Source organism: Alosa sapidissima, chromosome 7 (assembly GCF_018492685.1).
Source record: "Alosa sapidissima isolate fAloSap1 chromosome 7, fAloSap1.pri, whole genome shotgun sequence".
NCBI lineage: Eukaryota > Metazoa > Chordata > Actinopteri > Clupeiformes > Clupeidae > Alosa > Alosa sapidissima.
Genome location: NC_055963.1, coordinates 32994858 through 33066946, shown reverse-complemented (window position 1 = coordinate 33066946; position 72089 = coordinate 32994858). Strand labels below are relative to the sequence as shown.

Genomic DNA, 72089 nt, shown 5'->3' with positions numbered 1-72089 from the left:
GGCATGCTAGCATAGTTAGCATGCTAATTAGCATTTTTAGCAAAACTGCTTAAAATGATTAGCTAAGTTAGCTAAGTCACATGGTTAGCATAGTTAGCATGCTAGCATGTTAGCATGCTAGTTAGCATTTTTAGCAAAACTGCTAAAAATGATTAGCTAAGTTAGCTAAGTCACATGGTTAGCATAGTTAGCATGCTAGCATGCTAGTTAGCATTTTTAGCAAAACTGCTAAAAATGATTAGCTAAGTTAGCTAAGTCACATGGTTAGCATAGTTAGCATGCTAGCATGTTAGCATGCTAGTTAGCATTTTAAGCAAAACTGCTTAAAATGATTAGCTAAGTTAGCTAAGTCACATGGTTAGCATGCTAGTTAGCATTTTTAGCAAAACTGCTTAAAATGATGAGCTAAGTCAGCTAAGTAACATGGTTACCATACTTAGCATTTTAACATTGTTAGCATGCTAGTTAGCATAGTAACTTGGTTAACATTATTATCTTTGTTAACATAGTTAGCATAACTGCTAGCAAACATTAGAGCCATTCCAAGTGTCAGTTATCGTCAACTATCTACCTAAATAATTTAACCATTTAAAGTATCCACTTATTTAACCGTTCAATCATTCCACCTATATTAAACCTTATCTACCAAGTAAATCATTTACCTATATAAACTATCCACCTATTTAACTGTTCAGTCATTCCAACTATATTAAACCTCATCTACCTAGCAACCAATATAGTTTGTTTTTACTCTGTATGATATTTGACATCATATTGTTTGCATTTTCATGCACTGTATTTCCTTCAGGAAATGCTTTTCTAGTTCTTATTCTTATTATTCTTCTTCTTCTAACGCACTTAATGCAGCTTCAACCGTTTAACGTAGAAACTTCATTCAAACTATGTTACGTAGGTCTTACTTAGGACATGGGTGCTATGTATTTTTCAGCTTTGTAACTTTTATACTTTTTAAACTATTAATTAAAAACTATCAAAATTTCCCCATTGACTTAACATTATGATTATGACATCACAATACGGCCGTTAAGCAATTAGAATCCTATGGCAGGTGTTCGGGCCACCTGGACCAACTGCCAGTCTCAGGCTTTAAGCATACAAACTGGCCCTATTAAGACTACACATCCTGTTCAACTGCTTCCTCTGCCAAAAACTGTTTCAAAATAAAAGTCCTCACTATAATATTTTACTGTTAAACAATTTAACCCTTTAAACTACTGAACTTTTTAACTGTTTAGCCATTGTAACTGTTACTTGTCATCAACTATGACTCCTACCCACTGTAGCTAGTTAGCTAAGTTAGCTAAGTCACATGGTTAGCATAGTTAGCATGCTAGCATGTTAGCATGCTAGTTAGCATTTTTAGCAAAACTGCTTAAAATGATTAGCTAAGTTAGCTAAGTCACATGGTTAGCATAGTTAGCATGCTAGCATGTTAGCATGCTAGTTAGCATTTTTAGCAAAACTGCTAAAAATGATTAGCTAAGTTAGCTAAGTCATATGGTTAGCATGCTAGCATGTTAGCATGCTAGTTAGCATTTTTAGCAAAACTGCTTAAAATGATTAGCTAAGTTAGCTAAGTAACATAGTTAGCATGTTACCATAGTTAACATGTTAGTTAGCATAGTTAGCATAACTGCTAAAAATGATTAGCTAAGTTAGCTAAGTAACATGGTTAGCATACTTAGCATTTTGACATTGTTAGCATGCTAGTTAGGATAGTAACTTGGTTAACATTATTATCTTTGTTAACATAGTTAGCATAACTGCTAGCAAACATTAGAGCCATTCCAAGTTTCAGTTATCGTCAACTATCTACCTAAATAATTTAACCATTTAAACTATCCACTTATTTAACTGTTCAGTCATTCCAACTATATTAAACCTCATCTACCTAGCAACCAATATAGTTTGTTTTTACTCTGTATGATATTTGACATCATATTTTTTGCATTTTCATGCACTGTATTTCCTTCAGGAAATGCTTTTCTAGTTCTTATTCTTCTTCTTCTTCTAACGCACTTAATGCAGCTTCAACCGTTTAACGTAGAAACTTCATTCAAACTATGTTACGTAGGTCTTACTTAGGACATGGGTGCTATGTATTTTTCAGCTTTGTAACTTTTATACTTTTTAAACTATTAATTAAAAACTACTCAAAATTTCCCCATTGACTTAACATTGGGCCTTTATGACATCACAGCAATTAGAATCCTATGGCAGGTGTTCGGGCCACCTGGACCAACTGCCAGTCTCAGGCTTTAAGCATACAAACTGGCCCTATTAAGACTACACATCCTGTTCAACTGCTTCCTCTGCCAAAAACTGTTTCAAAATAAAAGTCCTCACTACAATATTTCACTGTTAAACAATTTAACCCTTTAAACTACTGAACTTTTTAACTGTTCAGCCATTGTAACTGTTACTTGTCATCAACTATGACTCCTACCCACTGTAGCTAGTTAGCTAAGTTAGCTAAGTCACATGGTTAGCATAGTTAGCATGCTAGCATGTTAGCATGCTAGTTAGCATTTTTAGCAAAACTGCTTAAAATGATTAGCTAAGTTAGCTAAGTCACATGGTTAGCAAAGTTAGCATGCTAATTAACATTTTTAGCAAAGCTGCTAAAAATGATTAGCTAAGTCACATGGTTAGCATAGTTAGCATGTTAACATGCTAGTTAGCATAGTTAGCATAACTGCTAAAAATGATTAGCTAAGTTAGCTAAGTCACATGGTTAGCATACTTAACATTTTAACATTGTTAGCATGCTAGTTAGAATACTTGGTTAACATTATTATCTTTGTTAACATAGTTAGCATAACTGCTAGCAAACATTAGAGCCATTCCAAGTGTCAGTTATCGTCAACTATCTACCTAAATAATTTAACCATTTAAACTATCCACTTATTTAACTGTTCAGTCATTCCAACTATATTAAACCTCATCTACCTAGCAACCAATATAGTTTGTTTTTACTCTGTATGATATTTTACATCATATTTTTGCATTTTCATGCACTGTATTTCCTTCAGGAAATACTTTTCTAGTTATTACATGAAAATGCGCTGTTCTGTTATCCGAAGTCTTCTTCTTCTTCTTCTTCTTCTTCTTATTCTTCCCACCAAATTTCTGCGTCTAATTCAGCTTTAACCATTTACTGTAGAAACTTCGTTCAAACTTTGTAACGTAGGTCTTGAAAAGGACACGTGGGGAATGTATTTTTCACTTTTGTAAACTTTATACTTTTTGAGATATTCATAAAAAAACAAGCTTATTTTTCCCCATAGACTTAATATGGGCTGATGACATCACAATGGGCTAATTAATTTGATTTGCACCTGTATCATCTTCCAGCTGCTCACTACTAGGACCCATCAAAGGGCCAGTTAAACTGATTGCACCTGTATCAACTGCTTTCTGCTTAACTAGGCCAACTCTCTCTGTGTCTCTCCATTCTACAAGGATATAAGGCACATTCCATCCAACTTTCTATACATTCATCCTCTTCAAACCATTCACTCATCCACCCATTAAACTATACATCAACATCCATTCAACTTTCTGTCTATCAACATCCATTACACTATCTACATTCAACTTTTAGACTATATACTCTGTCTCAGGCTTTAAGCATACAATCTGGCTCTCTTAAGACTATTTCCTCTGCCCACAACTGTTTCAAAATACATGTCCTCACTACAATAATTCACTATTAAATAATTTAACTATTTGAACTACTCAACTATTTAACTGTTCAGCCATTTCAACTGTCAGTTGTTATCAACTATGACTCCTGCCAACTGTTTCCAAATAAAAGTTTGTTTGGCATTTTATGTTAATATACAGTATGTTTATATTTTCATGCACTGGTAATTTCCTCGAAATTACATTTTCTAGTTACAGTGCATGAAAATGCATTGTACTGTTCTTCCAAGGCAACAACAACAACAACAACAACTTATTATTATTCCGCTTACCACTTTTTCCGTACGCAATTTCTCTTGAACAGTTTAACTTAGAAACTTCGTTCAAACTTTGTAACGTAGGTATTCAAACGGACCAAGCTGCTATGTCTTTTCAACTTTGAAACTTTTATACTTTTTAAACTATTAAAGAAAAACTTTTTAAAAATCCCCATAGACTTAACATTGCTGATTGTGACATCATAAAACGGCCGTTAAGTATGGCAAGCCGTTCAAGACAAAACGTCTGTCAAAATAACGCCTCCACGTGTAGATTTTTTACTTCTTCAGGAGTAAAAAATAGACGTCTGAGCGTCAGACGTCAGATTTTTACGTGTACCACGCGCAAAAACTTTGCGCCTGACGTCAGAAGTAAAAAAATGACGTCTGGGTGATTTGCTGCAATGCCAGAGCCTTTGTGCCAGAGTAGACACAGCATTGGCTGCTGGAAACAGGAAATGCAGCCGCTATAGTTGCAGCAGAAGAAACAAGATGCCAGAGCAATGTGCAGCATATTCCTGCTCAAATCGGCGGACCATCGCAAACAGGGCTCGGGAGATTACTTTCAACAAACAAAGTCAAACAAAGTCATTTCTATAAGGGAGGCTATTGGTAACACAAGTAATATGGTTGATAGTACACCCAAAAACAGCCCCCCAAAATGAAGGTCCTTTAGCACTATTACTCAATCTGAGCTTGGTAAAATTATAACTCAAACCGGCTCCTCAACATGTGTTTTAGATCCAATCCCTACTAGATTCCTCAAAAAAGTATATGATAGCTTAGCTCCCTTTATTCTCAAGGTAATAAATACCTCATTAGAAACAGGTATCAGGTTTCCAACTGCTTTTAAAACCGCTGTTGTGAAACCTTTACTTAAAAAGTCAAATCTTGACCATACCAATCTGAGCAACTACAGGCCTATATCAAATCTACCGTTCTTGAGCAAAGTACTTGAAAAGTTGTTTGTAATCAGTTAAATACCTTCCTCAACGAAAACAGTATCCTTGAAAAATTCCAATCAGGTTTTAGATCAAATCACAGCACAGAAACGGCTCTAGTAAAAATAGTCAATGATCTCAGACTGGCTACTGACTCAAACAAAGTCTCAATCCTTATTCTTCTGGATTTGAGTGCGGCATTTGACACCATTGATCATAGCATCCTAATTCACCGCCTTGCGAAGTGGGTGGGTCTCTCTGATAATGCTCTAAACTGGTTTCAAACCTACATTACTGGCAGATATTTTTATATCAGTCTAGGAGATCATGTATCTGAAAAACATGACTTGCCTTTTGGTGTGGCCCAGGGGAGCTGCCTTGGTCCCCTGCTATTTTCTCTATATATGCTTCCATTGGGAAACGTCATAAGTCAGCATAATGTAAACTTCCACAGCTACGCAGATGATACCCAATTGTATATTTCTGTGGAGCCAACTAACCCAGATGGCCTTTGCTCCCTCACTGCATGCCTAACCTCCATTAATCAGTGGATGAGCAACAATTTTTTGAAACTAAATGATGACAAAACAGAGGTACTTTTGGTTGGACCAAAACTAAAGCGAGATATTATTCTTAGTAATCTGGGGAACTTGGCGCACCAGGTCAAACCAAAAGTAACAAGCCTCAGTGTCATCTTAGATGCAGAGTTAAGTTTTAAGCCCCATATCAGTAAAGTTACTCAGACAGCCTATTTCCACTTGAGAAACATTGCCAAAGTGCGGCCCTTTTTAACTCAACAAGATGCAGAAAAACTAATTCACGCCTTTATCACTAGCAGGTTAGCCTACTGCAATGCACTTTTCACTGGTCTTCCCAAAAAACATCTAAAGAAATTGGCACTCATACAGAACTCTGCGGCTAGACTTTTAACTAAGACTAAGAAGAGAGAACACATCACCCCTTTTGGCTGAACTGCACTGGCTCCCTATTTCCTATAGAATTGATTTTAAGGTTATGTTAATTACTTACAAAGCTCTGAATGGCATAGCACCTTCATATATCTCTGAGCTTTTAATATCTTATCAACCACAAAGGAAACTTAGATCATCCAATTCTAATCTTTTAATCGTACCCAAAGTGCTCCACAAACAAAGTGGAGAAGCTGCTTTTATCCATTATGCCCCCAAAATATGGAACACCCTGCCTCTGTACATCAAGCAGGCGAGTTCAGTAAATATTTTTTAAAAAGATCTGAAAACATACCTGTACAGGAAAGCTTTTAGTTAACTCATCTTATCCTGTAGACTACTTTTTCAGATTATTCTACATCTGCTGCTATTGGAGGGCACAGCCAGCCAGAAGCAGATGGGCTCCCCCTATTAAGTCAGGTTCTGCTCAAGGTTTTTTCCTGGAAAATGGGAGTTTTTCCTTGCCACAGTTGCCATATGGTGTGCTTGTGGGGGGTAAGAGGGTTAAGGCTGCCAGTCTTATGACGTCATTTTCTATATTTTTGATATGTTGCTGAGTGGATCATAAACAGCCCCAGCAATGAAGAAAAGTGAGTGATAATGACTGACTGACTATTATTGTGTTACATGCTTCAAATGTAAAGCACTTTGAGCTGCATTCTGTGTATGAAAGGTGCTATACAAATAAAGCTTATTACTTTTCACAAGTAAGATTTAACATTATCGTACTATTGGTTGTATTTTGTGAATGCAATATTACCAGAGAGTTGAAAAGGAGCAAGGATCTTTGTTATTGTATGTAAATCGTAGCCAGCTAGCTAGGCTACTTGCTAGGTGTTCAAGTGTTCACCCGGCTATGAACTGAGACTTGATGAGTCATATTCCATAACACTGACTTACATTACAACTGACACAAGAATGCTATTGTAAAAATTAATCAAATATTACTAATATAACATTGGCCGGCGAATTTTACACAAGTGGCACAGACTGTAGCCTATTATCGGGCAGTTGCTACTTGTAGCTTAGCTAGTAATAAGTGTGTTGGTGGTAGCTTCACTATTTCCTGAATAAAGTAACTTTTCAATAGCTTAACTTCTTTATATGAAGTAGCTTGGCCAAACAAGCTACACTTTTGTCATGTGAAATTAGCACAATTTTAAAGTAGCTTACTGCTGTGTTTGTGTTACTAAGCTTGCTACATTTGACTGGGGTGGTAGTTTTGTGTAGTGAAGTTTTAATCATGGCAGAGTAACTAGATAGATAGAGATAGATAGATAGATAGATAGATACTTTATTGATCCTCAAGGGGAAATTCAAGATACTGATAGTTTTGCTCACTACAATTCCCAAGTAGCTTGCCCAACACTGTATTATTATGACCGCCGCGCAGCGAAGCGGCGGTCATATAGGTTTAGTCAGATGTTTGTTTTTTTTTTCTTTTTTTTTCTTTTTCGCATGCCCAAATTTCCGTCAATGATTCCCGGGACACTGAAAGACCGGGGTACACGAAACTTGGTGGACATGTAACCCCACATGGATAGCATGGAACCATCGTTTTTCGTTTTGATCTGTAGCCCCCCCGCTGAATTGGACCCCCCGAAAGGAGGGTAGGGCAGACACAGTTTTCTGTGAATATCTCGAAAACCGTAGGGTTTAGGAGGACCATTTTTTTTTTGTATGTTGATCTCAAGGGGCCATGTCAACCCATTCCATAACCACTCATTTCATGTATAGCGCCACCTAGTTAAACACAAAAAAGTAAAAATGAGGTGGTGTAATTGAAGGTATCTGTGACCTAACATAGTCAAAACTGCACGAAATTGGAAGTGTAGGATCATTATGACACCCTCTGTATGCACGCCAAGTTTTGTGGAATTCCGTTCATGGGGGGCCACACAATAAATTAATTTATGTTACTATACACCAACTGGCCTGTAGGTGGCCGGAGACAGTTTTCTGTGAATATCTCGAGAACCGTAGGGCCTAGGAGGTCCACCTTTTTTTTGTATGTTGGTCTTAAGGGGGCATGTCAACCCATCCCATTACCACTTATTTCATGTATAGCGCCACCTAGTTAAAAATTAAAAAGCAAAAAATTAGGTGTTTTCATCTCAATATCTCTGGCTGACAAGGTCAAAACTGCACGAAATTAAAAGTGTAGGATCATTATGACACCCTCTGAATGCATGCCAAGTTTTGTGTACTTTCGTTCATGGGGGGCCTTACAATAAAATAATTTATGTGTACATTTAGTGACGTACACCAACAAGGATTCCCGGGACACTGAAAGACCGGGGTACACAAAACTTGGTGGGCATGTAACCCCACATGGATAGCATGGAACCATCGTTTTTCGTTTTGATCTGCAGCCCCCCCGCTGGACTGGACCCCCCGAAAGGAGGGTAGGGCAGACACAGTTCTCTGTGAATCTTTTATGGTATGTTGGTCTCAAGGGCCCACATCAACCTGGCTCATAATCACTCATTTGTGATTTGCCCCCCCCCGCCCCGGTCAAAAATGAAAATGCAATATTATTCTGCTTTAATCGCCCCTATCTTCAGTTAAGATGTTCAGAACTGCACCAAATTTTATGTGTATGATTGACCTGGCATTCTCTGGGGGTCTGGGGGTATGCCAAGTTTCGTAGAATTTCATCCATGGGGGGGGGGGTAAAAAAATTAGGTTATGTGTACATTTAGTGACTGTACACTCATTGGCCTGTAAATGGCGGTGCACACATATAAACATGCACACACACAGGCACCCACATACTATCGGTATTAGAACGGCCGATACATAATTACAAATTCAATAGGATCAAAAGAAAGCCAAAATATTCATCATCATCATCATGGCTGCATTTTCAGTATTGGCGATAAGTAGTGGTTTGTCCACTAGATGGCGCATCGTTGCAGTGAGACGTAATTTTTTTGGAAGTTAAAAGTGGGTTGAAAAAATAATGGACACTTCCTACAAGGACTGTAATTTACCGCAGCAAACATCTAATAAGGACAGGACGATGTTCACATGAAGTGTAAGTGAGGATGAAGTGAGGATGTTTATCGGACATGCTTGGTTTTTACTGCAGGTACGTTAATCTTGTAATATCAATAAGGACCTAGGTAATGTTACCGTTAGCGTTGGTTGAGTGATGGAGGCCCATTTGATTGATTGCATTTGTAGAAAACTATAAATGCGGTTATACCAAGCAAATTGATAGCAGCACTGTTTGTATCTTTCGACTGTCATTTATTGCACGTGCTACAAAATCATTCTGTGCAATGGAAGATTTACCAACGTTACACCGGTCTGATACAGTTTTGCCTATACATGCGTGAGACTGAGACGCCTGTTTATTTTGTTTTAAGTGCGTGCAGGGTGTGAGAGGGGAATCGATGTGCTTTGATTCCAGCTTGGTAGTTGTAGTCTGTGAAATTAAAAAGCACGTGTGTGTGAAGTATCCAAACAATGACACCTTCATTTCATTATGGCTGCTTTAGCAACACACCTTAAGCTACTGTGTAGTGGGTCCCATTTAGAAGTGGCTACTTCATTCGCGCTTTCCTTGACTCATGGAACTGCGTGAATGTTATTACAACTTTTCGCCACGATATGGCAGTTTAAGTCCGCTTGATACTGTAAGTCGTAAGCCATTGGTTTCCAAAGGAGATTTTATTTGTGTCGCCAGCATAGCCTATTGACAATTTATGTTGTAAAATAATCCTACCTGTAGCTTAGGGAAGCTAACCGCTTTCTATTAGGATCTAGTTTGTTAGTTACAGTTTTGTCATAACTCCCTAATGCATTTTTGCATTTAGAATAGCCAGAGCGTGTATATCTCAATCTGAAAATTAAACAATATCGGGTGCCTATGGACTAGGCTGGGTGAACCTGATCTGCCCGCTATTTATTTTTTGATTTCTTAAAAGATTGAGCTTGGTCTGATGAAAGCCAGACTAGCCATGGACCTCAGTTACACAATGCAAGGGAACATGAATCAGCCTATATTTGCACGAACAATAACGGACAAAAGCTCTTCAACTTTGGCCCGTTAAAATGTGTATGAACAGTCTAGCGACGCATTTCATCAAGGCCCATTTGGACATGTCAGTTATTTGCACCACTGGTTAGATGTAAAACAGCATTTCGTTTCAGACTACTGTTACTTAATTTGTGCATTAACAATAACGTTTCAGACTACTGTTACTTAATTTGTGCACTGACAATAAAGTATTACATGAACTAAAGATGACTAAAATCTTATGTAGAAGAAGAAATATTCACAAAAAATCCATCCATCCAAAAATGACCTTTGTTTTTGATAGCTGTTGAAAACGGCATGGAACTGACAGAGATGTTTTTGTTTATAAATACATAAAAAATAAATAAATAAATAACATTATGCTGATACCTTTTGCTTTTCCCAAATACAATGTAGCCATCTAGTTCTTAATACTATTATAATGTTACTGTTTCTGCACTACAATGGTACTGTTACCACACTGCACATAGCTGTACATACTGTACATATATGTTTATATGGTTTATACTAAATATCCATATTTATTTTGTTTGTCTGTAATATATTCACATGCATAATATATGCATAATACACTGCATATATCTAATATTTTTCTTACTACTACTATAATGGTACTGCCACTACATTGCACATATCTGTACATGTTATTTATATTACATGGCCATATTTATTCTGCTCTTCTAAGGTTACTGCAAATACACTGCACATACTTATATTTCATTTATACTACTCTAAACCACCTTCTGAAAACAACTGTACACCGTCTACACTGCACTATATCTTTTGTCTGTCTATGCACCAACTACTTTGTATATCACATTGCACTTTTCTGCTTTTTTGCACTTCTGGTTAGACACAAACTGCATTTTGTTGTCTCTGTACTTGGACTCTGCACAATGACAATAAAGTTGAATCTAATCTAATCTAATCACCTGCATTCGCCACTCTGTCTCCCATTTCTCCACTGTCTGGATGACTCGGTCCTCTTTTATGGAGTTTACCCAGTTTCATTATGTACTGCCACCTGCTCTCTGTAGCACTTTTGTCCTCAGTCTAAGTGTATCTAAGCAATTTTAGCAAGGTGGACTGGGAACATACAAAATTACATGCACCAGTTGTGCATGTACTGTCACCAGCATGACAGTAACCTCCTGTGACAGTAACCTCCTGTAACTGAGCCTGTGAAGACACTCCCAGATTCTTTACTGATTGCATTGAACAGGGCTGATCTCAGCCGTTTTTAAAATGTTTCTGTCAGACACCAAACAGGACGAGGACCACAAAAGCGTCACGTTCAAAAGTTTATTTAAGGGTTGGGGGTTAAGGGGGTTTCAGGGGTTCCGGGGGGGGTACAGGAGTTCCAAGAGTCTGCGTGTGTGTGTTCCCCCAGTAGCCGAACAGCGATGGCAGGAGCTGGATGATCCGGGAAGTCCTGGGGGAAACACACACACAACAGCAATTGAAACGAAGCAGCAGTACAGTCAAGGACTAGGCGGTATTCGTAGAAGAGGGACGGAAGGCAGGTCAAGATTACCGGGGCTGGAGAACACAGAAGTAGTCGAGCGGGTCCGGGATCACAGGCAAAGAGTCAGAGGCGTTTTCAAAAAACAGGCAGGTAACTGGTGCTGGTTGCAGACGATCTGACAAGTGTGGACTGAAAAGCAAGGCTTTATATAGAGGGCATGATGAGTGGTGAATGCAGTGCAGCTGGTAGGTAACGAGGGTGAGGCAGAGCAGAGCAGGAACAGGTGGAGGTCATCAGACTTCAATCAGCACGTGTTACCAGGCAGAGAGAGAGCTCATGACAGAACCCCCCCCCCTAAGGGACGGCCCCAGAAGTCCCCAAGAGTGACACCACGTCGGGAGGGCGGAGGGGAGCCGGTGGAGGTCTAGAATTCCTCCGAGCGGTCCGAGTGAACATCCTCATCCTCGGAGGGAGCTGGAGGGTCGTGGACAGAAGACGGGACAGGTACCGAGACAGGGTCAGGGTCAGGCACATGACAGGAAGCCGGGCGGGCAGGACGGTTAGGGACCCCTCTGGGGCGGCCCCTACGGATTGCAGGTTGATCAGGATGCAGACGGTGGAAGTCGGCGATGAGTGTCCGGTCCACAATCCGACTGGCTGGCACCCAGGTTCTCTCCTCAGGTCCATAGCCCTCCCAGTCGACGAGATACTGGAGGCCCCTACCTCGCCGTCTGGACCGAAGCAGGCGTCGAACGGTGTACACCAGCCCACCGTCAACGAGGCGAGGAGGAGGAGGAGGAAGCGGCACGGGGACCAGCGGGCTTTCATGCGTCGGCTTGACTTTCGAAACATGGAAAGTAGGGTGCACCCTCATGGAGGTTGGCAACTGGAGCCGGACTGCGGTTGGGCTGATGACCCTCTGGATAGGGAACGGGCCGAGGAATCGAGGTGCCAGTTTACGCGATTCCACCCGCAGTGGGAGATCCTTGGCTGACAGCCACACCTTCTGGCCAACACGGTAGGCGGGTGCCGGCGATCTTCGGCGGTTAGCCCCAGTGGCATAGCTGACAGCTGACTTGAGTAGCGTGGCACGAGCTTGTGACCAGGTACGACGGCAACGGCGGGCATAGGCGAGGGCAGACGGGCAGGACACATCTCCTTCCTGGCTGGGGAACAGGGGGGGCTGGTAGCCATACACACACTGGAAAGGTGACATACCAGTGGCAGAGCAGGTGAGGGAGTTGTGAGCATACTCTATCCACATCAGTTGTTGTGCCCAAGCCTGGGGTTTGCGAGAAACCATGCACCGCAGCGCCTTCTCCAGCTCCTGGTTTGCCCGCTCGGATTGACCATTGGACTGGGGGTGGAACCCAGAGGTGAGACTCACTGTGGCCCCTAGAAGACGGCAGAACTCCTTCCAGAATGTAGAGGTAAATTGCGGGCCTCGGTCAGAGACAACATCCCTGGGCAGCCCGTGTAGACGGAAGACATGATCAAGAACAGCCTGGGCAGTCTCTCTGGCAGATGGCAGTTTAGGGAGGGGAATGAAGTGTGCCATCTTGCTGAACCGGTCAACCACAGTGAGAATGACAGTCATCCCACCTGATGGTGGGAGGCCAGTTACAAAGTCCAAGGAGACGTGGGACCAGGGTCGTGTGGGCACAGGCAAGGGCTGGAGTAAACCAGCGGGGGGCCGAGTGGAGGACTTGTTCTGATTGCAGGTGGGGCAGGCACGGACGAATTCTCGGACATCCCTTCTCAAAGAAGACCACCAGAAGCGCTGGGCAAGGAGATGGCAGGTGCGGGCGGAGCCCGGGTGGCAGGCAAGGCGGGAGTTGTGTCCCCACTGTATGACCCGGGACCTCAAATTATCTGGGACGAAGAGACGACTGTCTGGGCATGCACTGGGACTGGGATGGTCACGGAGGGCCTCTTGAATTTCCTCCTCGATATCCCAGGTCAGGGCAGCTACGACGCAGGGATCGGGCAGAATTGATGCAGGTTCCTGGGAAGGGGCGTCATCCTTATGAAACTGACGGGAGAGAGCGTCCGGCTTGGTGTTCCGAGAACCTGGGCGGTATGACAGGGCGAAGTTGAATCTGGTGAAAAACAAGGCCCAGCGGGACTGTCTGGGGTTAAGACGTTTGGCATTGCGGATGTATTCGAGGTTTTTGTGATCGGTCCAGACCAGGAACGGAACTGTGGACCCCTCCAGCCAGTGACGCCACTCCTCCAGGGCAAGCTTGACAGCCAACAGCTTACGGTTTCCAACATCATAATTGCGCTCTGCAGGTGAAAGCCGGCGAGAGAAAAATGCACAGGGGTGCAACTTGTTGTCCTCCTCTGCCCGTTGAGAGAGTATGGCCCCGACTCCCACGTCTGAGGCATCCACCTCGACAACGAACTGCCGGTCTGAATCCGGCATCTGGAGGATGGGGGCAGTGGTGAACCGGGCCTTGAGGGTATGAAAGGCTGTGTTGGCCTCTGGGGTCCAGAAAAAGGGGTGTTTGATGCTGGTCAGAGCTGTGAGGGGAGCGGCGACGGAGCTGTAGTTCCGGATGAATTTCCGGTAGAAATTGGCAAAACCGAGGAATTGCTGCAGCTTCTTCCTATTCCCCGGAACTGGCCAGGAGGTAACTGCCGAGACCTTTGCGGGGTCCATCTGGATATTGCCTTCAGCGACGATGTATCCCAGGAATGACACAGTCTGAGCATGGAACTCGCATTTCTCCGCCTTGACATAGAGAGAGTTCTCCAGGAGCCGTCGAAGAACCAGCTGGACATGACGGGTGTGTTCGGACAGAGTTCTGGAGAAAATTAAGATGTCGTCCAGGTACACGAAGACGAATTTATTCAGCATGTCCCGCAGCACATCATTCACCAGCGCCTGGAATACCGCTGGGGCGTTGGTGAGGCCAAATGGCATTACCAGGTACTCATAATGGCCGGTGTGGGTGTTGAATGCAGTCTTCCACTCGTCACCCTCCCTTACTCGCACTAGGTGGTAAGCATTTCTAAGGTCCAGTTTGGTGAAAATAGTGGATCCCTGGAGCAATTCAAAAGCAGAGGTGAGTAAAGGCAGAGGGTACCGGTTCTTCACTGTGACATCATTCAGACCTCGATAATCAATGCAGGGGCGAAGAGAACCATCTTTCTTTCCCACAAAGAAGAACCCGGCACCAGCAGGAGAGGAAGACGGGCGGATGAGTCCAGCTGCCAGGGAGTCCCTGATGTAATCCTCCATAGTTTTTCTTTCAGGAGGGGATAGTGAGTAGAGGTGACCTTTGGGTGGAGCAGTCCCAGGGAGGAGATCAATGGCACAGTCGTACGGACGGTGTGGGGGCAGAGATGTGGCTTTGGTCTTGTTGAACACCTCTCGGAGGCCATGGTAACATTCAGGAACATTAGAAATGTCGGGGGCAGTGCTGGGGGGTACTGAGCCGGGGGGCAGCGAGGCAGCACGCAAACAGGTCAGGTGGCAGGCATTTCCCCACTCTTTCACAGTTCCGGAGGCCCAATCGAGGTGAGGATTGTGGAGACGGAGCCAAGGGTAGCCCAGGATTAGGGGTTGGCCTGGAGAGCTGAGCAGGTGGAAGCGGATGGTCTCTCGGTGGTTTCCTGACACCATCATTGAGATGGGGGCTGTGATGCTGGTAACTGTGCCAATTACGTGACCGTCCAGGGCCCGGGCTGGAACAGGAGTGGACAAGCGATGGCTTTCCAAGCCCAGCTGACGAGCAAGTCCTGTGTCAATAATGTTTGCTTCTGCGCCAGAGTCCACCAGGGCTGCCAGGGTGTGGGTGGAATCAGACAGGTGAAGACAGACTTGGATGAGGGGTTTACGGCTGATGGAGGGCTGAATGTTCATTGAGCTCATCCGGATTCCTCCTACATCTGGTGAGCTCCGGCTTTTGCTGGACAGGTGGCGACTCGATGACCATCACCACCACAGTACAGGCACAAGTTGGAGGTGATGCGTCGCCGGCGCTCTGCAGGGGTTAGGGAGGTGCGGCCGATCTCCATCGGTTCAGACTGGTCCGGCTGGCTAGATGGTGTGGCAGGTGCGGACAGAAGGGCAGTTGGGACACTCCGTGTGCTGGTGGATGGACTCTGGCGCCCTCTCTCATGACGGCGGGCCTGGATCCTGCGGTCGATGCGGACAGCCAGAGCAATGGCTTCATCAAGAGTGGGGGGTTGATCATGGGAAACCAGCTCGTCCTTTATGTAGTCCGCCAGGCTGTGGAGGAAAGCATCCACCAATGCTTCCATGTTCCAGGAGCTCCGACTTGCCACAGTTCGAAAGTCAATGGAGTAATCCGCAACAGTCCTTCTGCCTTGGCGAATACTCATCAGGATCCGAGATGCCTCGGCTATTGTGGATTCCAAATCGAATACCTTGAGCATCTCCTCTGCGAATAGGTTGAAGGTTGCACATGCTGGGGTCTGGCGCTCGAACTCCGCCGTTCCCCAGAGTCGAGCTCGGCCCGTCAGGTGAGTGATCACGTAACCGACCCTCGCCCCTTCAGTGGCAAAAGTCCTGGGTTGCAGGGTAAACTGGACACGGCAGCTCGTCAGGAACGCCCGTACCTGGGTTGGGTCGCCGCTGAACCGCTCTGGATTGCCGATCCTGGGTTCTGGGGCTCCAGCAGCCACGGTAGCAGTGGACTGGGCAGGAGACTCGGGTGCTGGGCCGGTGAGCAGGATGGCTGGGGCTGGGCCGGTGGGAGCAGGCAGAGGAGAAAGGTTGGTGAGAAGTTGAATGATCATTGCAAGTTGTTGCTGTTGCTGCTGGAACTGCTGACGCTGGCTCAAGCCGGCTTGAAGTAGGGAGGCAATGTCAGCAGTGTTGCGGTTTACCTCTCTCTCTGTCTCTTCCAGGCGTTGCATGGCGGTGGGTGGTTCTGGTTCGTCGGTTTCCATGCTGGTTCGACCGTGCGCTGGGTCCATGTTTGGTCAGATCGTACTGTCAGACACCAAACAGGACGAGGACCACAAAAGCGTCACGTTCAAAAGTTTATTTAAGGGTTGGGGGTTTCAGGGGTTCCGGGGGGGGTACAGGAGTTCCAAGAGTCTGCGTGTGTGTGTTCCCCCAGTAGCCGAACAGCGATGGCAGGAGCTGGATGATCCGGGAAGTCCTGGGGGAAACACACACACAACAGCAATTGAAACGAAGCAGCAGTACAGTCAAGGACTAGGCGGTATTCGTAGAAGAGGGACGGAAGGCAGGTCAAGATTACCGGGGCTGGAGAACACAGAAGTAGTCGAGCGGGTCCGGGATCACAGGCAAAGAGTCAGAGGCGTTTTCAAAAAACAGGCAGGTAACTGGTGCTGGTTGCAGACGATCTGACAAGTGTGGACTGAAAAGCAAGGCTTTATATAGAGGGCATGATGAGTGGTGAATGCAGTGCAGCTGGTAGGTAACGAGGGTGAGGCAGAGCAGAGCAGGAACAGGTGGAGGTCATCAGACTTCAATCAGCACGTGTTACCAGGCAGAGAGAGAGCTCATGACAGTTTCTTAATTCCTCTTTATTTGATCTCTTCATTGGGGCTGGAACCTGTGAACTGTGAATAACACATGCTGGCCTTTTTGTCTTGTATTAATGAACTGTTACACTTACTTAAGCCAAAAACCAATGTCTGTTTTTTAAGGATCAGAAACAAACCTACACACTTTCACTTTTCAATGTTTATGGAACTTTTCTAAGAGATATTGAACCCAGTTACACCATTTTCTTTACTTATTCCAAACCAATGTCTGTTTATCAAACTTTTTTATTTTTGATGGCACTGAACTTAAATATGAAAACACTTGAGAATGTTTATGGAATTACAACTACATTTAACTCATTACAACTTGTATCAAACCAGTTTTTGTCTATGCTGTCAAACATTATGGATTATGTTCCCAGTTTTGATCTGGGATGTCATCACTTTATATGATATACAGTATCAGAATATTCTATTAGTGTTAAGCCACTATGAATATTAAAATACACACAACCATGTTTCCTGTATCAGCTCTTCTACTCTGAGTCAATTTACTCAGGTTTGTCACTCAACCACGTAGCCTACTTGGAATAGCCTACCCCTCAGGTGTCTGAATGGCTGATCTCACACTCAATCAGTAGGAAAAATGTGGGCAGGGGAAGTGGTTGAGCACTGCTCTTCCATGCCCACATCCACGGCTGAAGTGCCCTTGAGCAAGGCACCTAACCCCTCACTGCTCCCCGAGCGCCGCTGTTGTAGCAGGCAGCTCACTGCGCCGGGATTAGTGTGTGCTTCACCTCACTGTGTGTTCACTGTGTGCTGAGTGTGTTTCACTAATTCACGGATTGGGATAAATGCAGAGACCAAATTTCCCTCACAGGATCAAAAGACTTGTACTAGTATGTAAATTGTCAAATTTTCACCATTTGATATGTTATTTATGTCCTTTTGACAGCTGAATATAGGTAACAGATTTGCAGATGATCACATTCTGTTTTTATTTGCATTAAAATGCATACGATCATTTATGTCTTCATATACAACTTCTCCCCATGATTTATGAATCCATGTGATTTACGTCTGAGGTAGGGGTAGGAGAGTGTTGGTATTATTGTAATGTGCAATGCTTTGTTTGATAATAATACAAAAATGATAACAAAAACATTACTTCTGTGCAGTTTTCACCTAAAAGTCAAGTAGTGACCTCTCATATTGTTTTCAGAATAAGTGGTGGACTGGGCACTACCACATGTCTACACCGACAGAGCGATTAATGGAAAGTAATTGTGAATTCAGCTCACGTTTCCACCTTCGTCCCCTAGAGGTCAGTGGAAACTATTCCAATTCCGTTCTCAGTCCGCAGTCAAGACCACAAGCTCAAACACGAGGGGAGATGGGTCATTTAGATCTCAATTCATCTCCATGAATATGTGAGTCCAGAGGAGAAAAATAAACAACATCTAACCATCTCTCATCAGTAATGGAGGTCCTAAACTTACAGTATGCTGAGCATTTCTTTTTGGAATTTTTATTCTGAAAATGGGTTTTGTCAGACCCAAAGCAAATGAATGACGTGAGCAAGTTAAACATGGTGTACTCATTGAAATGGCAATGAACACATTCTCATACAAACTTAAGGCTGTACAGGAATATCGAATACAAACAGAGTCACTCTATTTTCTTCTATCTATCTGTGACCTTTAGTAGAATAATTTCAGCATGACTATATTATAATATGACCTTTAAAATGTTTTAACCAATATAAATCTATATAGATCTTTATTTATGCAACTTATGAGTGGAACGACTCACTACCGCGTCATTCTTGACATGACCAACATAGTTTTTCAAGAACAGGGTTCTTCTCAGTCTTCTTGGCTATTTCAAATCATTCTAATTACAAAGAGCATGATGAGTTGAGTACAATTAAAAGTACAAGTACAATCAAGTACAATTTCAACAAAGGTATGTCACAATGTTTGTCTTGGGCACCAGCTGAGTCAGGACCTCTACTGACTACTCATCTGTGTTATGTTTTAAAGGCAGTTTTTGAAGCTACTGTAATTATAGTTGCATCTGTGTGGTGGTTTAGTCTTCTCCAAACTTATCAGCATAATTAAGTAGGTGGTCATTTCTTGTAGAACCATTGGTTATTTCTACACTCTGCAATAAATATGGATATTGATCATAAGCATTCAGTAATGTGTTACATAATATTAGTCATGTGTTTCCGTGACCACTGTGAAACAACCACCATAACTGAGAAAAGTTCAAAATGATAGTGTAGTATTCTATTTATCTATTTGTCTATCTAGCTATCTTACTATCTATCTATCTATCTATCTATCTATATCGATCTACACGTTTTGGGAAATAGACCTTTTTTCCAGAATCAGGTACCATCTGAATTTAAGGCTGCAACTTAGAATATGTGTAGTGTAGAGCCTAACTGAATCAACTGACAAAGGAAAAGGGCAACATTAGCGTTAGAATCCATCAACTTGATGGATTACATCCATTTCAATTCGGAAGTGTCTGTGTGTGTGTGTATGCGTGTGTGCGCGCGTGTGTGTGTGCGTGCGTGCGTGTGTGTGTGTGTGTGTGTGTGCACGCACATGTGATGTGTGTGTGTGTGTGTGTGTGTGTGTGTGTGTGTGTGTGTGTGTGTGACATAGGGTGTTGTGGATGAGTAGAGGAGAGTATATACAGCGCAGACGTCACTGTTAACCGTTAACCACCTGGGAACTCTAAAAGAGGAAGAGAGCTGCTGCTGTATATTTTGTTAATTCAGAGAAGTGGAGCGTGACTGACCTCATGCAATCACTTAAGAGCATTGAGCCAATGCACCTAAGAGACGTCCGGCTGGTATCCGTCCATTCCAGACCAGACCCGTGTCTGACTGCATTGAGAGTCAAGCTACCATGAGTCAGATCCAATGGATAGGGAGGGAAGTCTGCCATGAGCCTCCACAAACGGTCTTTTATGATTGTCCCATTGTGATGATAAACATCCTGTGAAAAGGGTTACAGCGCTGTATACTTCCTCCAATCGTATAACTCAAGGCAGGCATGTCAGTCAAGCCCCTGACTCAATTAGTTCACTGGACTAATATTTGACTCCAGCCGCGCACCTGGACCGGCTTCTGGGGGGCAGTGGAGCCTCCATCCGTGGCAGTCCGAGATTGCAGCACACAATGCCAGGGAGGAAGAGAGCAGTCTCTGGTGATTGTTGGACCCCCTCCTGCCCCACCTCAACCCCCCGCACATAACTTCCTTTCCCTGTCATTTAATCTCTTGCCATGGCTGAGTGCGCGCGCCTGGGAGCTGAGCACACAGAAGCCTCGGACGTCTTTACGGGCCTCCCGCTCGCTCGGCTCGCCTGCGTGGCTGCAGTGTCACAACGGGTCATGGGAAACTTGTCACAGCACTTTCACTCCCTGATGGCTAAAATAGACCAGAAGGACGGATGAAATGCGGTTTTATGGGAACAAAGTGTTGGTTGAAGTTTGGCTTTGTTATGGTAGGATGTAACGGAGTCAAGATTGCTTGTAGATATTTGTGTGTGTGTGTGTGTGTGTGTGTTTGAAGTAAAAGCAGGATGGAATTATCACATGCAACATGAATCCTGCTCACCAAAACTGAACACATGTTTTTGAAGAATTGCATCACCCAAGAGTACCCACATGATATGATCATGACCACTGCAGCACTAGCGCAGCACGGTTATTTAGGTATTTTGTTATTTTTTATTATTATTGTTATTATTATTATTATTATTATTTGCTTTTTGTTTTGTTCTTCAATTTTTGGTCAAGATTAATGTACAGGTCTACCGGCCACTGTAAGCACTGACTGTAACCTCTACAAAGTAAGCACTGACTCCAGGTCGAGACCCTAAAAGGCCCTTACTGTAGCACATCAGAAAGGGATATTTGGGGCCCGACCTTTAATGCCTGATCATTATAAACATACTACTTAAAATGTATGTTTTGCGCTGTATGTAAGGTCTTTAAATATCTACAGTGACATACGCACTGCAAGGAATTTTAGGTTCCCTGCAGACTTGTCTTAGTGAGGAAGAGCACAAGTTTGTAACCTTGTAGAATAAATGAGGATGAGTGTGGCTTTAGAACTAAATTTTAAAGTTTTGTAATATGTTTATATATATCTAAGCAAGAATTAGTTGCAGGAGTAGGGGGTGGAAAGAAGATAAGAAGAGTGCTTTATTTTCTTTGGCTAGTACATGGCGTCATCATGTGGCGGTCATATTACCGCTATGCAGTAGATCTAGTTTTATTCTTTACTACAGTAAGTCGGGCAGTAGGAGGCTTGAATAGTCCACTGTTTGCTTGCCTCCTCATGCACAGAACTATTTCCACTTAAACACTTCCACATGGCATTGTCCCCCACTGCAAGGATATTTATGAAAACACAGGACATGTGGGCATTCCAATTTCACAGGAGAATAGGAATAGTAAGTGCAGTTTCAGATGCAACATCTGAGTTGTGTTTTAAAAAGATGTTCAATCTGAGTTGTATTTTAAAAAGATGTTCAATCTGAGTTGTGTTTTAAAAAGATGTTCAATCTGAGTTAGGTTTTTATAAGATGTTCAATAGTTTCCCGTAGAACTGTGGTGTTCTGACCTGATGAATCTATAATTACACTTTTCCAGCAATTTTTGGTTGACTATTCCCAGGACATCGGAACACCAGGGCACATGCAACTTGGTGGGCATGCAGCTCCACTAGGCTGAATATTTATATTCATTTCACACATTTATATTCCAGTGTCGCAATGTTTTGAATATGAAAATAACACATGGTATTTATAAATCCTGATATTCCTGATATTTTTTAGTGCAAGTAAAAATTGTACACACAATGATGCAGGATTCTTCCTAGTATTGCTGAAGAGTTACAAGACACAGGTGTTTTTTCCCCCAAGGTTGTCATTAAACGGATCTCAATTTGCTTCCCTCCTGACTCCCCCATAGCTGAAGCACACTGCACGTTTACTGTCCTGCATTAAATGCTTCCTCCGCTTGTTCACTCACTCACTCACTCACTGATTGGAAACACGTGCAGCTGCCAGGACTGCTGTACCTTAAAGGCAAGGACTGCAGGGGAGAGGACAGCGGTGAACACGGTGTGGTGTTCACTGTGGAAAAGACACCCTTTAAGTGTTTAAGGGAAACTTTTAAGGACATGCTAAGCAGATCTGTGTTTGTATTAATGGATAACTATGACTGCTGGAGTGCGATGGCAGCGGGGTCATATAGGTTTTCTAATTTCAGCAATTTTTCGGTCAACGATTCCTGGTTGTGATATAAAGGTTCAAAGTGTACAAAATCTGAAAAGCTTTATCGTTGCTACAGTCTTTATGCACGCTGCATTTCGTACAATTCTGACCATTAATGGGTGCTGCAACTGACACATTTCAACAGTCGTTAGGAAACCTCATTGCTGTGGATGTGTGCATGTGAATCTGTGCATTAAATCAGTTTGGGAACAGCATGTAGTGTAGCCTGCGCGCACACACACCAGGCTTGTGCACAATTCAGAATTTAATTGAGAATGACTCCTAAATTCCAATTCAATTCTTGAATTTGAATTGAATTTGAATTAAGGTCAAAAACAGGATGTAGAATTACAATTCGAATTTGAATTAAAGGAAGTAGAATTGAAATTCAAGGAAATTATACATAATATATATACATAATTTAAGGGTAGTGTTTTACAATGAACCCTCACAGTATATGTCAGATATGATGGCATTAAACACACAACTTGTAATTTAAACAGTAACAAATTATATTTCCACACATAATAGTTTTACTTACTTAAAATGTTATAGTAAGTAGAATTCAGGTTTTGTCTTTTGTTGAGAAGCATGCAAACTGATTGTCTATGCAATTCCCATTCCAGATTTGTCTGTAATGTCAAGTTGTGCAAACGAATGCTCACTTAGTGTAGTGCACTTACAGTACAGTACACAGAATTGCTATTTCAATTAACTTGGTCATTACAATTACAAGTAAAGTATACTGTATGTTTATTTAACACAAAAGGTGTATTGAAGTTGTGCTAACTAATGTCACAGTTCAGCTAACTGATATGACAAAAATGCATTTCCAGAATACCACAGACCCGGCCTACATATTGTTTAAGGCAGTGGTCCCCAAACTTTTTCTTCCGAGGGCCAGCTTACTATGCCTGGCTGTAAGAGAGGGCCAGAGACTCGGAGTATATCAGTAACCATAAATAGCTTAGTGCTGTGAACAACAGCAGTCTACCTTAGTTGAATATTCAACTATATATAAATATTACATTTAATCTATAGGCTATTGCAATTTAATACCATTGTTAGCTGTGTTTATATTGCCATCATGTGTAAAATGTAACTCAAATTAAATTTGCATTCCCAAAAGTATTAGCAGGTAGTCCCAAAAGTATATTTCATTAAAAATGTGTGAACTCTGAACTCTGAAAATTTAAAGTTCTCAAACTATGAGAATTTTATGAAGTGCTGAAGTGGTCTGAAATGACCACCATTCTAACTTTCACTCACCTGAACTTGTGAACATTGTATGAACATTTGAACAAATAAAAATAATTATCCCAGAAAGTCCCAGAAATATGACTTGAATATAAGTTATTAGTTACAATTAGTTATTAGTAACAATTCATTGATAAACTTTTAGAATACTTTGAGCACTGATGCAGTCAGCATAGGCCTCTTACATTGTTTGCAGGTAGGACTACATTTCATTCCGTTTTTGATGGCAAACGCGAAACAGCGCCAAAACAACCACCAGTGGACAAAAAGAGTATTACATGTGTACTGTTAAGACTCGCCATAGAGAATGAATGGGGGAAATTGCGGAGGTTATAGTTTGACGATGTCGTACTCCCGTGCGGGCAGGTTGCTATATACCACGGACATATTTTGGGGGGCCACCCAAAATGAGGTGGCGGGCCGAAACCGGCCCGCGGGCCGTAGTTTGGGGACCAGTGGTTTAAGGGATCACATATTAATCTTTCCTGAAATTCAATCTTAAGTTAATAACAAAGTGACAGTGACATTAAAGGCTAAATATAGTGTTGTTGTGTAATTGATATGTGATTTATATTGATACATCACCCCATCAATGATTATCCAAAACAGACCAAACCTGTGAGTAGAACTAGTGCTGACAGTTATAGACAGACACAGATCTGTAGCTGGAAACCATACATACAGGTACCCTGTCTCTGCTAAGTTACTGAGGCTAAATGTGAGCTTGATTAGGATTTTTATGGGTGCTGTCCTTGCAAACTTATGTTGCTATTAGATATGGTGGTGTTAGTGGCTGTCCATTACATGCACTCTCCTCACACACACACACAGGAACACTGGCAGTACATGTTTGTATGTTTGAAAGTGCCGTACATGGACATTGCACAAAAACAATGTAAGAAATATTAGAATATCACCCTCTACTCTTTCTACTCCATTAAAAGTGGCCTACAAAAGTATTGTACGTTTCTGATATTAAGATTTTCTGCATACAGTACTCAAATATGAAGGTGTAATCCACCCAAAAGACTTGCTGATGCAGCATGTCATGGCATACTGCACATCATACAATGATTCTGCATGCATATAGTCAAAATAAAGGAGAAGTATCATGTTTCGATCTGCTTATTCTCCTGAAGTATGACTGTACAGTGGTGATACTGATATACTGTAGTGTCACACTGTAAAAGTAGACATACAGCACAGTTATGTTTAATATGACTGCCGCATAATGGCAGAAGTATACTTGTGCAAGGTAAATACATGTGTTTATTTGTCAAATCAAATCAATGTATTTATATAGTACATTTAACACAACAGGGTTGACCCAACGTGACCATTTGGGTCATTTCCATTTGGATACTATACTATACTTTATCTGTTGTTGCAGATTGTCTTAATGAAGCACTGTACACAACAGACACACACACATGTGTCCAGGCACACACAGACACCCTCACACATGCATAAACTATGGTAAAAATCGAATATAGACATACCATAAAGCAGTGTGTAATATGACTGCCGCATATTAGTGGAATACTTGTGCGATGCGGATACAGGCGTACATTTGGGTGGCACCAGTAAAGTTAAAATAAAAGAGAAGTATCATGTTTCGATCTGCGTAACTGCTTATTCTCCTTTTCTAAGTATTTTTTAGTATGACTGTACAAAGCAAATCCAGAATATTCAGTATTCAGCTAAAGGCCTTCCTGTCCCACATTTTGAGAGGGCAATGCAACAGACTACCATTACAGTGCATACAGTACTGAGACAATAGCACAATAATAGAAGGTCCCATGTGAACTACCATGTGAACTCCTCTTTACCTTTACCACGAGCCATTTTAAGCCACATCTTGACATCATACCATAAAATAAAGTGTGATTGTGATCTGCAATTATATTACATCCAGGAAAATTATACAGGTCGAAAATAAGGAACCTCATGCCATTTAACAAAACAAAAAAAACAGCTATTACACAGAAAGGAAATGTCTCTCCAAATGCAGTGCACATTTCTGGGAAAATAAATCAGTGAACATGGAACAACTCCTTGTCCCTCTCCAGCTTTGGAATTATGTGGAGGAAATGTAGACTAAATACAGATTACCAGGTCTCTGCAGACTAAATAGAGGTCATTGTGTGAGTCCTGGGTACTGTGGTCGTTGACGAAAGTTCCAGTGTACTACAGCCAGCTTGTATGCAGCAGGTGAGAGTGTCAGAGCTCCGGGTTGTAACTGTTCCCACCTGTTCAAACAGAGGGCCGAAATCCAGGACAATGTGGCACGCAACGAATAGATAACATCAACACCTGCATTCTCTTCTCCGAATCCCCTCAGCCCCGGCTAGAATGAGGTCACGTCCAAGGGGGCTTAGTCAGGACACAAAGAGCGCACCCCACAGATCTTAACATGACAACAGGCCTCGTCGCCGCCATCTCGGGGGAAGGGGGGGGGCTGGGGAAACCCTCACCCAGCCTTACAGTTATTGCCCAAAAGTTATTCATGGAAAATGACGAAAAGCCTGAACGACACTCGAGACCCATAGCCCATTTAGGTAGATTATTAAGAGGCGGGGGGTGGGGGGGGGGGGGGGGGGGCAGAGGGGATTGGGGTGCTGGGGTTAGTCGAGCAGCATTGGCAGAAGTCACAATTCAGACATGCATGACTGGCGAATAACAACAGAGGGAAGGGCAATTACCTGCTCTGAGCCAGACCCCGTCAGATCAAGTTACCAGCGCGCCGACACAGCATTACTGCTCGGAGATTTCAGGGGACAGGCGTTAGACTAGCAATCTCCAGCCGGGGCCGCTCACTCCACCTCACTGCGCGCCCCTCTGGTGTTCATCCAGGGATTGGTGATTGCATCAGGAGGCCAGGAAACATTGTTTCCTTTTGAAGTTTGTTCTGTGTACAGATTGCTGTGTTGAGAAGAATTTGTGCAATGTTTTTGACACAAAAAGGGATCTTACGGCACAGGTTCATAAAGTGTTGTGGTGGTAGTGAAGCACTGGCAGTATGACAGAAAGTATATATTGTTTTTGCAGCTGTAGGCTAATCAGTGTGGGTTATTGTTGTTGAGCTCTCAGCCAGGCCCTTACGCACAAACACAGTGGTAACACTAGCCGGCTTTTGCATCATCTTCATCAATGTCAGTTACTAAAAAGCTTAAATCAGATGTGCTCTTTGGAGTGCAGTCAAGCGTGTGTCGAAGTTGCAAAGTCATAGAGACCACGTGTCAAATTAGTCTGTGGGAGCCTTTTAAACCCCTGGTGACACAGCCCCCCCCCCCCCCCCCACTGGAACTGGAACCCTTCACCCCTGGACACATGAAGGCTCCAGAGCTAGTTAACTCATGTGCTCAAGTCATCAGGCCCACCAGAGCAGATTAGAGTGAAGTCATTGTGACTGCCAGACACACTTAATGCCAGGCTGTGGTGATGCCCCTTCTGTAAGAACACTGTACTGAGTGGATACCTGTACTGCATTTGTACAGAAAGCCTATAGGATACTGTTTTGTTGCTGTCACTGTGTGTGTGTTTGTCTGTCAGTTCTGTTGCAGCTCAAATGATGCATTCCAGAACATCTGAGAGTGGTTTTTTTTTTATTTAAATATGTGACATTGAGGTTTCTCAACCACAAGCCAATAAACAAACTCATCTGATGAAGGACAAGGGAAAGCACAGTATTACAGTCCACGTCAGCTTCCCTATCCCAAAGGATAAATCTACTGAGGACATCATAGGATGCTAATTAAGTCAGCCAAGTCATTCAAGTCATGATGTGAGGAGGAGAATAAATCTGCTTGGCTCTCAGTTCATCCATGTCATTGATTTGTCACAGAGGGTTTCCAATACAATACAGTGCGCATAGCCTTTTCTAACCCCATGGAGCTTTCCGCTCAACCACACGGTTCCCCCAAATTGCCATTGTGCTCATGTGCTTCTGGTGGTGCACCAGTGGTTCTTAAAGTCAAACTCTCTCCTCAGATTTATTGTGCCTGGGCTTGCCTGCATTGGCAATGCAATTTCACCTTAGAATCTAGGCATAGATCATGGTCCGGTTAAGGTCTTAAGCATTTGGGATGCTTTTGTTAGTGAGGTCTTTACTTATGTTATTATTATTATTATTATTATTATTATTATTATTATTATCTCTAACTGGCTATAATTAATAATCTTAAAATGTTTGTGTAATAAATGTCATTTTAATTTGGAAATATGAAAAGAAATATGGCAGCCACCGTATATGTGAATTAGGTAGCCTACATTAAACATTTTTGGTTAGAAAGTATAAGAAATCTAGTTAGTTAGTGAGTGATTTAGTCATTGCCCCAAATATGGCAATGCCCGAGTGTTGAAACAATCGCAAATAGGCTACTTAGTTAAGGTTGCTAGACATCACATTCTTCGACTGTATCAGAAGGATGGAGCGATAAAGTTTATCAAAGACGTGCTGTTTCCAGATGGAAACACTTAGAAAAGGGGTTAGAGGATTTTTCTTGTGTCTTCGGGGCTGACTGCGTACTGCGTTGGGTAGGCTACTAAAAAAAGCCTATGTCCCTCCCCTTGGTGAAAACACCCCCTGCCTAACGGAGAGCGCAGACCTAACTCAAACACGAGTGCGCGTTGCTCTCCTCATCCAACTTTCTGGGATGTTCACAGTTGATGGAAACATCGTGAAACTGGAGGTAAGATGAGCCCATGTCATTTGTACATTGGCTTAGAAAAATGTAAAAACTTTTTTTACGAGTGTATTTAATATATATGTGTTACTCTGAGAACTTATAAAAGTTGGTCAAGTGTCCAATCAACAGTTAACTTATGTCAAGCTTATGTCAAAAAACTGAGGACACTTAGGAACAACTTCAACTTACTGCGTAGGTAGCCTATAGCCTAAGGTATTTTTCGAATAGCAAACATCTAAATCGTCTTGTGAATCCCAGAATGTTCAAATAGAGAAAACACGTGCATAGTTTGGTATCCGCTTAATTTACTTAATTTTGTCCAAATGCTATTTTCATTTCATGTCATGGACTTGAAATATTACCCTCAAGTGTTCAGTGTTGCAGTAGAATTTATCGGTGTGAATTTAATGGAATTGCGTGGAAATGGACAGCTGAAGGTTTCACAGAAGCCTGGTGTTGCTGATGTGCGACAGTCATGGGAGTCTTTCCTCTATCACTTCTACTGCGGGCATGGACTGACAAACATGCACTTTTTGGGGCTAATACACATTGTTATTGATGATAACGAGTAGTATCGCTAATGTGTCAGACAGGGACGTTATCTTCATCCTAACAAGCACATAAAAGGGTTTCACTAGATGTCTTCCATCAGGTTGATATCTTTATCACAGCTTCTGACTTGCAGATAAGCTGCTACTGACTTAGGCTATCTATTCTTCTAAAGAGAATAATGACCAAAACAAAGGCTAAAAATAGGGGCAAGCTCCAACAGGGCATCATGGTATTTGCTTTTGTGATGACACCACCTATTAACATGTGTCAAAGTCAACATAAAACAATAGCCACGGTATGGGTGTACTATGGTGAGCTAGTGTTAGTTATGGGTCAGTCAACATGTGCTCCTGTAAGGCTCCCGCACAAAGCATGCACTGATGAGTGGTGTACATGTCTGCAGAGCACTTATGTTCTTTTCATTAGGTGGCCTCATGTGATGGAGGGAGGGAGAGAGAGAGAGAGAGAGAGAGAGAGAGAGAGAGAGAGAGAGACAGAGAGCGAGAGGGGGAGAGAGAGGGACACACTCCACAGGGGCTGAAGTGGTTTTACATCAATCCTGACATCTATGAGACTCCGCATTGGCTGCGGGTGTCTGACTATCATACATCAAAAGCATGCTGTGCCTCAGCCTGCTGCTGCGTACTCATTTATGAGCCTAATTGTTGATTTAGCAGACATGGCCATCGCAGGGGGAAAGCCTTCCACCACAGAAGATTGACTGAGGATAATCGTAAGCCATTAGTGCTGGTTGCGTTTATTTTTTTTTTTCCCTGCCAAAGGAGAGGTGGGAGGAACGTAGTCATTCATGTGAAAGAAAATGAAGATATGACTGTTGATTTCTTGTTCCCACCACAACCATTTAACCCTGTGGGTTCTTAAACAGTCACTGTCACATCACTACACGCAGTTTGATGTTCATTTTGAATGGCAGTAATGTGGAAAACAGACACCCAGCAGAGGCTATCTGCTCGAGCCGAAAGCATGAAGACATGTTTGAGCAGGTTTCCTTGTGCACACATGTACACAAGAGCACAGAAGGTGTCTATTGAGGGGAAATATAACATGTCAGTGTGGACTGACTTTTGCCCTGTGCCAGTAGTCAACCACATGTTCCCGTCTATGTGCTATTGTGACTTCATTGAGGGCAGGTTTTGTTTCATAAGCAGTAGATGCCATTTGTTTTTGTTTTTGAATAGATAATTCAAGCATGAAAATGGACTGCTACTGTAAAAAAAAAAGTATCATTTTTTTTTAAAGTAGCCTATGTGTGCCAAATGTAAAACAATATTTTCCACCAAAAGAGATATTTCTTTTGAAGTACTGTCTAGGAAATAGTATAATCAGCAGTATTTTGAAATGTGCGCTACATAATGTGCCCATGTAAATCCCACTGGTTCTTTAAAACAGTGCACTGCCATCTAACAGGAAAGCCAAATAGAAACCAGCTGGTGTCTGAAACTCAATATCTACACAGAGCGAGTCTGCTTCATAGAGTTTGTTCACACTTCGGTTGTTTCTAAATATTCTGTGGTTTTTATTGACATTTCCTGTGTGCGCTAATAAACAAGCTCACTCCATACTTTATTCCCCACATCATGAGTGGAATATTGAATAAGGTGTAGTTCACTTAAGCCTGCCTTCATGCTCCCACTCTCTGTGACTGAAGTGCTGCCAAGACCTGCTGAAGAAATTTGATACTTTCTCCATCTACTGCTGCTTCGAACCGTTACCCTTAATGTGCAGAACTTTATGGTCATTTTTACATCATTTTTCCCCCATCACACAATGATATAGCCTGAATAGTACAGACTGCAAATTCTTAAATGCAGTTTGACACTGTATGTTGGAGTAAAACTTTTAAGATGGCGTATAGCCCTTTGCTATTTTTATCTCTTGGCATCCAAGGGCTCAGATCGAGACGTCTACCAGGTAAGTTGTGTCGAGTTTATATTGAGTCTGTGTCTCATTTTCGCTGGCCAGACTAATTGCCCGCCTAATATACTTCCCCTGCTTAGAAAAACAGCTCCGAGGACGGCTTTGAACTGGGATCAAACCCAGCACCTGCATGGGCCACTGTATCCGAGCCAGGCAGAAGCAGAGTGACTTGTCTGGCTGTAATGAGTGCTTTTCTGCACAGTATGGGCACAGGGGGAAGACCAAACATGACTGTGTGTGATCAAGGCAACTCATACATGATACTGAAGTTACTTTATGTTGCAGTTTCACTAGATGGGTTATGTTTTTTTATATAATATCTATATATCACAATTCATGTTTTGTTGTGTTTTAAACATGCACTCTGTGGTCTTTGTTGGCTTAAATGAGACATTTCTATATGATGTAAAGTGTTTCGTTTTTGTATTGCTACGATAGGTTAGGGTTAACCTCGAATCCAGACTCTTCGCTTCTCTTCGTGCAAAGGCCGCCTAGTAAAAGCCTTAAACGTAATCGCTCTCAGCCACGCCCTCCGCTGGTTGGTTGGTGGCTCTCGGTTGGTATTCTATACGAGAAATCTGTTGAAAGCACAACTGTACCAGTCTACAACTGAAGCGAAATGAAATTGAGCAGAAGTACATCGACGGGCAGAGCCAGGCTAGGTTAGGGTCACATGGTAGGGAAAGCACTGTTTTGCAGGCGGGGCTTTAGTGATGTCACTACCTGTTGCTAATTGGGTTAGATTGAACCCCTGTCCTGAGTCCGGGGCTCACAACTAGTTACAGGTCTTCGAGAAAGACTGGGGGCCTGTTATTCCCCTCATGTGCGTTTGCCCGTTCTGAGTCTGGCAATCTTGGACCTGTCTCGAGCCACAAGTGACCTCTCGCTGAGCTCTGCCAAAGCTGACACACACACATTTCAACCACACAGCTGGGCCCTACTTCCACGTCTTTACATCACACAGGGACCATGTGTAGGTAACAGTAACCTATGCATTTGTTTACATTCTTTCAGGCAAGAGAAATGCAAACAAAACATAAGCAACTAACTGAATCAATATTGTTTACTCTCTGCAACTTGGAATCCTAATTGTTTGTTTAAAAGATTGTAAGTAGTAAGTTCTAAATTGTAAGTTTAAAATAAAACCCTACATACCTCATGTTTAACTAGTTGTGGTGCTGACTGTTAATATGTGATTTCTCCTTGCAATGTTTGGATGTCTTCCAAAGTTTACATTTGGCTGTTTATCTTAATATAGACGAGTGATGTATGGTCTTTACGTTTGAATTCATGCCCACGGCATAAAAATGAGTGTGAAATATCAGCAGAATTGAGAAGTATCCATGCAGGACTGGGGATCCTGTGTGCTCTATTTGTCTAGTGTGTGAGCACAGGCTTCATCAATATACACATCAACAAAACTGAACCCGTGGGGTTTAAACAAAAGCATGTGGTTATGCAGAATGAAATCTACTGAGGTATGCATGGCTATATGGCGCTGATAAAGTGATATGTTTTCATTTGAGGTCTTCAGACCACCATGTGGCTGGGGTAGATCAGCCTGAACTATTTAGACTGGATGAAATAGCATAGCAGGAAATATGTGTGTAGTGTAGCCTACCTACCTAACATAACTCTCTCCCTCATTTTTTGATGCTGCAGGTTAACAAAGGCCACTGATCAAAGGGAGCTGTACGACAGAGCGAGCCCTGTTCAGATTCCTGACGGAGTGCAGAGGACTTTATAGAGTATTTTATTCATTTCCCCCTTGGAAAGTCCTGAGGCCTCTGGGTTCCAAAAAAAAGAAGGAAAATAAATAAATAAAAAATGGACTGTTCAGGCCAGATAAGAACTATCCTTCTGGGGCACATCCTGGTGCTCTGCCTGGGTATGAGTGTGGGTCAGAGAGACTGTACTGGGGTGGACTGTCCCGTGATGGACAACTGCATCGAGGAGGTCCTGGAAAGGGGCGCGTGCTGCGCGTCCTGTCTGAAGCGTGGGTGTGCCTGCGAGGGCTATCAGTACTACGACTGCCTGAACGCGGGCTTCCGTGGCGGCAAAGTGCCCGAGGGCGAGTCCTACTTCGTGGACTTTGGTAGCACGGAGTGCTCGTGCCCGTCAGGCGGCGGTCGCATCACCTGCCACTTCATCCCGTGCCCGGACATTCCGCAGAACTGCATCGAGACGATCACGCCGATGGACGGCTGCCCTCAGTGCGAGCGCATCGGCTGCGTCCACCAGAGCCAGAAGTACGAGGCCGGCCACACTTTCCAGATGAGCCCGTGCGAGGTTTGCCACTGCCCAAACGACGGCGGTAGCCTCATGTGCTCCCCAGTTCCAGGCTGTGACCCCCAGAAGGTCAAGAAGCCCATGTTAGCGTCCACTGTAGAGGACCGCGACAGCGAGCCACACCCCGGGACCTTCAGTAACTTCCTGCCCCTCTACAAAGAGGATCCTACAGACACGCCCACAGATGAAGACTACGACTACATGACTGACCTCACCACAGCTGATACCCAAGACGTGGTCGAACCCGCCGAGCCAACCTCTTCGCCTCCCTCTTTCTCGGAAACGTCGTCTTCCCACGCCTCCTTTGGAGAAGGCCCCAGACAAGAGCTTAGGGAGGCACAGGGGGCTTACGAAACCAGAAACGCAGAGGAACACATGACAAGTCCTCCCTCCGCTGCGGATACCATAACCTCAAGACTCCAGGAGAGTACAACGGCAGCGGACAAAGCCCAGGCCCCAAAGCACCATGGGCCGCCCCGGGAGGCCTCTGAGGGCCAGAGCCGACGACATGCTGAGACCCAGAGAGGAGCCCAAGAAAGGGACCTCCCGCACACTGCTCACAGCGAGAGGAACCCCAGACACAAGACCCACCATGAGCACAGGGACAGCCATGCCCCTGGTCAGGGAGACAATCATTTGCCAGACTCCCGCGACGGGCGCCAGGACAATGCCCTGCCCTCATTGAAATTCAGCCCCTCTAGGCCGCCACCTGTGAACGTGAGAGAGGACCGCGGGCACCCTTCGAGGAGGCAGTCACAGACGCTGCTCCACTATCATACGGGACAGGAGAAGGAGCACGGCAGCAGCAGCCCACCATATTCCCACCAGCGTGAGTCAACACGTTCCACTTTATCTTCTGCTTTGCACAGCCCGGGGTGTTTGTGTGTGTGGGGGGTAATGTTCGAGTCATGTAAAAGTCATGTCGACCTTAAACGGAACCAGAAGCTCTCTAGGAATTTGAAATTCAAGTTATCTCTTGAAGACCGTATTGAGTTGATTTCAGAAATACCTGTGAGCTTGTGTGACCTGAGTACTTAGATCACAGCTTTTGTTATTATATTGTTATAATTACTTTTGTGTTTTACATTGCTGGGTACTGTTCAAGCATGATTTGGCTTTTAAATGTGTTGAATGATTCATTTATGTCTCCCAGTCCCATATCCTGTGTTTGTAATGAAAGGTTGCTTTTAAATGTTAGCTGGCATTGATGCAGCACAGAGTGAAAAAGAATATTTATTACAGAAACACCCACCATTTCCCTTACAACGCCCTCAAGAGATATTACATCTTTATAAACATTCCAAATTTAATCTGACAGTTAGTTTTTACAGCCCACATATTAATATTCTTATAATATATATTTTATATTCTCAATAGCAGAATAACAGTTCATGACAGACTTATTAGCCTTCAGCGATCTCTCTGAGATTGTTACGTGCTAAATTAACAGTGAGATTTGGCATTTGTCCCACATCATTCCAGTAGGAGGAATAGGCTACAAAGGCAGGTCACACCTCCAACCTGGATGAGACTCCAGAGGCTGGTAGCATTGTCCCCATTGTCAGATCATCATCATCATCATCATCCATGTCAGCCCTGTGATAGAAGCACCCCACAGGGGATGAAAGCTCCTGAACACTAGCTGACAGTGGACAGCATATGATATACAGTACAGATTAAAGGCCTGGAGGGTGGATTAGTAGATAGTACTGGAGGGACCAAATCTGTTTTGGATTTTGTGGTCGGCTGTTAAAGAGACAGGTGTGTTCAGTTCTTCAACAGGTGGACTCTGAAAATCAGATATGTGTGAACAATCCTTCACACACTTAAATAAAAAAGGGAAATTGATGATTCTCAGACAGCTGCTGTTCTATTTATGGTTGTAAATTTAGCTGATATTCTTTGTTTTAATCGCAGATATTTGTAAATGTATTGTAATCCACTGATGACATATAGCCACAGTCTACAGTCATCTGGACACCCCTGTGTGCAAGAAATCTGACCTACATGTTGTTCGCGGGCTGTTTTACGGGGGGGAAATCTATACGCACAGCAGTAGGGCTGTGCAGACTCGTAGTGACAAATGACTTTCTTTCGCTGTGGAATCCAAAGGGAAAACAGCTTAACACTGCGGTATGCATACATGCATACATACATCTGGCATCTCAGACCCCACGTGTAAACGGTGCGATCGCGAGTGTGTGTTCTGTGTGGTTAGTAAACAGTTGTAGTGTCGGCCCTCGTAACCTCTATGTGTGGGCGCTCTCCCTCTGGTTGTCCTTCACTGCTGAGACCTGTTTTTCCCCTTCATTTTCAGCACCTGGTCTCCATAGGAATGCATGGATGTTTTTTTTACTTCTCTTTCTTTAGGTTTTAGCCCTCGACGTGAGGTGTTGATAGACCTGGAATACCTGTCGTCCACATTCCATAAGCCTCACTAGCTTGGAGGCCCTCCAGAGTCTTATCAGTTTTGTGCTTGTGAGTCGAAGGTGATAAAACATAAGTGCTTTGGTTGGGTCAATAGCAAAAAGCTGTTTGCATATAGCGTGATACACTGACAGTGCCCAAGGATGTCTTTGCTAACGTGACATGAGCCAATTTGCCGTTAGCGTTGAACACAAATTATATTTTGTATGACTCACATGGGGGTGAGGTTGTCGGGGGAGAACTTGGACTTGTTCCAAAGCGTGGCATGTCATAGTGAAGATGATAGGTTCCATACTGTCTGCCTTAAGTATTCCTGCACACCACTCCCCCAAGCAGCAGGAAGGTGGTGAGAGTGTGTTATCTGTAGAGAGACAGGTCTCTGGGGTACTGTGAGCTGGGACTGCGAGGGCCGGAAGTCGAGGGCTCTTGTCGGCCCGACTGGCACCAGCACTGAGGTTGGGGGGAGAGGAAGATGACAGGAAGAGCCATTGAAGATATGATGATAATGTTCCGGAATCTCTTGGCATTCTATCTAGTCGCCAGTGGAAACAGGCCAAGGTCTGGAACAAACATGGCCAGATCCACCAGATCCAGTCTTAACTGCTATACCAATCATGTAACACAGCAGGACACTTCACACAACTTTCTCTGGAGATCCAGATCTAATCGAAATGGCCTTTCCCCAAGATAGTGTCTTTCCCTAAGAACAGTCTAACGATCGCGTACAAGCTTCTTTCTCACACACAGTAGAAGAACTGCTCACAATGCATTGGTTTGCAGCGTCATTGCAGACTGCATCTGATTGACCCACTCAGCATGTGATGAGTTTGCTGCTGTGTTAGCCAAAGACGATGCCAGGGTCTGCTTCACCCCCCCCCCCCCAACAACCAACAACCAACAAAACACACACACACACACACACACACACACACACACACACACACACACACACACACACACACACACACACAGGGACCTATGGGCTCCTCACACTGCTCCACAATAGTTAAACTCCTCCAGGTGCCCTCCACATGATCAAAGTAACACAATGAATTCATTAATTTTCAATGTACTGGGTATCCGTTTAGCGTTAATGGGGTACCCAATTCGTCTGAATCTGATCTTGCTCCTACCCGATTGTGTTGTTTTAAGGCTACTTTGCAGTGAAGACTAAAGACTGGACTGAAAAGTGATTGCAATGTGTACTTCTCTATCTCTCTCCTTCCTCTCTCCCCACCCATTTATTTCATATCTAAATGAGTGTTCCTTCCTTCTAGAGCGTTTTCTTATTAGGAGTGTGCATGAAGCAAACTTGATTTATAATATGAGGAGGCGCTGATATGGAGGTGTGTGTGTGAGTGTGTGTGTGTGTGTGTGTGTGTGTGTGTGTGTGTTTGCTGAGGGGGGGTTCGACTAGACTGGCTCTTATTCCAGTCCACAAAGACGCTCCTCCAACACATACTTTTCTCCGAGTTGTGGCATGCCTCGTTATTACAGGCCTGGCACTGCAAATGATGAACTCCTTCCGTTAACGACCTTGATGATGTAGGCATTGCAGGAGCCAACATTTATGCAGGCCTGATTTTGAGTAGCAAGCTATCAGCCAGACAAAAGGGGGAATTCTTTCCTTTTTCTGTCTCCCAGTCTGAAAAATGGTTGTTCATTCTGCGGAGATGCTCAGTCTTGCAGGTCATAAATGTAGTGTACATTTGGTGAATGGTGTTGTGCTTACTAACCTGGCTCGAAATAGGAGTTTTGATGCCATACCTGCAGATGCATTCACCAGTTAATGGGATGATTTAGAAAGAATGGAAATATGTACACACACACACACACACACACACACCACATGCACCACACGCAACAGGAATAGACCCCTGGGGAATGTATGTGTATGTGTGTGTGTGTGTACATGTGAACAGAATGACAGTTCTCCACTCAGTGCGTATGTATGGAGATGTTGAAGCCTTATCACGGAGCGCAGTGGAGTAAATAGAAGCACACTTTCCCTTCCTTCCTTTGTTCTGTCACAGCAGGAGTGCCGTATGATACACCCTGCCCTCGCTGTCATTCGCTTCTGCACCGATGTGTATTCCACACTCACACACACCCTCTCTGATACACACTCACTTACACACGTACTGTAAGTATCCACAAATCTACACGCACACACACACAAACACAGACACACACTCTCTTTCACGCTTCCCGTCAGGCACACACACACATAAACGTCTACAAATCTACACACACACACACACACACACACACACACACACATACTCATAACGAGATCAGTGTGGCTTGTGCATGCTGTACTTGCAGCTGTGGGCAAACACAGACCGACAGCAATCGCAAACACACCCCTTCTCAAACAACCCCACCCCAGCCGGCAGATTTACAGGGGGCCATTACAGGAAGGAATCTCTGTGTGGCTCCTGGAAAAGAGCCATTTGTCACGTGTGTGTGTGTGTGTGCTTGCTCTTTTAGTATAGCTGGTTGTTTATGTTTTTGTTATTTTGTTTGTCTGCCTTGGCTGGATGAGATATTGAGCCAGGGGGCTCTGCCTAGGGGGTATTAATAACAGTGATACTTTCACGACTGCCTGTTCACTGGGGGCAGTTGAGGGAGAGAGATGGGGGTAACAGTCACTTTCACTGCTGCCTGTATTCTGGAATGGGGGTGGGGTGGGGGGGGGTGGTTGGGTGAGTTACGGTTGGGGAGTGGGAGAGAGAGTGCTGAAGTGAATTACACCACAAGAGAATAGGGCTCATCAGGAAGCGCTGTGCGCCTGATCTCCGGTGCCTCATGGCCAGGATTTCTCAGCTACATGTGTGTGTGTGTGTGTGTGTGTGTGTGTGTGTGTGTGTGTGTGTGTGTGTGTGTGTGTGTGTGTGTGTGTGTGTGTGTGTGTAGAGAGAGCATCAGGAGAAGAGTTAATATCCCACCGTGCTCTACTGAACAGCAGGATCCTGTCAAAGAACAGTTTGTAAATAGCACCAGTGGAGAAAGAGTGTACTGTTACATTTCCAGATTTTTGGGGCACTATTGCCCAATTTGGTTTCAGATATTGTTCCCCACAATAGACTATCCAATCTGCACATATAGCCTAAGGATCATTGTCCTTTACGGTAATTATGATTATGGGGAACATGACTACAGTATTGGAGTAATTAACATGCAGATTTCTGTAGAGAAGCATTCTTTAATCAAACAGGATATCTCCATTAAGATCTCTCCTCGGGCATGGTAGAGGAAGTGCAAAATTGCTTCATAATGTTGAGTTCAAGTGATTACTGGCTATGGTGCAATGATGTCAACCACAGCCTTAAGGCACATATGGCAGGTAAAATTACAATTTAGATAGCGGTTCCTCCCTTTGCCAAAGTCATTAAAATCAGTTGATAAATGATAATCATGAATGACTGAAACATTACCCTCATTGGAAAACATTCCAGTACTAAACCACAGGATGTAATCTTCCACATCATTAGATGTGCAGTACATAGTCCTGTACATGTAAGGCTTAAGTTGGTGGTTATATGAGGTACATAAAAGCTAACAACATAACCCTTGTTTGTTACTGAAAAGGATACGGTTTGTTGATTTCATCTCACCTACATGCACATGTCATCTTTACCTATCTTTGACATTATACTGTTCATGCACACGTTTACTGTAGGACAGCTCTTCTCTTGTTTTGGTTGTTTTAGGGATATTTATGTCTCCTGCTCATAATGCAAGCCTTGGCGTGACAAGTGACCATAATGACAAGCCTCGGTAAGAAATATGAGCATTAATAATTATACCTAAAAGCCAGAGAGATCATAAATCAACTGTGATGCATATTATGAATCTAAACTTAACTTAACCTAACTAATCTCCTAATTAAACATTGTGACAAAAGGAGAAAGAGTATAGTGCCCTCAATGCATTGCCTTAGTAGGATACTTTTATAGTCTCCTCAATGCATTGCCTTAGTAGGATACTTGTATAGTCTCCTCAATGCATTGCCTTAGTAGGATACTTTTATAGTCTCCTCAATGCATTGCCTTAGTAGGATACTTTTATAGTCTCCTCAATGCATTGCCTTAGTAGGATACTTGTATAGTCTCCTCAATGCATTGCCTTAGTAGGATACTTTTATAGTCTCCTCAATGCATTGCCTTAGTAGGATACTTGTTTTGTTCTAATGTTATGGATTATTGTAGCATCTCCTTGTGTTTTTTAGAGTAAGTCATCAGTACAGTGTAGTGGATTTTAAGTATTTTACAGGTCATCCCAGGGTGATCCTCCACATCTTGAGAACTTGTTCTGTCTATAGACTTCTGTGAAGAGAGGAAAATGGATGGAAGAAACCTTCTGAAAAGATGTGATTCAGCCTCCAAATCATAAAATTGCTTAAACTAGTGCACACAGCTAACCTCAATTACAGATGTCTCTCTGTTTGATGTTTTCTGGACAGAATGGGTTGCCGTCCCTCTGCTCTTGCGGTGAACTGCTTTGAAGCAGCTTTGTGATGTAGTTGTAGGTGTTAGCTTAGCGTATCATCACTGTAAGTGCAAAGGGATAGCCAAAGATCCGTTTTGAGGTTATAGTTGAATGGATGGAAGACGGTTGATGTCTTAATAAGATGAAATTCAGAGAAGGGCTTAAAGCAGTTCAAAGGGCACAGGGAGACACTTGCTTAGTGATGTGCACATGCCTCAGATGTTTCTGATTTGTAATTACAGTTGGTGGAAAGGCCCCTCATTCCTCAAAGCTGGGAATTATATTTTCACACAGCTGAGTGTTTTCCACTGAGGAGTCGGGTAGAGGACTGGGTTTGTTTTTGGGGCTACGAGGGCTTTTAGGATTCACAACAGCTCCAGGACTAGCTGGTGAAGTATGCTTCAGAATAGTTTCTCACAGAATGTTTTAAATATAAATGTTCCAGTGAGTTTTTTTTCTGACCAATTGTGTATTGTTAGTCTTGTTGGAAATTTGTTTTTGGGGGGTAGAGAATGTTGCTGTAAGTTTTAGTGTGTATGTTTTTTCATGATCTTGGCTCACAGACAAGACTTTGGGACAATTGGTTTAAGTGTGTTTTTTATCAGAAGGAAAAACATGAAGATATCTATCTCACAAAGAGGTTTTGAAAAAATGGTGCAGCGTTTTCAGCTAAACCAACCCAATTACTGAGACTTAATTAGGTGTTGTTAAAAACATGAAAGAAATAATGAGAAGTGCCACTTCACAAAGGGGGGAAATGTTCAGAAGGATATTTTTCCTGCCTTGTTTGTTTATTCACTCCTTCGGTTAAAAGAGCTGCCAATATCAACAGCGTTGGAGCTAATTCGTCTTGCCATGGCTCTGAAAACGGTAACAAATGTGACCCCGGGTGCCAAGTGACCTCACCACCCCAGACCCACCCCCACCCACCCACCCAACCCCATCAAACTCGGAGTCACATGACGGGGCGCTTGTTTTCTAAAAAAGCTGAGCACAAGTAGTGTTCAAGTGGTGTCCACCGTGCTCGCTGCACAGATGGAGTCGGCCCGCTCCTGCCAGAGCGTGCAGACTTTATGAGGCACATCAGAGGCGTGTGGAGGCCGTGTGGCCCTGCTGTGTGGGAGCTCCCACCGGAGCCAGGCAGCACTGTGCGGCTGGATAATTAACCCCCACAACTGGGCAGGTCACCGGTCACGCTCTCCGGTGTATTTTTAAGTCGTGTTTGAATCCGTGATGTGATTTTTTTTTTCTTTTTTTGGCTGTGTGTTTGTGTGGAAATGTCGTAATTCCTCATTGCCGAATGTTTTCAATCTGTCTTGGTCTAAAGGAAAACACTGAACCACTGAGATTTGCCCTGGGGTGAAACTGAATATAATAGCACACTGTTTCAGACTTTTTTCGTCATTTTATGCTTACAGTAGACATTTGAAGTTTTACCACAAGTGATGTACGATCTGTTGGCCTTTTTGTTAGTCTTTTTTGTGAAGTAATCAGACAACAGATTTGTTTGCCTTCCATGCACATGAAAGATGGCCAAAATGTTTCCCTTTTGAGAAGTATCCAGTCTCTAGTCTCCAATAGATTTGTATTTGCATATCTAGCAGACTCTGTTATCCAAAGCGACTTACAGTACATATGTCAACTACATTACAAGGGCCATTGTCCACGTTGTGCTCAACGAAAGAGACTGGGAATTGAACCCACAACTTCCTGGCTACTGCATGCTAGCCCAGCTCCTTAACCACTGCGCCACCACTGCGCTTGATGGCCCATGATTAGCAGTGCTATTCCAGTATAGGGACATCCATCCACTGCACCACATGCCATGCAAACAGCAGTCCCGGCTCTCACTCTTATGTCAGTGGAGTTGGGTGAACGGTTACAAAATCCAATTCCACTTCCAATTCCAAAAGGTGGCACACACAGTGCATGCCAAACACTCAGTGTGCCATCTTTGATGCGAGCTCTATGCGTTGCATGCTGCGTTAACAGTTCACAGTGTTTTACTCTGAAGTGAAAACTTGCTGCTGTGACAGTGAAGGATACATAAAAATGCCCAAAAATATTCCACTTTCCTCTGTGCTGCTCACGCAGTTGGTGTAGCACCACATGCCTCTCCTCTCCTCTCCTCTCCGTCTCTCATCTCTCTGGGATCTGTCTCTGACGTGAGCGTGTGCTGCCGTGTGTCTGCGATGCTCCTGACTGCTCTGCTCTGTGATCCTCCTCATGTGTCGGTGTGATGGTGTGTCTGTAGTGTCGGCGAAGGAGCTGGTGGAGGTGTGCTGCGAGGCGGGAGAGAAGTGGGCCTCCGTCCATGGACACTGCTCCAACATGGCCGCCGTGCGAGAGGACACACACTCCATCTGTTGGTAATGACACACACACACACACACACACACACACACACACACACACACACACACACACACACACACACACACACTCCCACTCCACACACAGCCATTTATAAAGGCAGTCAGATCATGGGGGTCATGACCGAAACCAAAACATTCCTTTAACTCTCTGAAACATATTCATTTCAGGTATTTTCATTCCAGGTTGGAAGTCAGGAAAGCTGTGCTGGAGATGGTTTTTAGGATCCATTTTCCCTCCATGTCCTATAGTAGTTATGCCAGTTGGCAATTCCTGTGTGTTTCCACTCTTTATGATGGAAGACTTTTTTGGTGCTTTTCAAAGTGTTGACATTCTTGCGCTGTTTTGTGTGGACGTGTATTTGTTTAACGTGTTCACCCATGACAGGTCGGCTCAGAAGCAGTGCTGCAGCGGCTCCCTGAAAGAGAGAAAGTGTTTGGCCGGCGTCACGGCTGCCAAGCAAGGGGACGCTTGCGAGCTGGACGACAATGATCACTGCGGCGTGGACTCCTATAAGGTTTGTAATGTGACCTAGTTCCTCCCATGTCATACCCCCCCCCTCCAGAGTCATTACTCGAGGACAAGGCACAAAAAAGTGAAGGGGTCTGCGCTGAATCGCCCTACTAATCTAATTACTGTTATTGAATTTAAACAAGAAAGAGAGAGAGGGGGAGAGAGAGATAAGAGAGGGAGAACCAGAAAGAGAGAGAGAGAAAGGGAGGGAAGTAAAAAGAGGGAGACACAGAAACAGAGAGGGGGGAGGAGATGAAGACAGAGAGAGAGAGAGAGAGAGAGAGAGAGAGAGAGAGAGAGAGAGAGAGAAAGAGAGAGAGAGAGGAAGTTGAAGAGAGGTAGAGGGAGATGCAGAAAGAAGAGGGAGAGAGAGAAAGAGAGAGAGATGGAGTAAAAGAGAGATGGAGAAACAGCATGAGAGGGAGAAAAAGGAATGAGTGGAAGTGAAGGAGATAGTGAAAGAAAGAATAGAGGAAGAACAAGGCTGGTTGATCATGGGTGCTGCTCCCCAGAGTTGAATTTGTTCCCCTCTCTGTGACCGCTGCTTTATCGATGGGAAAGAAATGCTTTTTGGCTTGCGCTGGTCTGATGATTGTGTGTTGACTTCCTTGCATTGTGCACACCCTGATGAACAGCATTGCAGTGGCCGACTTCTCTCTAATATCAGTGAGAACAAACGAATCAGTGGTGGTGGCGTTATTGTGGCACAGCTTTGGGCCCTGAGAGTAGAGGGCCATTTATCAACCATCACATCGGGGGTTCCAGGAAGTCCAACTCCGCCAAACAGCTTGGGGTCATTATGGGCCGTGGGCTTTAGGCACAAGTCAAGTATTGGCTTTCATCACTCGGCCTCAGTCGGCAGTGGCAAGCCCATAACTCAGGCCACACAATAAAACGTCTCTGCACTTCATCACGGTGGCCGTGGAGTTACTTTTATGCCCCTCCATAAACCCCCATTCCCCTCTGAGTACTACCGGACCTGGAGTGCGGCGGTAAAAGGTGAAATGTTAGACTTGGAGAGACTTTGCTGAGGCATTCCCTTTATTGAGCTGGTGCCAATGTAGCCTGCATGTGTGTGTGTGTGTGTGTGTGTGTTCTACCTGTGGGAGATGAGGGAAAAGTGACTGTAGTTAAAATGCAACAAAGCAACAAAGATGTCATGATGGGGTCAACTGTCATGGAACAATAGAGCTAGTTAAATTTACGGCCCACTTGCAGCATCAATATAGATTTAGGGAAATTTAGAGAAGACTGTATTGCCTTTTGTTGTATACCTTTTACCATCACAGTAAAAGCCCATTGAAATGCCTCAGTATATTACACCGGCATTGCTCAGTACTGTAATACTGTTTTAGAGTGAAAGCTTTGCTATTGACTTCAGTGTAGAGAATAGACTTCAGTGTTGTTAAGCAGTGTGACAAATCAGAATGAAAGTGTTTGTGTGCCAAAAGACTGGATAGAAATGGGCTGTAAATATCAGAACATTTTAATTAGATGTCGAGGATGGGGCGCAGGAGAAACGCTGCTCTCAGGCTGATGAAAAACTGGGCAAGTCTTTTCTGGCGCCGACTATGGGCAGTATTACCGCAAGAAATGTTGTATTGGGCATACAGTGAATGGATGCGTTTGTCATTTGACAAAACTCCTTGACTGAACCCTTCCAGCCCATCTGTGCTGCTTTGGATGCCCAGGGTCAGGATTTTTATCTTGGCAAATGTATTGTTGCCAGAAAGACTGAACTTGTGACTTTCTGTCAATGAAATTAAAAATAGAAAAAAATTATCCAAAGCAAAAGATACATTTCCCTCAACTTATGTGTGTTCCCTGGGAATCTCAGTCCACCAGTTGCTCTACAAGTTGAGCCATAATAAATAATCTTTCTTTATTAATGTTTTAAAATGTGCTGACAGTTTTTGATGACTAAGTAAGATAGCCCAGGTTCACTGGTTTATAGTGTGTGTCACTGTAACTAGAAGGGCAGTTCATGTTCATGCCAGGTTTTCTCTGAGTCCCATCTCTGACCTGAGCTCCCTGGTCCTCCTGCGTGTCCCTGTCCTGCTGCAGGAGTGCTGCAGCTGCTGCTCGCTGGGCCTGCACTTCCGTAAGGAGGGTCTGCCCTGCGAGGCCCACCAGTACCTGGGCCTCCCCTGCAGCCACGTCTTCCTGACCTGCTGCGAGGGAGAGGAGGCCGCCAGCTGGAGCACGCTTCGCCAGAGACCACCGCTGCAGCCCACTACACCGCCAAAGAGAGGTGGGGCCAGTCAAGTATATCCCTTCCCAAACCCAAACACACACACACACACACACACACACACACACACACACACACACACACACACACACACACACATTTTAATGCTTTTATTTGGACCTTAACACAGGGGAAGATTCACAGATCCAAACATTGAAGGAAGTAAGTTACACACTTAGGCAGGTCTGATCAAACACAGAATGCATTGTGCTATTTTCATTCTGAACTGCATGATTATGGGTAAACATGGCATCGTCGCTTCCAGATGGATAAACTACCTATTATTGCAGAAATGGAGCAGTACACACACACACACACACACACACACACACACACACACACACACACACACACACACAGCCATATACACAGGTTTGACAGAAATCTAGACCGAATATGAAATGTAAACACACACACTTGTATGCAAATCCCACACACACAGAACCATATACACAAACCGATACATTTCTATACACACACACACACACATACACACACACACACACAAATGTGAGAAGATGTTAATTATATTGTGGATGTTTTGAGTTATGTAAATACACTGGTTCCACTAACCTAACCCTAACCCTAACCCTAACACAGACACACCCAAACAGTTAATCAAAGGTGATGAAAATGGAAAGTTGAAAGACTACCTGGCCTCTACTGTAAATACACTTGTTTTGGGATTATGGATGTAGTTTGCCAACAATTGTTTTATCTAAGCAAGAAGCAGCCAAAATGTGACGTGCGAGCAGGCATAGCATTCTGCTACTGCTGTTACTATGCAGCTGTTGTCTACTTATGCCAGTCTTGATATAAAATAATGAATAATGATTTGGAAAGAGGATTACTTTTGATTAACTGACAGGTAATATGTAAATATAAACAAACTGACAAGATGATATGAGGAATAACACCCATAGGGCTTATCTGCAGATGATATCCACCATCAGTGACATGGCAGCACATAAAGTTGACACCTGACGGCTGCTTACCTTGGCACTGTAGCAGGGTCTGACTCCTCTCACCTTGATACCCGTCTCCCTGGCAACTCTACCTAGCTCGCCTGTCAGACCTGTCACAGAGCTCTGACATCACCGGCCCGAGTTTACGACGGGTAATATTTCATCGGAAGTGACACAGGCGTTTTGTTTTACACAACTTCACGCCTGTCACTGCTGTGATAGAAAGAGTCATGTCAGGACGCTTTGAAAGGCAGAGTGTCTTGTTTTATACTGCAGTGCCTTTAAACATATTTTCAGAGACACAGCGGTACCCAGTTCTGTCAAAGACTAACTGAAGGACATCCAAAGCCACTCTGCATGTCTTTGAGGACTTTGAAACTTCGCACCCTGCCCCTCTCTGCTCAGTGAAAGCTTGAGGTTAAACCCCTTCAGTATTAATCCAAGTGGAAACATGTAATCCTGTCTTTGTTAGTGAGGAAATCTGGCCTTTGTAACCTTGAAAAAACCTCAGCAGTATGATTATGATTCCAGACTGAGTCCTTTGTAAGTTAGTGTCATGTTCACCTTGCAGTGAGGGGAGCTGTCAAGGCTGTTCTGCACCTAAATTACATGTGGGGTCAACGTTTGTTTGCTTTCATATAACTTTATCTCAGCAGGGAGGGTAAATCATATCTGTGAGGACATGGAGAATCTCTGCACAAATACAGGCCCATCCATCAGAGGCCAATGTCTGCTTGTTGAAACAGATGAGACAGGAGATGATATACAGTAATGTGGAGAGGGCTTGTTTCAGCCTCCGCATTGTGGGGTGGGGAGGGGGGAGGGGTGTTGTAAGGTGCCCCTCCACATGTCTCCCAGGATCAGGCGCATTCTCACCACCACTCTCCCCCCCCCCCCCCCCCGTCTTTTCTCCATCTTTAGTGTCGGACAGCCCGTACCCCAAGGAGGCCTTCTCCATCGGGGACGCGGAGGATGCGGAGAACACCGTGGAGGGGGCCGAGGGCCTGCGCGACCTGGATGAGTGTAAGCTCGAGGGCAAGCTCTGCCACCACACGTGCATCAACACGCAGGGCTCCTATGTGTGCGCCTGTTACCCGGGCTACACGCTGCAAGAGGACGGCCACAACTGCGAGCCAGGTGAGATGCCTCATCTCCTATCTCATCTCTCATCTCTCTCTCTCTCTGTCTCGCTCTCTCTCTCTCTCTCTCTCTCTCTCTGCACAGGGCAGACACCCACAGCTCATTGGTTAGGAGATTAGGTTTTTTAATATCAATTGATGATTGATCAAGTGCTATCAAGGGCATAGGTGAGTCTCTGACCAATCATGTGTGGTCATATCTATCTTAGGAAAATGAAGCCTCCTTTTTGATCTGTGTTCATGTGTGTGATGTGTGTTTGTCATGTGTGTGTAATACATAACTGTATGTGTGTGTGTGCATCTGTGTGTGTATGTGTACCGCTGTGTACCGCCCTGTGTTTTTGTGTGTATGTGTGCCACTGTGTGTGTGTGTATGTGTACTGTGTGTGTGTGTGTGTGTGTGTGTGTATGTGTTTGTGTGTATGTGTGTGAGACAGAGAGAGAGAGGGGAGGGATAAGTTGGTGCTTGTGTGGTGTACTCTTTCTCTAGATAGATGGCATAGTGATGAAAAACATTTCTGTCCCGGCCCCCTCAGTAGACCCTATCTATCTCAGCATGAAGGCGTATTATATTCCCCTCTGCTGATGGACTCCCTTCCTCTCCTCTCCTCTCCTCTCCACTCTGTGCTGTCTGATCTGTCCTGATAGGCTGTGACCAAATCGGGAGGACAAAGCTACTTCCTGCACCCGCATGCATGCCCTGATTATCAGATCATTTCACACACAGCACATCTCTGATAACAGATCAATCCACAGCAATAACGGGGCGTGATGTAAACCTTGTGGTGATTACCTTTATGTCTGGATAACTGGTGTTGTGCTTCTACTCACATGAAGAGCTGGCAGTAAGTGTTAAATGTCAATGCTAACCAGGCTAATAAACAAACCATGCTACTGTGAGTAACATCGAAGGGTAAAGTCACGTGACTTCTTTTGTAGTCCGTTTATGAAACAAAAGGAGCAATTTCGATTTTTTTTTTTCGAAAAACAAAAATAGGGCCTGACATTTTCACAGTTAGAAGATTATTACTGTATACACACTAAAAAATATTTTTGGTGGATAACTTCGCTGATTTGGCTTCACAATAATTTTTTTTCAAAATAGAGCTGCTCTTCGATAGGAACGCAACCACTTGGGGCGCTGGTTTTCACTTTCCCTCCCTATATGGCAGCCCATGGAACCGTACAGTAAAAAGTTGTGAGATTTGGCACATTGATTCGGGATAGTCCCATAATTCATTTCACCAAGTTTCAGGTTTGAACCACAGGCAGTCTAGCGCCACCAATTTGTCAAAGTTGACATTGCATTTATGCAATTTACTTTTGAGCCCTATGCCCAATTTAGAACATTGAGATATTAGTTATAGTTGGTATCCTTGGATGAGACCGAACCATAGACAGTAAAGGGCTGAACTCAACGCACCCCATGATGTCAATATCCCCCATGTTGGACCATCCACCGTATTAAATTTCATCACTTACAAACACAAAACACTTACAATTTTCACGGGTCACAAAGTTTCTCAGATTTTCACGAAACTTGGCGCAGATGATCTTCAGACCATGCCTCACAAAAGTTATTTGTCGTGTATTGACATTCAAAAGCGCCTGTCAGAGCCAATCGGAATTGACAGCGAGGCCGCCAAACAGGAAGTGAACTCATATCTCGGCAAGGATTTCACGTATCAAACTAAACTCGGTACATGGACTCAGGTCCCAATTAAGAGAAGGCTCAAGAAATTTGGTGACCTTTGACCACTATGGGGGCACTAATCGGAAGTAGGCTCATATCTCAGCAACCCTTACACATATTGAAACCAAACTTGGTACATGGACTTGGGACCCCATACTGAGGACACACAATACATTTGGAGTCTTTTGACCACTAGGGGGAGGCTTATATCTCAGCAATGCTTTCACATATAGAAACCAAAGTTGGTTTATGGAGTTGGGACCCCATCCTGAGGACACACAATACATTCAGTGATATTTGATAACTAGGGGCGCTATAATTAGTAACACTTTTCCCTAAAGTTGGTGACCTTTGACCACTAGGGGGGCGCTAGAGATACAGGAAGTTAGCTCATATCTCAGCCACGCTTTCAGGTATCAAAACCAAACTTGGTATAATCGCCCCTATCTTCAGTTCAGAGATGTTCTGAACTGCACCTAATTCCATGTGTATGATTAACCTAACATCTTCTGGGAGTATGCCAAGTTTCGTGGAATTTCATCCATGGGGGGGGGGGGGGGCGGGGGTAGAAAATAAATTATTTTATGTGTACATTTAGTGACTGTACACCTATCGGCCTATAGATGGTTGTGTTGAGCAAAGGGTTGCTGGTAGAGGAAGATAAGGAGAGGAGCTACAAGGCAGGACTGTCTCACACACACTCTCTCTCACAAACACACACACAAACATAACCACACACTCGAACACATGCACACACATTCACATCCACACGTACAGACACACATGCATGCATGCATGCACACACACACACACACACACACACACACACACACACACACACACACACACACACACACACACATCCACATCCACATCCACATGCAGACATGCACACACATAAACACCCACAGGCACGCACACACTCACACACACACAGATATGCACACACATAAACACACACAGGATACGCACACGTACACTGGCACACACACACAGGCACGCACATACAAGCACACATACTATCGGTATCGGCAATTACAACGGTCGATAAATTATTTTAAATTCAGTAAAGGAAAACCAAATAGTGACCTTTCATTTAGGCTGCATTTCCAGTATTGCCGTTACGTAGTTTGTAGTTTGCAGCGCCTTACTGCAAAACACACACGCATTACTTGACTTGGTTCCACTTCACTTTAGTGCAGCAGATTAGTGAAACAATCGTTCACTTTGTGATACAAGCATCAAACTTGGCACAAATATTATTTGCAACCCACTTTATCCAAAAAGCACATTAGCCACACAAAAAATCCAATATGCCATTTTCCAAGATGGCCACCATTGAAAGCCATTATACTTGGTTTTTGACTTGGATTGGGATTGAATAATCACATTTTGATGATCTTGATATCATAAATATATGTAATAGGGTCTGGACTTTCCAATTCTACAATAAAATATAAAATAATGTGTTAAATTGTGAAGATAGATGCAATTAATGGAAAAATAGCACATTGTAGTACTAATTTTAGTTTAATTAAATTGTTTTTATGTTAGGTTACTTCAGCAGGGGGTGGCTAAGAAAGTGCATGCTCTTTTTTTAGTTATATATATATAAAAAAATCATTACATGGCAGGAAAGAGAGACAGGGCTTCAGCAGGGGCAGGGGGTCTATGTAAGTGCATGTGTTTGTTTTTATACATATATATTTGTTTTTATACATATATACTACCTCAATAGAACAACAAAGACTAACAGGAAATGTGTGGGAAAGACAGACAGGGCCCCAGTAACGCCTCTGCTCTGTAGCTAGCCATATCAAGTGACGCCTCTGCTCTGTAGCTAGCCATATCACAATGTCTGCATTACAAATTAATGTAATCATTGCATTTGCAGGCACACAACTGAGTACACTCAAGACTAAAGCGGTAGCATTTACATCTTCCCAGACATTCCATCTTGCACCTACATTTAGTCAACTGTTGACAGCTCTCAACAATTGGTGGAAGTGTCATCCACACTACTTGCCAAATGTCACATTCTTTCCTCCAACCCCAGTTGGATGGACTCTCCATATTCATTTGATATACCGGTATACTTACCTGGCCCCAGATACAGGCAGCTTGATAGGTTGCACACTTCACATGCTTAGCAAGAGATGCCCTTGTTGGTGGAATGGCATCATAGGACCTCTGCTTTTGTGCAAACAGGTCAAGTCTTGTTCCATCAAATCCATCAGCAGTGCTGTTCTTGTTGTACATTGCTGAGATCCACATCATCCGTTACTGGTAGGTATCGACTGTATTAGACATTTCATTTCAGGGCACACTTCTCAGGTTTGCCAGGCAGTCCATTTGCTAACACAACATCACAACCAGTGAGGGCATGGACAAAAAGCATGCCACAGGATTTTCCAGGACCAAGTTTCCTCACCATATCATAAACTGGTAACCACCTGACAGACTTACCTTGACCAAATTCAATCCACAGCTCCTCTAAGCCTGCATCCCGTAGAGTCCCAAAAACACTGCAATAGCAATAATATCCATGTCACAGGTTTTAATCAACACAGATTTCTTCTGTTGTGGACTAGTTAGCCACAACACTAATGCGATGGTTTGCCTATGGAAGATGTACAGCAGGGCATACCTGTCTACGATGCATCCTAAACAACGGGCTAGGACATTTCTGCTTGCTAGGTTTTAAAGCTGTTGACTTGCTCACAGTCCTTGGTGGCCCTAAATCTACACAAAATAAATGTGAGCATCTGAGCTAACATTTATTCCCAAACACCCACGTAAGTAAGGAAGAGCATGGTTTAGGCTACAAAGGCTAAAAGTAAAGTAACTCATAAATGTTGCTTGCATTAAGAGAAAGCCATTAAGTATAAACTGTTCACAATGTAGTTTGTGGCAATGTGGTTATCACAGAACAAAGGTTCTCACGGTGTGGTTTCTGCATCACGGAAACGTCATTGCGCACTGGAGATTAAAAATGAGCTCATTGTTGTGCCACATTTGAAACTACTGCATTAAATTGGTTGCTTTGAAATGCCTGTCCACTGTCTAAACCCTTGCGCATGCATGTTCGGAAAGTAAAAAGGTAAAATATTATTTGTTACAGCAGATAATGGTTGATTACCGGTATATTGAAATGCAACCAAAATAGTAATTTTACATTATTCACTTATGTATAATAAATTAGGTCAAACAACTTGTCTTGCAGTAGACTGTGGTGTAGCTGAAGTTCTTGTCTGAGCTGAGTCATACAGTACATATGTGTTTGGAGTGAGGTGTTGTGCAGTGACTGAAAAGGTTGGTGTTTGTGCCATGTCTGGTTAGAATTCTGTAACTCTTGCTGCATGAGGGCTTAAACATGGTCAGGAATTGAAGGTCCACTCCACACTGTTTGCTTGACCACACACCTGGCCTCTGCTGTGACTCGTACTCTTATTAATTTTGCCTTGTGTGTGTGTATTTTCCTGTGCTTTTGATGATGATGCATGCTCCCGTTGTTTCCTGTAGAGGTGAAGTGTCCTCAGCCACGTGTCACCAATGCCACCATCACTGAGGGGGCAGGCGGCTCTTATGGGTACGGGGGCCGTCGTCAGGTACAAGTGTCTGGCTGAACAGAAACTGGTCGGCAGCCCTCACATGAAATGTGGGGTCTACAGGCTGACAAGCCACCCAGCCAGCAGCTGCTGACACAGGGCCAGATCGAGGGAAAGGATCTGGTAGATTCAGTGTGATCCAATTCAGTTCAGTTTAACTCAATTCAATATGATTATATTCAATTTAGATCAATTTAGTTCATTTCAGTTCAGTTCTGTTTAGTTCAGTTCAGGGCAGTCCAGTTTAATTACAGAGTGCCATCAACTCTTGTTATCAACGCTTTTTACATATTCAGAAGCCTCAAACCTGTATAGCAAATGTAGTTGCCTATAGCCAGAAAAAAAAAACTTTTAACATGTGGAACCCTCTTGAGCAGACTCAAGCTCAAAGACATGTCTCCCAGGTGGATTTGCACTTGAGGAGGCCTGAATGTGTTCTGGACAAAGGCATCTGGGCAACCCTTGTAACCCTCGTAACATGGGCTTATTCTGCTGATTGGGATTACAGTATGTCATAGCTAATGAATAATAAGAGGTCCTGAACAACAATAAAGACCTTATTCCACATCTCACTAGTACAGTGCACAATGCCCTGGAGCAGCTTTACTGTAATTGTGTGGTTGAATTAGGTTGCACTGCACCCAGCGGGTTTCATGTAACACATGGAGTGATAGCGACCTGGTTTGTACAGTAGATGTCAAAGCACAGTCCAATTTAATGAATATACATAATGCAGACTCATAGATGTAGATACACAGACACACACACACACACACACACACACACACACACACACACACACACACAGTGATTTGAATATGTCCTCAGTCGCTCACAGGGCCTGGTTATAGGGAAAGGGGCCCCTTAGGACAGGCCAGAACATGAAACGCACTTCAGAGCAGACGCCTTCACAGATGATTACAGTGAAGCCAGCATCTCATAATAGGTCATGATGGAAAAGAACACACACACACACACACACTCTCACAGGGATTTGTGTTTAGGTAGCCCCCCACCCCCCACTCCCACCCCTGTGGCAAACACATCTAGAGCAACCCTGGCCTTTCATTTAGCCCAGCCGGCTTCATATCTGTTAATTAAATCACACAGGTACTACTCACAGCTATCCTGCCTGGACCAAATGAGAAAACTGAAGGAGTTTAAACGCAGTGATTAGAACTATCCCCCCCCCCTCTCTCTCTGTCTCTCTCCCCCTCTCTCTCTCTCTACTCTTTCTCTATCTCTCTCTCTCTACTCTCTCTCATCTCTCCCTCTCTCTCTCTCTACTCTCTTTCTAGTTCTCTCTCTCTCTCTCTACTCTCTTCCCGACTGTCTGATAAGAAACCTGCTCCTGTTTGTTTCCACAGAGACTGATGCAGAGGAGGAGAACAGACTGATGGAACAGGAACATGAGAGTCCTGCTGCTGCTGAGACTACAACAGCTCCGGCACCACCCACCACCACCTCCACCAGCGCTCCAACCACCATCTTCCATGACCCATGTGCAGGTGAAGACCAGTTCCTGGGATGCATTAAGTCTTTAAAATATCCTATTACCATACTTATAACATCATTTTATTAATAATATTGAATAATACTCATCTTCCTTGACTTCCCTTAATTTTTCGGATACCATGCATTGCCCTGACATACCTGTCACCATAGTTATTGGGCAGTGAAATTTGTTGTAAAAAGATGTAAAAATGTGGTAACCAACCCTAAACTATTCATGAATTCAAGAACACCTATCCACTCCCTTTTGGTGACCATGGAAAGTATAGGACAGTAGGACCTACTGAACGGAAAACATGACTCACAATTCCTGTTTCATAAATCTTTGACCATATGAGTAATGCTTTTTACGATGGATTGTTTCTGAGTAAAGGTCATGTGCTATTTGTGTTAGTTTGGAGTGTTTGTACCATACGCAAGGGTGGACCCCAAGTGGGTTGTGTCAGAGTTGGGAACATGTTGGGAGTACAGTTCACCAAGGTCAAGGTTGTTTGGAGGAAAAAGGAAATGAGAAAACAATTTCTTTCACCAAGGACCAACATAGGCACTATTTCTTTTGTTCAAACTAATTGCCATGACAACTCTTGTTGCCATTCAGGAAATGGCCCATGTGCGCATAGATGCACCCCGGTGGAAGGGCGGCCACAGTGTTCCTGTTTTCCAGGATTCTCTCTGGCAGCGGACAGCCACTCATGTGAAGGTACGGTACCATAGAAGAACACCACTTTGCTACCAGCTGTGTGGAAAAGTCTGTAATGATATGAGGGAGAAAATGACAACTTATGGGCAATCAAAAGAGTTATTTTAACTTGATAAAGCACCAGCACTAATCAGCACTAATCAGAGTATGAAGAGATGCATGGTCACTGGCAGTCATAAATTATCTCACAAGCTGTCATATTCATAAACACACACACACACACATAAACAGACACACACACACACACACACACACACACATGCCACGTACATTACACAAGGTCAAAAACAGCTGATCAAACTCACACAATCCATCAAGCACACATTACAACACATTACCGATACCCCCACACACACACACACACTACACATGCTCACACAAACGCACCAGACATGCATAAACAGACACCTGTTGGCTTCCAAAGACACAAACCCCAGTGTTTTCCCCATAGACAGCGCTCAGGCAGTCTGGCAGTTGAGCCTGCTAAGGAATGCGAGTGCTTTGACTCTACTCTCTCTCCCTCTCTCTCTCTCTCTCTCTCTCTCTCTCTCTCTCTCTCTCTGATGTTTGAAATGCCGTCCAGGCTCTCCGCGCCGGCCTCACCCACCTGAATACCTGCAAAGCCTTCAACTAATCCCCCGTCTATCAGCAGCCTGATTAGAGGCTGCGTCCTCTCCACGTTTATTTCGCTTTTTTTTCCTCCTATATAATAGCCCTTATTAAAAAACGCACACAGAGAGCCTCCTCTTATCTTCCGCCCTAATTTGAAGGCCGTCCTGCTCAGACTGAGTCGGCGGAGTGACCGGCTGGAGTTCCGGAACGGAAAGCGAAATTCTTCTGAAATGGAGTGTTGTGACATTCTAAATTCAGCCGTTTTGCTGACAGATTGTGTATTGTTTGGGGGCTTACAGTGCGGCAGCATTCCCAATCCCTCTGGGGAGAGCAGTGTGTGTGCAGAGCTGGTGGCGGCTAATCTGGCCAGGCTCTGCCTCTCAGTCCCACTGATTAGAGAGAGGCTGCACTGTGGACTCTTTCATTAATGTCACTGTTCTCTCTGTCTTTTTCTATCATCTCTTTCTCTTTCTCTCTTTCTCTCTCTTTCTGTCACTCCCTCTGTATATCTCTTCCCTTCTATCCACCACCCCCCCTCTCTCTCACACTTTCACTTCTGCTTTCTTTGTCACTCACTCTCTCTTTCACCTCTCTCTCTTCCACCTCTCCCCCACTTTATGTCTTCTATGTTTCCCTCCCTCCCTCCCTCTCTCTCTCTCTCCCTCCCTCTTTCTCTCTCTCTCTCTCTCTCCCTGTTGTAGATGTAAATGAGTGTTTGCTTATGGCCCATAACTGCCAGCTGAATGAGAGGTGCGTCAACACGGTTGGCCATTACTTCTGTGAGAGACTCATCGTCTGCCCTGCAGGCTTCCAGGAGAACAACAACGTCTGTGAAGGTACAGCCCTATGGCAAACATCAGACTTACGTCTGTCCTTCACTTCATAAAACAACAACAACAACAACAATCATTTTAATCATAATAATAATAATAATAATAATGTGGAAAATGTTCTGGTTTCTGACATCCATTAATGGATTCTATTCGAGATTAGGTAAATAAACACTTTAAGGAAATTTAATTAAAAGTCTCCCAAAAGATTTTGAGGATAGTTTGGTACATGGAGGATTCATTGTGAGCTCCACAGGCGTGTAGGAGTGCTAGCGGTGTAGGTGGGACACAGATCCATTTCTCATCATTTCCATGGCCCACGCCTTGGCAAAGTCTGCCGAGCTCAGCTCACAAACGCATTCATTGTGTTTGGTTGCTGCCGAGGCATTGTAAAAAACACACATGTTTACCTCCGCCAGGAAGCAGCCCTAGTGTGGGCTCAGAGAGGGCTCCTGCAGGGAGCAGGACAGGAGTCAGTGCAGTCCAGACGCAGGCGGTAAAGGCCACTGCTGGGTGAGCTCATGTCCTATAAGCAGCACCAATATGACCATGTGAGGTGTGGTCATGTGGGACACACCCGCTTACATGGACTTTTCATCTCCCACAGGAACGAGTGAGGGAGGGAGTTGTGTGTGTGTGTGTGTGTGTGTATGTGCATACAGTACAGTACATGTATGTGCGCATGCATATGTATGTCGATATGCATGTGTATGTGTGTGTGTGTGTGTATTAGCATAAGGATATGCTTGCATGCCACGTCATACCACGTGTTTGTGTGCATGCTTGTGTGTGTATGGGAACGCAGGCTGCAATGTCAGTGGTGTGTTTCCTGCCTGTGAGCTGTCGGGCTTTGGCTCAGCTCATCAGTGGTAGTGCCAGAGTGTTGTCAGCAGTGCTAAGACACTTAATGGCTTTCTGTAGCTTAAGCGCTGCAGTCCCTCAGGGCCTCCTCTATGACTGCTGCTGCTGCTGCTGCGGCTGCTTACGCCACTGATGCATCTGAGCTCCGGTTAGCATTTAAAGAGGCCACGTAACAACAGATGTGCTCCTGTTGACTGACAGGCCCAGGAAAATCCCCTGTAGATAAGTGTGTGTGTGTGTGTGTGTGTGTGTGTGTGTGTGTGTGTGTGTGTGTGTGTTTACAGTAGTGTATGTATGGATGTTAGGTTTCTATATTCTCTTAATACAATGATTTTGATAACAGTGTTATGTGTGACTTTACAGTGCAGAGATAAAATCTCTATCAAAGGAAACAGAAATTGCTATTTTGCATCCAGCCTCTATAAGGTAGCGAGGAACTATATAAGAGATTTATCAGTCTTAATAAACCCACACTGCTCAGGTGGAGAACATGGAGAGAGAGAGAGAATGAATGTAGAAGTAGTTGCAGTATCTTTGATGGTGCTCCAGTAATTTATTTCCCCGGCTTGAACCACAGTGCCACCAAGTGGTGGTCCTGCACAACACAGCCAAGTATCAACCATCAAACAGTAGCAATCCAGCACTGTTGTTATGTTGTGTGAGAATAGAAAATGGCAGTGTTATTATAGTCCACCCTGAGCAGCTTACTAACACTCCCCCTTTACCTGCCCTGCGGTTGTCTGCCCTCAGATATCGATGAGTGTGCACAGAGGACCCATAACTGTCAGATGGGCTATGAGTGCCGCAACACACCGGGCTCCTTCACCTGCCAGATCACTGCCAGGTGCTCCAGTGGCTTTACCCAGGATGCCAGTGGGCACTGCGTTGGTAAGAGCTGAAGTCTGTTTTGTTTTGTGTGTGTGTCTATGTCTATGTGTGTTGGCGTGTGTGTCTGTGTCAAGGCTGTCTTCTTCACCGTGTTCCTATCTCTGCCCACTCTTATTTAACTGTCTGACTTTTCACTTATTTAACTGTCTGACTCTTTGAATTTATTGTGGTGGCTTTGAGCTTGTCCTCCAGGTTCTTGCCTGTTTCTGTGTGACCGTAGCAGAGTTTCTCTCTGACTCTGGCTGAGTTTGTGACTGTGGCAGAGTTTCTCTTGGACTGGTTGTGTTTCTGTGCTTGACTGTTTTCCCATCTGTGTTTACTGACTGACGGACAGCAGCTCTTCCCCCAGCAGTGACTGTGTTTACTCTTTACGCTGTTTTACTGTGTTTGACTGCGTCTCTGTTTTCTGCATGTGTTTGTGTCTGTGTTCCCTTACTTTTTCTGCTCTTGCCTCTGACAGTGTGTCATGTGTTTGTGTTCTTACACTGATCCTGACTATGGCAGAGTGTGTCTGTGTATGTTTGCGTGTGTTTGTGCTCCAAACTCTTCCTACCTACTTTGTGTGTGTGTGTGTTTGTGTGTGTGTCATGTGTCTGTGTGTTTCTCTCCCTTCCTGCCTGTGTGTGAGTGTGTTTGGGCGTTGCGGTGTCATATCCGTGGCTTCATGTGCCTGTCTGCTTCTCTCTGATCCTTTCAGCCTCTGGCTCAGGGTGTCAGATCAGGTCTGCATGCAGAGCCCTGGGCCCTCTTCTCTCTCTCCCTCTCTCTCTCTCTCTCTCTCTCTCTCTCTCCCTCTTCCTCTCCCTCCCTCCCTTTCTATCAGTGGTTAATGAGTTAAATACCACACAGGCAGAGAGATAGAGAGAGAGAGAGAGAGAGTGTGTGTGAGAGGGAGAGAGAGGGAGAGAGAGGGAAAGAGTGTGTGTGAGAGGGAGAGAGAGGGAGAGAGAGGGAGATGAAAGCTGAAGGAGTGCGGGGCCAGGCGGCGGCTGAGGCTGCGGCTCTGGCTGTTGTGGCAGAGATGAAAGAGCCATTTTCTCTTCCTGCATTCTGACGTCTCGGAATTATCCCCCCGGCAAGGGAACTGGGGCATGTCGAGGCAGCCCGCAATGAGAGAGAGGGAGAGAGGGAAGGAGAGAAGGAGAGAGGGGTGTCGGAGGGGAGAGGCTAAACCAAGCAAACAGATTAGGCACACAATTAGGACGAGGAGAGCACAGGGGATGTGACACTGGATCTGGCCATGGTGATAAGACAGTGTGTCTGAGATGGTACCCATGTGCTTTCCTTCTTCTCCTTCTCTCCTTCTCTCCCTTCTCTCTCCCTCTCTCTCTCCCTCTCTGCTGTTTGACACAAAAGCTTAAACACTAAAACAAGCAAACACACATATACACATGAACACCTACACACACACCCCTCCCTGCAAGCACACACACACATACTGTACACACACCACTCCTCATGTGTTGGTTTTGTTTGCGTCTGCAGATATAGATGAATGCAGCAGTACTGCCCAGCCCTGCAGTTCAGGGTACAACTGCATCAACACCGTGGGGTCGTACACCTGCCAGAGGAAGGTCATCATCTGTAGCCGTGGCTACCATGCCAGCCCTGATGGAAACAGGTGCATAGGTGAGATTCTGACCCCCAGAAGGTCAAAAGGTTAAGGGTCTTCACAGAGCTTTTGTTAAGCTGTCAGGTAAACACATAGTGACACACAGGTGGCTTGCAGGGATAGGGCAGCAGCCAGGGTCCTTTACCTCTGAAGCATGTCTCTCTCAGCTTCTTTTCTGTCTACTTTAGAAACCATTTGTTAGTTATATATTGCCTTAATTACAGAAACAAAAAACACTTCAGGAAAGTAATTGCTTCCATTAAAACATACTGTGTGTCTTGGATATCCTCAGAAGGTAAATCAAATGGGTACAGAAAGCATTACCATTGTCATCATTATCAAGCTTCTTTATCAAGCAGACACTGTATTTTTCCCATGAATCTCCCCACTGTGCCTCTCCTTGTCTAGATGTGGACGAATGTCAAACCAGAGTCCACCGCTGTGGAGATGGGCAGACGTGCCACAATCTGCCTGGCACCTACCGCTGCGAATGCCAGCCTGGGTACCAGTACGACATGTTCCGCAAGATGTGTGTGGGTATGTAACGGCGAGAGGGGGCAGGATGATGAGCTGAAATATTTCTATTTACATTTGCCATGCATCATTAAACACACTGCACCTTTTCATCCAGATGAGCTTGCAGGACAAGTGAAGTGAGCATTTTAACCCCATGTCGACTCTACAGGGAGCAGTATGCACCATTAGAAGTGTGTTGAGATTAAACCGATTTCTGACAACTGATAAGAATGGGACTTTAGATGACTGAACCCCTCTGAGTTGACTGAACCCCTCTGAACATTGTAGTGTACTTTTTAGTCACAATACTAGCAGTAGCACGTCCCTTGTAGGTCACATTGGATAAAGATAGATAGATAGATAGATAGATAGATAGATAGATAGATAGATAGATACTTTATTGATCCCCAAGGGGAAATTCAAGGTCTCAGTAGCATACAGACATCACACACAACATGCACTTACAGCATAAAAAGTAATATAAGTATATAAATATAAAAAAAACACCACTGAGCAATAAAGACAGTAGAAGATTTTGCTTTTGGTCTTTCTCATAATGTATTTGCCATGCCTACACACCCCCCTCCCCTGTGCCCTGCGCAGATGTGAACGAGTGCTGGCGCTACCCAGGCAGGCTGTGCGCCCAGACGTGTGAGAACACCCCCGGCTCCTACCAGTGCTCCTGCACCGCCGGCTTCCGCCTCTCCAGCGACGGCAAGAACTGCGAAGGTATGCACTTCAGATGAGGCAGTGTTGCAAAAGTGTGTGTGTGGGAGAGAGTGTGTGTGAGAGAGAGAAAGAGTGTGTGTGTGTGTGTGTGAGAGAGAGAGAGAGAGAGAGAGAGATTGATGTACTGTATGTGTCAGTGTATTAGGTAGGTCATGTGCCTCAGATGAGTTTGTCAGCACTGTATCACTGTTATGACCAATTTAAAAGGATTGTATTACACCATTCACAGACATTCATCCCACGGCACACCTCCATCCCAAATGAATCATATCCAATATTACAAAATGAATCATAATAGCCCCTCATATAATAACATTATACTTATAACGTCTTCCTCGACTACTCTTTTAAATCACCCACAGGCATAGAGGAGTGTCGTATTTCAATAGATCTAGATTACCCAAAAACCAATAGACGCTCAATGACAGCTGTATTAATTGCATTCTTTGGCACAACTTAAGATTCATTTCCTTGGCACAGTCATTAAAAAAAAACAAAAAAAAAACAAGGAGATTGTCTTCCTGACTGTCTTCCATGTGTATCCCGCTCCAGATGTGAATGAGTGCCTGAACAACCCCTGCAGTCAAGAGTGCGCCAACATCTATGGCTCGTACCAGTGCTACTGTCGCCAGGGCTACCACCTTCGGGAGGACGGCCACACCTGCGATGGTGAGCCAGCGTCTCATCTAAGCACAGTGATGTGGGAGCACTGATGGATCTGAGAAGGATGCACTGTAGCCATTAAAGACGAGAAAAGACATTGATGTTGAAAAACATCTTGCCTGTGGCATTATACATTTCCTGATAAAATCTTTGTTTATTTTTTGTAATTATTGATTATAATATTTTGTTATGCCTCAGAGAAACAGTCCACTTTCTTCTCACTAGCTGTTTGATGTAATGCTGCTCTCATCCCCACAGATATTGACGAGTGTTCTCAGAGCATGGGACACATGTGCACTTTCAAGTGTGTGAATGTTGAGGGCAGCTACCAGTGTGCCTGCCCTGAGTACGGCTACACCATGTCCCCTAACGGCCGATCCTGTTTAGGTGAGATCTTACCACCATACTAAAAACCCTGTTAGGCTACACAGTGTCAAAAGGTTTTGTTATTTCCAAAGATATTACACTTCAATATTGTTCACCAAATCAGCAACGTACGATAGTTATCACTAACTGTCATTGCACATTGATGTTATAACAGCATATTTGAATGTGACATCCAAGAGGTATGAATAATAGTCACTATCAGGTCATTGCTTATCCATAGCAATGGAGACTACACCATATCTATTACATAATTGAGGGTTCAGTTAGAATGTTACTGTACCTTAATTATTTTGTATCATACATCACATAACAGGCCCACATTTTCCACCCACAGCCCTGTTCACCCTGAGAGTTTTGCTTATTCTGTTTTGCAGATATTGATGAGTGTGCTATCGGGACTCACAACTGCTCTGTGTCAGAGACCTGCTACAACATCCAGGGAGATCACCGCTGCCTGTCCTTCAGCTGCCCCGACAACTACCGCCACGTCTCAGACACGTACGTGTGCCACAAAAAGCAATGACAGTGCTCCCCCCCCCCCCCCCCCACACACACACACACACACAATAAGCCTTTTCATTACTGAGAATGCAGGCATTGTGAACACTCCCAGTGTCCTACTGCTGTGTTTGAGACCAAGGGGGAAATAAGACAGCTAGGCTTTACTGCAGGCCTTACTGTGTACTGCTTTATTTTAGGTGGCACAGTTCCTCCTTTCTCAGTGTACATCAGGATTCAGATATGAAACTGTGAATGGCATTTGGAGGCTGGAGGACATTATGCATTGTGTTCAGCAGACACAAAGAAAAGAATAAGCGAGTATTGAAGTAGGGAAAATACATAATCTGTATTTGCCCTACAATAAGGCACAAAACCTCCTTTGGTTTTATGACAGTTATGGAACACAATCAATACACTGAAAATAAAAACAAATGTCTGTTAAAACCTACATTCTAAAATAAGACCCTAATATTGCTGCTATAACTGCTTCATTCATTTTTGTAAAGCCTTTGTATTTGCACTGCTCTAATTGATCATTTCGTGTTTCGACTGACACAGACGGTGTGAGCGGATCAACTGTCCTAACTTCGTCGAGTGCCAGAACGCTCCTCTGAGGATCACCTACTACCAGCTGAGCTTCCAGACCAACTCCATCATCCCAGCGCAGATCTTCCGCATTGGGCCGTCACCGGCCTACTCCGGAGACAACATCATCATTAGCATCCCGCGTGGCAACGAGGAGAACTACTTCAGCACGCGCAAGCTCAACACTTACACGGGCGCCATCTACCTGCACCGACAGGTGCGCGAGCCGCAGGACTTCCTTATCGATGTGGAGATGAGGCTGTGGCGCCAGGGCACCTTCACAACGTTCCTCGCCAGGATCTACGTCTTCATCACAGCACCTGCCCTCTAACCGAAACACCACCACGCCTACAAACTCGAGCCCTCTAACCAGCTACCACTATGCCTACAAAATCAAGCCCTCTAACCAGCATACCACTATGCCTATAAAGTCAAGCCCTCTAACAAGCACCTACAGTATAAATTCCCTGTAGGGAGTATAGTATAAAAGCCCTTGCCTAACCACTATGCCTTTGAACTGAAGCGCTCAGTTAGTCACATTCACAGTTGTGGTGGTTAACCTTTCTCCTGGAGCCCTCTCAGCAGGCTTACTGTCGTGGCCTGCTCTACATCACAGTGGAGAACCCTCCTGTTCTCTAACTTCTCCCTCACACGTGTAACACAGCCGGGCCACGCCTACTAGATCTCCTTTCAGGAAGACACTAGTCAGGAACACGACAGTTCACCAGTGTTTCCGTCGGTTGGCTACCTGCCCAATCAGCAACTAGAGGGGATGACGAAACCGAAAGGGCTATTATATGGTAAACGGCTATGGTAAACATCAACAAATGCAGTGGGAGAAATGAAGAAATGTATTTACAGCAAAGGCCCACATATATTGTTCACTGACTACCGATGCTGTTTATTGTCAGTTTGTAAAGTTTAGGCGAAGGAAGGAGGAATGTTAGGAATATCTGATCAATGTGATTGGTAAGGCTGGACCAATGATTTCAAAGTTCTACGCCCGTCACCATGCTAGCTTGTAAACGAATCCCAATCATGAGTGACCAGACTCTATTCACTCGTGAATGAGTTTGGTTTTCCAGGCTAGTAACACCTAGCTCACACCTGTAATAGCTAGCTCAAAAAGATCATCTTTAGAGCGAAACAGGATCACAAGAACAGGACACAGGTACCATCCCAGTGTGTGAACATTAACATACAAACAAAGACTGACAATGGACTGAGGAAACTGAGGGTTTAAATGCTTTCTGGCCAATTATGATTGTTTAAATACTCTGGGGCTAATTATGACACACAACACAGGGTGAAATCAATGATCCAATCATCAAGGAAAACAAAACCAGGAAGTGAAAAAGGACCAGAAACAGAGAAATCAAGAAAGATACCTCTCTTGAATCACTTTATTGAACTTCAGGCCACTGGTGGTGTGATGACAAGCATCAGTCTGATTAAAAAGTTTGTGGCTTGAAACTTCAATAAGGTACTTCAAGAGAGCAGTGCAGCAGATTTTCTTTTTCTTTTGCTCCTGATTACGTGGACTCACTTGATTGGGTTAATCAAGGGCATCGTTATCACCCCACATTATCACCCCCTGTAGTTGTAGCAGGCAGGGGTAGCGAGAACATGTTGAATCCAGGCAGACCCTAGGAGGTGGATTGAGAACCCCTTAATCAGACCAAAGCCCCACAGGGCAGAACTGGCCCTATGGACATTATGGTGCAAACATGTCATTTTGTGGTTGCAGACCTACTGCGGTGATGTCACTCTGAAAGGCCAGTGAAAAAAACATACACACCATCGCCCTGAGTCTTTGGTTTAGGACTTTATGGACAGGATAAGACACATTCACTTTAATTTTTGAGTTTAAGAAAATTCGAAGGCAATAAATAAATCCTGAACCATATCATCAATATTTACAGCGCATATGGAACTATTTCAATCATTCTGCCTTTAGAGTTTCATCATTACTTTTTGTCTAGAAGTATTTTGAGAACTCCGATTACATATTGCAATAATCCTGGACTGGAACTCTTAAAAAAGAATCCCTTCTCACTGCCAAACTGTTGTCCGCCAGGGTCAGGAAAGAAACCGTCCAGGGGTATTTTGACTTAACCCATTAAGACCTGATACACCTTTTTAAGTGCTTCTCCCTTTAAAATCGGATGCAGTGTTTCTGATTCAGGTTTTAGCAGGTGGTTCTCAGAAAATGCTTAGGTTTTAGAGAGCCTTTTTAATGGGCACTCTATCTTAATAGGTTAAACCAGCCTACAGCTGTTATCTGTAATGTCTGCCGAGATTATGATCATATGCCTTTAAGAAGTAGATTGTGTACATTATATTTATGCTGCCTACTTTTCTTCTTACCTCATAAATGGAATGATACTGGAAAGGGGAAGGCTCTTAATTTGAGATGTGTGTTGTTCAAGATGAAAGATGAATATGTTTTTGAAATGGGCATGTTAATACTTTTGCTATTTATCTCCAGCACATGCACCACTATCCTCTTAAAACGATTTTGAGAGAATTCTTTTGCTAAATATTCTATTCTGTTCGCACATGTATTTGTGATTTCTGGCACATTATTATATGGATGTATAAAATTTGAAGCTGTTTCCATGAATTCCTATGGTTTTTGGTAAAAAATAAATAAATACATTAAAATGTAGTTTCATCACAACTTGTCATCATTTTAGAAGGAAATGTACCTTTTTTCACACAATAAACCCTAATAAATACAGACGGGCTGCATTATGAAATAGTTTCTTGTGTTGTTATAAACCATAATCCACAGGGATAGAGAGCATTAATACCCTGATGACATTTGATAAGTGGCACTGGCTCAACTTTCAGCCATATTACACACAGAGCTGATCCTTTCCAAGTCAGGACATGTCTGCAATGTAATTTGGATCTACCATCATCACCTATGGGAAGTGATCCTCCACACTTACATTATTTTGCTTTCAATATTAATTTGACTGGTGATAACCCTCTCTGCTGAGATGCATGTGGCATTTAAGGCCTGTAATATCGACCAGCAGTAAACCATGGCTTGAGACACCGGTGTGTATTTGCATAGTGGATGAGATTCATTCTGGAAGCTTCGCTTTTGGCTTTTTTTCTACTGAAGAGTAACATTGCCCCCTGCAGGTGAATCTGTGCTCTGCAGCAAGCAGACACAACAGGCTATATAGGCCTACTGTTGAGCAAAAGAAAACGTGTTTCCGAACAAGTAGGCGATGACTCCTCCATCTTGACTTGATAGGAGTATCCCCTGCATAATCACTATTTAGATGGCTAAACTATAATCAAATCAACATCAGCATAGCTGTTAAGATCAAAACATAAGACCGCTATATCCAAATTAAATATATTAAACTAATTGAATTAAAGTAATAATTACTTCACTTTAATTTAGTTGAATTACAACCTTGTCTGTTTAAATATATAGTGATTTAACTGCAGATAATGACCAAACAATGATTCAAATGTCATCTAGTATCATTACCTCTCTGATATAGGGGACCTCCCTCACCATTGTAAATATCGGAAAGGGTGTGGGCCACGCCTTGACAACAGAATTGATGTACACCACACATCCAAACACAAATGAGTGCCAATTATCTGCTCTGAAGAATGAGTTATGCCAAGAAGGGTCATTACAACAAAAGAGTCTTAATGGGTTTTTTTTCTTTACTTTAAGCAGCTAATTTTAGCACTGACCCTTTTCATGTGACTGCTTGTACAGTACTATATATCATTATTCCCCTCCCTGTCATTCCCTGCAAAACTGCAATAAATATACTGTCCTTACGATCATAGGCCACATCTCCATGGAAAACACAAATGCAAGACTAAAGGTCTCTAATCTAATGCCAGAGAAGGCACAACCCTTCTCCAGATCTGAGATAGAAAAAGCACACAAAAGAAATGTGAAACAGGGTTAAAGGTCAAACAAATATGGAGGATACAGAGCCCTGAAGCAAAGAAAGGCCAAACAACCGAAAGGCTCTTACAAAATGGTGTGAACTAGTATTTACAAAGCACATAGAAAAGGAAAAAAATACAGGACTCAGCCGGCCTACATCTAGGCTACACAATATAATTTTTGTGATGACATGGTAATCATCAAATCATACAAATCATAACCTTAACAATATTAATCAGGCCTTATGTAAATTGATAAGTATGAGGCATGCCCAAGAGAGGGTCATGGGTCAATCCTGAATGCTGAAATGGATGCGTCACTGTCTCCCTCACTTGAAATACATAGGCCTGGCTGTTTACTCGACATGGAAACGTTTGACACCATGCAAGCAAAAGCACGATCAGCAGATTGAGCAGAAGAATCGAGCTGGCCGCGTGCCGTGGGTCTGGTCGGTGAGTCATGAGTCGCTCTTTCCTCCCCGCGCTCTGAACACTTCCGTCTATTCAGGTGCCATCCCGTATTCTGTACAGTTCTCCACGGGAGCGGTCACCCGTGATGAATGATCCCCTTCCCCAATTAGCTTTATCATCTCTCGATAGCATTTCAAGGACCACACATCTAGGCAGAGTTGAAGATTGACAGTCATTAATGGTCTAAAGGCAGACACCAGCAACCTGGACTAAAATGTAGAACTGGAACAAAGTGACTTAAAGGAGAATTCCGGTGTGATATTGACCTAAAGTGTATCGAAACATGATACCGAGTGTGAATGTATGTCTCATAGCCCATCTCGGCTTGTCCCCTGCACTCCAAAATCTGGCGCTAGTTAGCCGATGCTACCAACATCTTTTTCAATAGTGGTGCTTCGGCATCGGGCTAGCCATGCAAATAAATCACTGTTTTACACCCATTTACGAGGCTCAATGTATCTCCACACTTCATTGGTAGACTTCCGAGGGCCCTGACATTTAAAACGAGACATTGAGAACTTTGAAAAAGCACTGGTAGTTTACTTACAAGACGATTTATACAGACAGTATCTTCACTAAGTTTAGCGTTTGCAGCCATCTTGAATTTAGTCACGATAAGTCGAGCAACGAGTAAGAATGAACAGCTATGATAAGGGATCAGATTCCAAAAATAATTCAGTGGAAATGCATGGATTCCAGTTGCTGCTACTGGAAGAAACTGGAATCCATGCATTTCCACTGAATTATTTTTGGAATCCCTCCTCGAAATATCAGCTGATACTTCAGAAGAGGACGAGCCGGACAAGGTGGAGGTCTATCTCCTTTTCTGCAACAACATCCTCACAATCTTTGAGGATGTGGTTAAAAGGTTGGAGAGAAATAACACCACATCTGCGGACCTCTATGAAATCATGTCATCTTTCAGAAGGAAACTGTGTCAACGTAGAGAAGACCAGTTCTATGGTTTTTTGACGAGGCAGAAGATCCAACGCCTGAATCAACAGGATGCCGATGTTGCCAGAAGCGATTTTACCGCTTTCCTCAACACCGCCATCTCATACATTGAGAAGTGGTTTGATTTTTCTGAGTCCAACTCGCTTTTCCACCTGCAGCCTCTTTGTTTAACATCAGGCAAGATCCTGTTTGAGGACATGGCAAAGATCATCGAAAACCTGAATCTTTCCAGGCTGAACCTCAACATGGACAACCTTTATGATGAATGTATTGCTGCCAACGTAATCCTTACACGTCTTGCTGCTCAGGAGGATTGGGAACCAAAGGGAACAGCTCAAAGGTGGATGGCAGTTTTACAGCCAGCATCCCTGCCTAACATGCAGGCTGTTGTCTCATTCATACTAAGCATACCGTCATCTACTGGCTATGTAGAGAGAGTGTTCTCGCTGATGAAAAATAAGTGGTCGGATGTTAGGAACAAGTGCTCTGTTGAGCTTATTAAGAGCGAACTTGCAATCACCCTCAATTTTGACGTGGCCTGTGCTCAGTTTCACAGTGCCGTAATTCCTACTACTAGGAACTAGGAACTACTAGCCGCTGCCAGGGAGCAAAAGAAATATAAATGGAAGAAATAAATAAATGCCGCTGTATTTTGATTAGAAGCTAAAGCAGATTTTTCATACTGGTTCAATATCACAAGATTAGATGCTAAAGCAGATTTTTCATACTGGTTCAATATCGCAAGATTAGATGCTAAAGCAGATTTTTCATACTGGTTCAGATTTTTCATACTGGTTCAATATCGCAATTTTGTAAGATTATTATTAACGTTTTTTCTGTGCATTTTTCTATGGACTCTTCTGCTTGGTTGTTCGATCCAAGCCGAATAATAAATTGCTGTCCATCTTCACTACTGCCTCTGCTTCTTTGGCCACACCCACCCACATTGGTTAATGGTAACTTCCGCTCGGTTCCATGACAACACGAGAATGATTTCGCTATATTGTACAGTATAATATTTTCACTAATTGTTGTCATCTCTCACTTCTTGTTCTTCCAAAGAAATAAATGAAATAAATTGCAGACTACTATTGCAGACTACTTATTGTTCTTCCATATTAATATGAAATAAATGTTGAAATAAATTCTGTACTTCAGTAGGCTATTGACATGAAATAAATGAATAATACAAAAAAAACCCTGGTAGGCCTAGGCATTGGCCATCTCCAAAATGCACCAGAATGCAGGAAATCACATCCACAATCCAAAATTTTCAGGGGGGGGACCCCCAGACCCCCCGTCTGACGACCACCCGCTCCCCGCCCGGTTTCGCACGGGATGTTCCTTATTTTATTTTCTCATAGTTGGCAACCCTATATGAGACATACGTTCACACTCGGTATCATGTTTCAATACACTTTAGGTCAATATCACACCGGAATTCTCCTTTAAAGAATAATAAGAAATACTTATATTTGATATTTATATATTTATTATATTTATATTATATTTCATATATAGTGCAGGCTCCACAAGCAGGTTGTTGAGTAAAATAAAATCCACTTATAAAAGCATAGCCTTTCTTTGACATTTTGCTGTTCTAGCTACCTGATATAACATAGAAAATAAAGAAGCACCTTTTGTAACTCTAAATCCTTATATAAAAAAAACAGGTACAGTATATGTCTACTGTTTGTAGGCATGGTTCAGGACCCTTCTGCAAATGCATAACACAATCCTGTTTAAGTGTGTATGCAAACCACATTGTAGCAGTCTAAAAGCAGTGCTAACATCATGTTATTGCTAGCAGCCCCTGGGAGGCCTCAGGGCGCATAGTAAGGTAATATCAGTCATGGACTGACTGCTATGCCGGCATATTTCCAGCAGTGAGCTCACAGGCTAGATGACTATCAGCAGACTGGGGGGAGATGTGGTCTGGGAAGGATGGGGAAGAGGTCGGTAGCTGCTGAATGTGAAATAGGTCTGGCCCAGATGTGTCCCGGGTTGGCGCCAGAACAGGGGCAGAGCCACCCTTGAGTCTGTCCCTAACTGGGTTCCTTTCCTTTGATAGCTCAGGTGGTCATCACCTGAGGGTGGATTCAGTACAACTGGGCTTTTTCATTGAGTGACATGACCAGGCTTGTTACGGTATTGCTTTTGCCATTGATCTAAACAGAGGAAAATGTGTAATTTTGCAGGGTAATCTAATCCAATTCAAACATGGTTGCAAACGTTACTGTGCCTGTGTGGGGATAGTTGACTAGGTTGCCTGTTGGGTTAATCTCTGTAAGGTTGTTTGTTGAATCAGCACAAAGAACATGTGTCATAGCTAGGTGCACTGGGACTGATTTGGGTTTTTTTCTCTGTTATGGTTTTGTCTCAAAACTCAGAAAGCGTGACATAGGTTAAAATGAACCACTTCTCTGTAATGATAACAACATTACAAAACAAACACTTCTCAAAAACAAATTCCATGTATGTGTGTCATTAGTTGTTTACAACTTGATGAAAAAACTGAGGTAAAACAATATATTCATTTCAGTTATTTTAACATTGCATGCCTCTGATCTCATAAACAGTAACATGTTTCAACATGAGCATGGAGAAGGTCTGGAGAGAGACTCAGGGCCGTAATTCTACATCTAATTAAACAGACAGGCTGCCTCTCTATCTCTCTCTTTCTCAGACACACACACACACACACACTGTAAAACCAGAGAGGAATAGCCAACCTTTTCAGCAGCGGAACACCAAGTGTGTGTGTGTGTATGTGTGTGTGTGTGTGTGAGAGAGAGAGAGAGAGAGAGAGAGAGTGTGTGTGTGAGAGAGAGAGAGAAAGTGTGTGTGTGTGTGTGAGAGAGAGAGAGAGCGAGAGAGTGAGTGTGTGTGTGTGTGTGTGTGTGTGAGAGAGAGAGAGAGTGAGTGTGTGTGTGTGTGTGTGTGTGTGTGTGTGTGTGTGTGTGTGTGTGAGAAAGAGAGAGAGAGAGAGTGTGTGTGTGTGTGTGTGTGTGTGTGTGTGGTGGTGGTGGTGGGGGGGGGGTCTTTTAGAGATGCTGGTCCCAGGAGAAGGGGGAGAAATGAGTGGAATTTGCCCAAAAGGAGAACGTATCAGGTATGTGAGGAGGATGTCTGTCTGTCACAAGAGCTCCACCGCAGCTTCCCCCATTTGTGTGTGCATGTGTGTGTGTGTGAGAGAGAGTGTATGTGTTGTGTGTGTGTGTGTGTATTGACTGGCAGGTGGGTACAGTATCTCCCCACTGACGGGGCCTGCAAGAGTCTGGCTTTTACTGCAGTGCAGGTGGGTGGGATGATTTACTGGGGTCAATAAACTCGGGTCCACACCCCCTGAAAAGAAAGGTCTGATCCACACACTGCACGGAACAAAGGCTTTATCACTATAGGAGTCATGGGACTCATTCCTGTTCCAAGCCCTCTAAGTTCTGTGTTCGTACTAATTAGCAAGTTACTGAACAGACAGGAAATGTGCTATTGCTGATAAACAGCCAATAGTCTTACAGCTGCTGGACTGAGAAAGCAAATAATAGTCTATGCCATATGACATAGACTATTGCACTTGACCAACCGTCAGCATCTAGGTAGTGCAGTTGCGTTCAGGAATGAATAACGTGCAGTTACATCAGTGAAGTCTTGTTTTCAGTTTGTTTTATTATTCCAAGTAGAGTGGCCTTTTAGCTTCATTGAATTACAGTTTTTCTCGATCGTTTTGATACCTGTGTCAACTCTGAAATCACACTCTCAAAACAGTTAACACCCGTGTCTGAACAAAAGCACTCTGGACAAAATGACACATTTTTCTTGCAAAAGGCTGTTACTCTCTCAAAACACTTAAAACATGCAGCAAAAGCAAATCTTGCCTTCAAACACTACAACTTGTTGCCAATTTAATCAATCATTACACACTGGACAACAAAATGCAAAATCTAGTTCTCAAAATGAACATTTTTGC

General features: G+C 43.7%; 1 protein-coding gene across 1 annotated transcript; it reads left to right on the top strand.

Moving 5' to 3' along the window:
- The first annotated feature begins 28043 nt into the window (after positions 1-28043).
- On the top strand, positions 28044-65435 carry LOC121713276 (fibulin-2-like). The gene is made up of 17 exons (XM_042097787.1): positions 28044-28135; positions 32285-33740; positions 42084-42198; positions 42590-42719; positions 44780-44966; positions 46853-47068; positions 53739-53879; positions 54482-54583; positions 55897-56031; positions 57637-57774; positions 59260-59403; positions 59795-59923; positions 60506-60631; positions 61184-61300; positions 61553-61681; positions 62056-62179; positions 62741-65435. Exons 2-17 carry the CDS (start codon positions 32450-32452, stop codon positions 63096-63098), a joined length of 3582 nt encoding a protein of 1193 aa, XP_041953721.1. The 5' UTR covers positions 28044-28135; positions 32285-32449; the 3' UTR covers positions 63099-65435.
- The last annotated feature ends 6654 nt before the right edge of the window (positions 65436-72089 follow it).

Coding starts and splice junctions, on each gene's coding strand:
- LOC121713276 (XM_042097787.1), top strand. CDS start 32,450: ATGGACTGTTCAGGCCAGATAAGAACTATCCTTCTGGGGCACATCCTG. Junction 42,720..44,779: donor GCGGCGTGGACTCCTATAAG/GTTTGTAATGTG, acceptor GTCCTGCTGCAG/GAGTGCTGCAGCTGCTGCTC. Junction 59,404..59,794: donor TGATGGAAACAGGTGCATAG/GTGAGATTCTGA, acceptor CTCCTTGTCTAG/ATGTGGACGAATGTCAAACC.